This window comes from Oncorhynchus kisutch, linkage group LG1, assembly GCF_002021735.2.
Source record: "Oncorhynchus kisutch isolate 150728-3 linkage group LG1, Okis_V2, whole genome shotgun sequence".
Classification (NCBI taxonomy): domain Eukaryota; kingdom Metazoa; phylum Chordata; class Actinopteri; order Salmoniformes; family Salmonidae; genus Oncorhynchus; species Oncorhynchus kisutch.
Genome location: NC_034174.2, coordinates 65,963,927 through 66,029,417, shown reverse-complemented (window position 1 = coordinate 66,029,417; position 65,491 = coordinate 65,963,927). Strand labels below are relative to the sequence as shown.

Here is a 65,491-nt window from a genome sequence, read left to right as displayed (position 1 = left end):
GGGAAAAAACATTAAGATCCACAACATTTATTCCATGGGACAAAACTAGGTCCAGAGTATGACTGTGACAGTGAGGAGTAGGTCCAGAGACATGTTGGACAAAACCGACTGAGTCGATGATGGCTCCGAAAGCCTTTTGGAGTGGGTCTGTGGACTTTTCCATGTGAATATTAAAGTCACCAAAGATTAGAATATTATCTGCTATGACTACAAGGTCCGATAGGAATTCAGGGAACTCAATGAGGAACGCTGTATATGGCCCAGGAGGCCTGTAAACAGTAGCTATAAAAAGTGATTGAGTAGGCTGCATAGATTTCATGACTAGAAGCTCAAAATACTTTTTTTTTTTTTTTGTAAATTGAAATTTGCTATCGTAAATGTTAGCAACACCTCCGCCTTTGCGGGATGCACGGGGGATATGGTCACTAGTGTAGCCAGGAGGTGGGGCCTCATTTAACACAGTAAATTCATCAGGCTTAAGCCATGTTTCAGTCAGGCCAATCACATCAAGATTATGATCAGTGATTAGTTCATTGACTATAATTGCCTTTGAAGTAAGGGATCTAACATTAAGTAGCCCTATTTTGAGATGTGATGTATCATGATCTCTTTCAATAATGACAGGAATGGAGGTGGTCTTATCCTAGTGAGATTGCTAAGGCGAACAACCGCCATGTTTAGTTTTGCCCAACCTAGGTCGAGGCACAGACAAGGTCTCAATGGTGATAGCTGAGCTGACTACACTGACTTTGCCTAGTGGCAGACTCCACTATGCTGGCAGGCTGGCTAACAGCCTGCTGCCTGGCCTGCACCCTATTTCATTGTAGAGCTAGAGGAGTTAGAGCCCTGTCTATGTTGGTAGATAAGATGAGAGCAACCCCTCCAGCTAGGATGGAGTCCGTCACTCCTCAGCAGGTCAGGCTTGGTCCGTTTGTGGGTGAGTCCCAGAAAGAGGGCCAATTATCTACAAATTCTATCTTTTGGGAGGGGCAGAAAACAGTTTTCAACCAGTGATTGAGTTGTGAGACTCTGCTGTAGAGCTCATCACTCCCCCTAACTGGGAGGGGGCCAGAGACAATTACTCGATGCCGACACATCTTTCTAGCTGATTTACACGCAGAAGCTATGTTGCGCTTGGTGATCTCTGACTGTTTTATCCTAACATCGTTGGTGCCGACGTGGGTAACAATATCTCTATACTCTCTACACTTGCCAGTTTTAGCTTTAGCCAGCACCATCTTCAGATTAGCCTTAACGTCGGTAGCCCTGCCCCCTGGTAAACAGTGTATGATCGCTGGATGATTCGTTTTAAGTCTAATACTGCGGGTAATGGAGTTGCCAATAACTAGAGTTTTCAATTTGTCAGAGCTAATGGTGGGAAGCTTCGGCGTCTCAGACCCCGTAACGGGAGGAGTAGAGACCAGAGAAGACTCGGCCTCTGACTCCGACTCGCTGCTTAATGGGGAAAACCGGTTGAAAGTTTCTGTCGGCTGAATGAGCGACACCGGTTGAGCATTCCTACAGCATTTCCTTCCAGAAACCGTGAGAAAGTTGTCCGGCTGCGGGGACTGTGCCAGGGGATTTATACTACTATCTGTACTTACTGGTGGCACAGACGCTGTTTCATCCTTTCCTACACTGAAATTACCCTTGCCTAACGATTGCGTCTGAAGCTGGGCTTGTAGCACAGCTATCCTCGCCGTAAGGCGATCGTTCTCCTGTATATTATGAGTACAGCGACTGCAATTAGAAGGCATCATGTTAATGTTACTACTTAGCTTCGGCTGTTGGAGGTCCCGACGAACCGTGTCCAGATAAAGCGTCCGGAGCGTAAAAGTTGAGGGAAAAAAATGAAAATATAAACAGTAATTAAAAAGTAAAAACCGTAAAGTTGTCAGGTAGCCAAATAGGTTGGCAACAAAACGCACAGCAACTCGTAAACAAGTCTGCAAGTTGTGACTGGAAATTCAGAGTGGGTAGGATATGTAGATCTCAGTCAAATTAAGTTCATCATGCAATCAGACATAAAGGAACCTCCTACATATAGAGGAGATGTTACAGACAAATGCTCCATTCATGAATGGGAGGAGTTGATGAGAATATACTTGAGGAGGAAGGGATGTCCGATTGGGGAACAATCAGATGAGATAATTAGTCGATTATCTGGCAAACCAAGAGACATGGTAAAGATACATTTACGCAATGAGACAACCGTTGATCCTACAAAGAAGCCAGAGATTGTATTGACATTCTGAAACAGAAATTCAGCGAATTGGCCTATTCATGCATGCCCTTGGCTGATTTTTACAATACTAAACCTGTACCCGGAGAGGCTGTTATGGAGTATTGGGTTCGATTGAACAAGGCCGTAGATGTCGCTGACGAGGGCCTTAAGAGACAAGGAAAGAAGATTGACTCCGATGTCGTTAGGATGTTTGTAACATACTGCCCTGACCCCAAACTGGCAGCAGTATTCCAATACAAGTCTGCTGAGAAATGGACTGCGAGTGAAGTACAGGAGAGAATCTATGAACATGAACGCCGCAGGAAAGCCACCATGTGTCAATCTACCTCTGTATCCTCAAAGCAAGTAACAGTACATCCCCAGATAACTCCATGTGAAGGCGGGGTCAACTGATAACTGATGTAATTTACTCATGTTACCTTATAACTCTTATATGGCTCTATCATGTGGACAATTGAATATTATTTCTGAGGTGTTTTTCCTGTGGTTCCATTTGTTGCCAACATTTGTTGCCACCAGGTGACATCTCTCATTTAAACATCTTTGGCCAGTGCATACGTGAAAATGATATCATTTGAATAAAGTGTAAACAGATTATTACAGTTACATAAGTGGCAACAGGGAAACTATGACAACATTGCCATTACTGTTGAAAGTTTCCTTTTTTCTCTCTATTTTTACCCCACATAGTTTTTTTTGCATCGATAACGACAAAAAGCAAAGTCTCAAATTTTAAGCAACATTTGGTAAAAAATTATTTATTCTCCCAGGGCCACAAGCCATGTATGTTCTCTGTACTCTACGACAGGTTTAAAGTTCATGTTCTGTAGACCTATGACACTGACGCTACATGATACATTTGGCTGTTATTAAAATATAAATCCCAATGCATTTCAGCACACTGATATCATAATTGAGGGTCTATTGCTGTCCTCTTAAAAGCTGGGAAAAAAACACCTTTGCAGAGTGGATGAAGCCAACACATACTGTACCCTACATTATATGAGCATAACACTCATAGGAGTTTCACCTACTCAATCGTTCTCAGAGCGGAAAGGATTATGATTGGTTGCATCAGGCAACCAATGAAAAAGAAGAGGCGGGAATACCAAACGGAGAGCAGGCAGGTAGACATGTCACTTGATAGGCAAAATAAACACGTTTGGGGAAAAAGGGAGGGAGGAATAGGAAGTACAAAATTCTGCAGGAGCGAGCAGCAAATAAGCAAAGTTGAATATAGTTCTTCATTTTGTGCATTAATGTCCTGTTTCCAGTTAGTCTAATTAACTGATTAAATACTAAATGTGATGCAAGCTAAAATTAGTTAGGTAAAATGTGTTTTCTACGTTAGCAAGCCAACAGTTTAGCCTTAGTTACCAAGCTGCTAGCTAGCTCAACAGTTTTAGTCTTACAGTGCCTTCAGAAAGTATTTGTACCTTTTGACTTATTCCACATTTTGTGTTACAGCCTCAATAAAATGTTTAAATATATATTTTTTAAATCACCCATCTACACATACCCCATAATGACAAAGTAAAAACATGTTTATAGAAATCTTTGCAAATTTATTGAAAATGAAATCTCAATTACATACCCTGAGTCAATACTTTGTACCAGTACCTTTGGCAGAGATTACAGCAGTGAGTCTTTCTGGGTAAGTCTCAGAGCTTTCCACACCTCGATTGTGCAATATTTGCCCATTATTCTCTACAGAATTCTTCAAGCTCTGTCAAATTGGTTATTGATCAACAGTAGTGTATATTTGGCCTTGTGTTTTAGGTTATTGTCCTGCTGAATGGTGAGTTTGTCTCCAAGTGTCTGTTGGACAGCAGACTGAACCAGGTTTTCCTTTAGGATTTTGCCTGTGCTTAGCTCTATTCCATTTATTTTGATCTTAAAATATTCAGTCCTTGCCGATGACACGCATACCCATAACATGATGCAGCCACCACCATGCTTGGAAAGTATGAAGAGTGGTACTCAGTCATGCGTTGTGTTTGATTTCCCTCAAACATACTGTAATGCTTTGTATTCAGGACAAAGTTACTTCTGACCTAATTTTGTGCAGTTTTACTTTAGTACCTTATTGCAAACAGGATGCATGTTTTGGAATATTATATTCTGTACAGATTTCCTTCTCTTCACTCTGTAATTTTGGTTAGTATTGTGGAGTAACTATGTACAATGCTGTTGATCCAGCCTCAGTTTCCTCCTATCACAGCCATTAAGCATGGCCATCAGCCACCTACAATCTCTAAACTTGGCTTGTCAATTTGATCTTGGGGTGGGCTACTGCTGAAAAGTATAGCCAACAATAACCAGGTTCACTTATGACAATCTTTCAAATAGCGTTACCATTGCTAATGATAGCCACAGCAGGTGTTCATGCAAACTAATTATGCCAAAATAAGAAAGTGTTACAGTTCAAGAGTAATCAGGACACTGGGAAGTCCAGAACACTGAGCACTCTCATTGAGATCATCTTCTTACAACCAGATGGTCACATCTTGGCTATTTTGTGTAGATACCGGCACCGCACTACTGGATTTAGGGTACATCTCATCAGGATCATAGCATTTTGACAACCATTAGAAACAAACACCATTGTAAAGTACTCATTTTATTGAAACATGCTCAAGTCAAAGGACTTCATATCCATACTGGGGATAGTGGAAAGTGATGCACCCTTCAGGCCACCTACAATTAGATGGCTGTAGAGACAGAAAAGACAGCCATCCCTGGAACAGGTTGAAGAAGTGTTAGTAACATGCATCTCATTGCCGTTGGGGGATGTTACAGTAAAATAACCAGCACACACACACACCTGACAAGCAAAGTGTTCCAGACCATTACACCAACCAGTCAACTGAATACAGAACACAATGACAGATGAGTAGGTTACAGGTTCAAGTTCATTTGGCATCAAAGCTGATACAATTAAAAGCCAAGTGTAAACTATAGTCTTCAATGCCAAAATCACCAACCTTGTTCTACAGTAGGATATTTTACAAATTCACTGGGGATCCGGGTTTCAGAGTTTTCCACTATTGTGAGCGGTCCAAGAACAGAGTTTTGAACCAGGCCCTGGGGTTCTGAGAAAAATATATATAAGTTACTTCAAGCTGCAGTCCCATCAGAACCCATCAGCTCAAATGAATATGGAACTACAGTTTAGTCAGGCTTGAAATGAAGTGCCTCAAAATACCTGAATCCACACCCCTCTTCAACCGAGGCTTGCAACTCGAGTCACAGCACTTGCAGAGGTCACTTTGAGACGGGTCGTCCAGCAGCTCCCATCTATGAATAAAAAAAGTTGCTGTTGCATTGGCACTAATGTCATTATGGTAGTTATGTGACCAATACTTACTCTCCAGTCTCTTTAATGTAGTGGCAGGCCTTCTTTTCTATATCAAAAACCTCAGGGTCCCATGCAACAAGCTTACAATGAATATACACCTGGGGTGAAATAAGAGAACAGTCAAGAGCTACAGTATGAAAACCAACCCAGTCATACCGAGAACTTGTGGTCCACTCACTTCCTCGCCTAAGGCAAACTTGAAGGACTGCAGGTAAAGCAGAATAGCAGACGGGTGGTACCTAGGCAGGAACCTGGAGTTCCCAGTCTTCCCATCTGCAAGGCAACTGAAAATGCATTGTGCAAATGAGCAGACAAACAGAACTTCCATCCAGCAAATAAGCTAACTTTAAAATGTATTCAATACTTTTCAACATTTGAGTAGGCCGTTTAGCGCTAGGCAGTCAAAAACCAAAACGTGCACCCTACATGGCCATAGCCAGGTCTGGTACAAACCCCTTGTTGGTGATGATGGGGTACACCAGGCTCGCAGACTGCAGTTCTGGTGTTGTGGCCGCCACACACTCCTCCAAGAGCAGCAGCAAGGGCTGATGGTCCTTCTGATCCACTGCTGCCCAGATGGGGATGAAAGAGCCCAGGGGAAACAGGCTGCTCTTAGCCAGACCAGTAAGGTCTTCTACATGCAACAGAGGGGAAGGGGCGCAATGCTCATACGTACTGTACAGCCACAGGTTTCAACTAGCGTCGGGCAGTGTCCTCTGCTAGGAATTTCTTTACCAGGTAAGTAGCCTGAACATATTCTTACAATAATTGATGTTGTATGAGTCACTCACCATTGAGGAGTGCCATGTGGAAAACCAATCCTCCATGACCCTCAGCACTACCATAGGCAGGGATAAGGAATGGGGGAATCCATCCCTCAGGTCTACATACAAGGGGGAATGTTTAGTTTAATAATGAAGGTGGCAAAGGCTTAGGAAGATTTGATTCCAACACCATAGCTAGAGTACACTACACCCAATAGAGCCCTAAAACTAAACTCAGTTCCACTGCATTTAAAAAATAATAATCATTCCCCTCTAATTAGGGACTGATTTAGACCTGGGACACCAGGTGTGTGCAATTAATGATAAAGTAGAACCGAAAGACAGCAGGCGCCAGACCTCTTAGGGTAAGAGTTGAGTACCCCTGGCATAGATGGTTACCTTATGTAAACACACTTAATATGGTGACTAATAGCAGCAGGTTTGGGCTTTCGGTTAGGTCTGTAAGTCAGGCTGGTTGAATAGATGTGTTTTTTGCCAGTCACCTGGGGAATAGAAGGAGAAGCATTAGTCGTCGCAGGATCCAAAATGGCATACATTGGGTCAAGAGTTAGACATTACCCGTTTCTTGATGGCACAGCCATTGAGGTTGTAGTGGAATGTCGCCATCCCTTCTCCCGTGGGAAGAACAGAAAATGTGGACGGAACACAGTGTCCAAGGAAAAGACGGGCAGCATGTTCAACCAACTCTGGACTGACCTTCCATGTCACTTTAATGGAGTGTTTCTCACAATCCACATTAAAATCTAAAAATATAAATTTGATAATGTCATCATTCACATCTCAAGAGCCAACACCACAATTTGGCTAGTCTGTTAGGCGGTCAGCATGAGATAAGTAGCCTATTCAAGTTAACATGGTATCAGCGCTACAATAATCATATTATGCGTTCATTATTAGACGTACCTTCATTGGCAGCGCTTGTTGCTACGACAGCCAAAACAATTGCACATTGCCAAAGGAGTGACATGACTGAATGATCTAGAAGTGCCTACAAACTAGAAATATTTATGGACCAATTGATCCTAATCATCTTAATTCTGAACACCCGTGAGAGGTCAAGGAGCGATAATTATAGACCTAAAAACCTACCAACATCATCACTTTTGGTATTTCCTGGTCTGAAAACATCCTTGAATTTTTAGGGGTTTTAAAAGTAAAAATGGTAATAGTCACATCTTTTCCCCATAAAGTAGTCTGTAAAGCGTCTCACAAAACACGATGGACGGACAGAATAGTGACTTACACAGGAAATAAAGTTGAATCAAAAAGATTGAACAATCTGGTTTGCTCAATTTCACAGTACCACACTAAGTGTGGATTAGGTCTTTTTTTTACATCGATTTAAAGCGTATTTTATGCGACAGTCAAAATGCTGATCAAGGATAAGGTAAGACCAGCCATTTAATTGGTGGCCAAGCCCGCTAGTTTACATACTGAATGGTCATCTCATCACCGATCTAGCTATCTGCCGTAGCTAAATATATGAATAGATCTGAAAAGCTCTATATAGTGGGCATCGCAGCAGGCCATTGGCATACCCGTATAGAATGCAGAGTTCGCTAACGTTAACTATACTGAACCAAAATGTTAACGCCGCAAGCAACAATGAAAGATTTTTCTGAGTTACATTTCATATAAGGAAGTCAAGCCAATCAAAATGAGTTCTTCCCCACAAAAGGGCTTTATTACAGACAGAAATACTCCTCAGTTTCATCAGCTGTCAGGGTTGCTGGTTTCAGAGGATCCCTCAGGTGAAGAAGCCAGATGTGGATGTCCTGGGCTGGAGTGGTTACACGTGGTCTTAACAGTCAATTCTCTGGCAAAAACTTTGGTGGACTTTCCTACAGTCAGCATGGCAATTGCATTTTGTATGCTATTGTATGTGTGAACGATGGCTAGCTCCTCGGATAATCCCAGTCCCTCCTATTGTGCATCTGTTGTAGAAAGAGGCGACGAATCTCAGAACATATGTTCTCTACAAATGTTTTATTTCCTTTTGGATGCAGGTATGTGGTTTTATCTATGTAAAATATGTTATGTATAATAAGGAGAGACTGTATTAATTTTTGTATTCAAAAATCATTTTGATGCACTGAGAGAAAGAGGCGACGATTCTCAGAACATATGTGCTCTACAAATGTTTTATTTCCTTTTGGATGCAGATGCAAGATGCAGAGAGTGAGTTCTGCTTAATTAAAACTACCTGATCTCCAAAGTCCACGTCTATAGTCTCAATCAACCACACACAACGCGGAGTTACAGCGGTGCAATATAGCACCGGTTACATTGGTGCCTTCTAGACCCGGATTCATCGTTGAACGACGTCAGCTCAATCACCGCGGCGCTGCTGTTCTAGAGACTAATTATATCATTGAGGTACTCTTGCCGCCTTGTGGCAAAAATCGGAACTACAGTCTTTTTTCCTGTTTATTTTTTTTCTTACAACGATGTATTGAGAGCGCTGTTTATAGTTAACCAACATAGAAGTGTGTTCACCAACAGACATTTTAACGTAACATTAGTGGTTTAGTGGCATGGCATCTTATAATGGTGATGAACCCAAATTCACTGCTGGGAGGGGGAGGTTTTTCTCATACTCTGATCAAACCCCTGTAAAGTGTGTAGGTGCAGGAGGTTCCCCCATGCTTTGCTCCACAAAAAAATTGGATGAAAGTCCTTAATTTGGTGTTAATCCAAATGCCCTTGTAGATGGTCTAGCTGGTCACTCAGCTAGCCCAGGAAATAGGGAGCTTCATTAGGGAAGAACTACAGAGTGGCAGGTCCAGTACTTGAGCCACCAGTAAGTACAGAAAAGATAAGTGATCATCATTCAAATAAAATCAAATGTATTTATATCGCCCTCCGTACATCAGCTGATATCTCAAAGTGCTGTACAGAAACCCAGCCTAAAACCCCAAACAGCAAGCAATGCAGGTGTAGAAGCACGGTGGCTAGGAAAAACTCCCTAGAAAGGCCAAAACCTAGAGAGGAACCAGGCTGTGTGGGGTGGCCAGTCCTCTTCTGGCTGTGCCGGGTGGAGATTATAACAGAACATGGCCAAGATGTTAAAATGTTCATAAATGACCAGCATGGTCGAATAATAATAAGGCAGAACAGTTGAAACTGGAGCAGCAGCACGGCCAGGTGGACTGGGGACAGCAAGGAGTCATCATGTCAGGTACAGTGCCTTGCGAATGTATTCGGCCCCCTTGAACTTTGCGACCTTTTGCCACATTTCAGGCTTCAAACATAAAGATATAAAACTGTATTTTTTTTGTGAAGAATCAACAACAAGTGGGACACAATCATGAAGTGGAACGACATTTTTGGGATATTTCAAACTTTTTTAACAAATCAAAAACTGAAAAATTGGGCGTGCAAAATTATTCAGCCCCCTTAAGTTAATACTTTGTAGCGCCACCTTTTGCTGCGATTACAGCTGTAAGTTGCTTGGGGTATGTCTCTATCAGTTTTGCACATCGAGAGACTGACATTTTTTCCCATTCCTCCTTTCAAAACAGCTCGAGCTCAGTGAGGTTGGATGGAGAGCATTTGTGAACAGCAGTTTTCAGTTCTTTCCACAGATTCTCGATTGGATTCAGGTCTGGACTTTGACTTATCCATTCGAACACCTGGATATGTTTATTTTTGAACCATTCCATTGTAGATTTTGCTTTATGTTTTGGATCATTGTCTTGTTGGAAGACTTATCTCCGTCCCAGTATCAGGTCTTTTGCAGACTCCATAAGGGTTTCTTCCAGAATGGTCCTGTATTTGGCTCCATCCATCTTCCCATCAATTTTAACCATCTTCCCTGTCCCTGCTGAAGAAAAGCAGGCCCAAACCATGATGCTGCCACCACCATGTTTGACAGTGGGGATGGTGTGTTCAGGGTGATGAGCTGTGTTGCTTTTACGCCAAACATAACGTTTTGCATTGTTGCCAAAAAGTTAAATTTTGGTTTCATCTGACCAGAGCACCTTCTTCCACATGTTTGGTGTGTCTCCCAGGATGGCTTGTGGCAAAATTTAAACAACACTTTTTATGGATATCTTTAAGAAATGGCTTTCTTCTTGCCACTCTTACATAAAGGCCAGATTTGTGCAATATACGACTGATTGTTGTCCTATGGACAGAGTCTCCCACCTCAGCTGTAGATCTCTGCAGTTCATCCAGAGTGATCATGGGCCTCTTGGCTGCATCTCTGATCAGTCTTCTCCTTGTATGAGCTGAAAGTTTAGAGGGACGGCCAGGTCTTGGTAGATTTGCAGTGGTCTGATACTCCTTCCATTTCAATATTATGGCTTGCACAGTGCTCCTTGGGATGTTTAAAGCTTGGGAAATCTTTTTGTATCCAAATCCGGCTTTAAACTTCTTCACAACAGTATCTCGGACCTGCCTGGTTTATTCCTTGTTCTTCATGATGCTCTCTGCGCTTTTAACGGACCTCTAAGACTATCACAGTGCAGGTGCATTTATACGGAGACTTGATTACACACAGGTGGATTGTATTTATCATCATTAGTCATTTAGGTCAACATTGGATCATTCAGAGATCCTCACTGAACTTCTGGAGAGAGTTTGCTGCACTGAAAGTAAAGGGGCTGAATAATTTTGCACGCCCAATTTTTCAGTTTTTGATTTGTTAAAAAAGTTTGAAATATCCAATAAATGTTGTTCCACTTCATGATTGTGTCCCACTTGTTGTTGATTCTTCACAAAAAAATACAGTTTTATATCTTTATGTTTGAAGCCTTAAATGTGGCAAAAGGTCGCAAAGTTCAAGGGGGCCGAAAACTTTCGCAAGGCACTGTAGTCCTGGGGCATGGTCCTAGGGCTCAGGTCCTCCGAGAGAGTGAAAGAAAGAGAGAATTAGAGAAAGCACACTTAAATTCACACAGGACACCGAATAGGACAGGATAAGTACTCCAGATATATCCATCTGACCCTAGCCCCCCGACACATAAACTACTGCAGCATAAATACTGGAGGCTGAGACAGGAGGGGTCAGGAAACACTGTGGCCCCATCCGAGGACACCCTCGGACAGGGCCAAACAGGAAGGATATAACCCCACCCACTTTGCCAAAGCACAGCCCCCACACCACTAGAGGGATATCTTCAACCACCAACCTACCATCCTGAGAGACAAGGCTGAGTATAGCCCACAAAGATCTCCGCCATGACACAACCCAAGGGGGGGGCGCCAACCCAGACAGGATGACCACATCAGTGAATCAACCCACTCAGGTGACGCACCCCTTCCAGGGACGGCATGAGAGAGCCCCAGTAAGCCAGTGACTCAGCCCCTGTAATAGGGTTAGAGGCAGAGAATCCCAGTGGAAAGAGGGGAACCGGCCAGGCAGAGACAGCAAGGGCGGTTCGTTGCTCCAGAGCCTTTCCGTTCACCTTCCCACTCCTGGGCCAGACTACACTCAATCATATGACCCACTGAAGAGATGAGTCTTCAGTAAAGACTTAAAGGTTGAGACCGAGTCTACGTCTCTCACATGGGTAGGCAGACCGTTCCATAAAAATAGAGCTCTATAGGAGAAAGCCCTGCCTCCAGCTGTTTGCTTAGAAATTCTAGGGACAATTAGGAGGCCTGCGTCTTGTGACCGTAGCGTACGTGTAGGTATGTACGACAGGACCAAATCAGAGAGATAGGTAGGATCAAGCCCATGTAATGCTTTGTAGGTTAGCAGTAAAACCTTGAAATCAGCCCTTGCTTTGACAGGAAGCCAGTGTAGGGAGGCTAGCACTGGAGTAATATGATCAAATTTTTGGGTTCTAGTCAGGATTCTAGCAGCCGTATTTAGCACTAACTGAAGTTTATGTAGTGCTTTATCCGGGTAGCCGGAAAGTAGAGCATTTCAGTAGTCTAACCCAGAAGTGACAAAAGCATGGATTAACTTTTCTGCATCATTTTTGGACAGAAAGTTTCTGATTTTTGCAATGTTACGTAGATGGAAAAAAGCTGTCCTTGAAATGGTCTTGATATGTTCTTCAAAAGAGAAACGGAACCTTGAGGAACACCGAAATTTACAGTTGATTTGTCAGAGGACAAACCATTCACAGAGACAAACTGATATCTTTCCGACAGATAAGATCTAAACCAGGCCAGAACTGGTCAGTGTAGACCAATCTCTCCAAAAGAATGTGGTGATCGATGGTATCAAAAGCAGCACTAAGGTCTAGGAGCAGGAGGACTGATGCAGAGCCTCGGTCCGATGCCATTAAAATGTCATTTACCACCTTCACAAGTGCAGTCTCAGTGCTATGATGGGGTCTAAAACCAGACTGAAGAATTTCGTATACATTGTTTGTCTTCAGGAAGGCAGTGAGTTGCTGTGCAACAGCCTTTTCAATTTTTTTTTTGAGGAATGGAAGATTCGATATAGGCCGATAGTTTTTTATATTTTCTGGGTCAAGGTTTGGCTTTTTCAAGAGAGGCTTTATTACTGCCACTTTTAGTGAGTTTGGTACACATCCGGTGGATAGAGAGCCGTTTATTATGTTCAACATAGGAGGGCCAAGCACAGGAAGCAGCTCTTTCAGTAGTTTAGTTGGAATAGGGTCCAGTATGCAGCTTGAAGGTTTAGAGGCCATGATTATTTTCATCATTGTGTCAAGAGGTATAGTACTAAAACACTTGAGCGTCTCTCTTGATCCTAAGTCCTGGCAGAGTTGCGCAGACTCAGGACAACTGAGCTTTGAAGGAATACGCAGATTTAAAGAGGAGTCCGTCATTTGCTTTCTAATAATCTTAATCTTTTCCTCAAAGAAGTTCATGAATTTATCACTGCTAAAGTGAAAGCCATCCTCTCTTGGGGAATGCTGCTTTTTAGTTAGCTTTGCGACAGTATCAAAAAGGAATTTCGGATTGTTCTTATTTTCCTCAATTAAGTTAGAAAAATAGGATGATCGAGCAGCAGTAAGGGCTCTTCGGTACTGCACGGTACTGTCTTTCCAAGCTAGTCGGAAGACTTCCAGTTTGGTGTGGCGCCATTTCCGTTCCAATTTTCTGGAAGCTTGCTTCAGAGCTCTGGTATTTTCTGTGTACCAGGGAGCTAGTTTCTAATGAGAAATGTTTTTAGTTTTTAGGGGTGCAACTGCATCTAGGGTATTGCATCTAAGGTTAAATTGAGTTCCTCAGTTAGGTGGTTAACTGATTTTTGTCCTCTGGCATCCTTGGGTAGACAGAGGGAATCTGGAATGACATCAAGGAATCTTTGTGTTGTCTGTGAATTTATAGCACGACTTTGGATGTTCCTTGGTTGGGGTCTGAGCAGATTATTTGCTGCAATTGCAAACGTAATAAAATGGTGGTCCGATAGTCCAGGATTATGAGGAAAAACATTAAGATCCACAACATTTATTCCATGGGACAAAACTAGGTCCAGAGTATGACTGTGACAGTGAGTAGGTCCAGAGACATGTTGGACAAAACCGACTGAGTCGATGATGGCTCCGAAAGCCTTTTGGAGTGGGTCTGTGGACTTTTCCATGTGAATATTAAAGTCACCAAAGATTAGAATATTATCTGCTATGACTACAAGGTCCGATAGGAATTCAGGGAACTCAATGAGGAACGCTGTATATGGCCCAGGAGGCCTGTAAACAGTAGCTATAAAAAGTGATTGAGTAGGCTGCATAGATTTCATGACTAGAAGCTCAAAATATATTTTATTTTTTTTGTAAATTGAAATTTGCTATCGTAAATGTTAGCAACACCTCCGCCTTTGCGGGATGCACGGGGGATATGGTCACTAGTGTAGCCAGGAGGTGGGGCCTCATTTAACACAGTAAATTCATCAGGCTTAAGCCATGTTTCAGTCAGGCCAATCACATCAAGATTATGATCAGTGATTAGTTCATTGACTATAATTGCCATTGAAGTAAGGGATCTAACATTAAGTAGCCCTATTTTGAGATGTGATGTATCATGATCTCTTTCAATAATGACAGGAATGGAGGTGGTCTTTATCCTAGTGAGATTGCTAAGGCGAACACCGCCATGTTTAGTTTTGCTGGCTAACAGCCTGCTGCCTGGCCTGCACCCTATTTCATTGTAGAGCTAGAGGAGTTAGAGCCCTGTCTATGTTGGTAGATAAGATGAGAGCACCCCTCCAGCTAGGATGGAGTCCGTCACTCCTCAGCAGGTCAGGCTTGGTCCTGTTTGTGGGTGAGTCTGGCAAACCAAGAGACAAGGTAAAGATACATTTACGCAATGAGACAACCGTTGATCCTACAAAGAAGCCAGAGATTGTATTTGACATTCTGAAACAGAAATTCTGCGAATTGGCCTATTCATGCATGCCCTTGGCTGATTTTTACAATACTAAACCTGTACCCGGAGAGGCTGTTATGGAGTATTGGGTTCGATTGAACAAGGCCGTAGATGTCGCTGACGAGGGCCTTAAGAGACAAGGAAAGAAGATTGACTCCGATGTCGTTAGGATGTTTGTAACATACTGCCCTGACCCCAAACTGGCAGCAGTATTCCAATACAAGTCTGCTGAGAAATGGACTGCGAGTGAAGTACAGGAGAGAATCTATGAACATGAACGCCGCAGGATAGCCACCATGTGTCAATCTACCTCTGTATCCTCAAAGCAAGTAACAGTACATCCCCAGATAACTCCATGTGAAGGCGGGGTCAACTGATAACTGATGTAATTTACTCATGTTACCTTATAACTCTTATATGGCTCTATCATGTGGACAATTGAATATTATTTCTGAGGTGTTTTTCCTGTGGTTCCATTTGTTGCCAACATTTGTTGCCACCAGGTGACATCTCTCATTTAAACATCTTTGGCCAGTGCATACGTGAAAATGATATCATTTGAATAAAGTGTAAACAGATTATTACAGTTACATAAGTGGCAACAGGGAAACTATGACAACATTGCCATTACTGTTGAAAGTTTCCTTTTTTCTCTCAATTTTTACCCCACATAGTTTTTTTTGCATCGATAACGACAAAAAGCAAAGTCTCAAATTTTAAGCAACATTTGGTAAAAAATCATTTATTCTCCCAGGGCCACAAGCCATGTATGTTCTCTGTACTCTACGACAGGTTTAAAGTTCATGTTCTGTAGACCTATGACACTGACGCTACATGATACATTTGGCTGTTATTAAAATATAAATCCCAATGCATTTCAGCACACTGATATCATAATTGAGGGTCTATTGCTGTCCTCTTAAAAGCTGGGAAAAAAACACCTTTGCAGAGTGGATGAAGCCAACACATACTGTACCCTACATTATATGAGCATAACACTCATAGGAGTTTCACCTACTCAATCGTTCTCAGAGCGGAAAGGATTATGATTGGTTGCATCAGGCAACCAATGAAAAAGAAGAGGCGGGAATACCAAACGGAGAGCAGGCAGGTAGACATGTCACTTGATAGGCAAAATAAACACGTTTGGGGAAAAAGTGAGGGAGGAATAGGAAGTACAAAATTCTGCAGGAGCGAGCAGCAAATAAGCAAAGTTGAATATAGTTCTTCATTTTGTGCATTAATGTCCTGTTTCCAGTTAGTCTAATTAACTGATTAAATACTAAATGTGATGCAAGCTAAAATTAGTTAGGTAAAATGTGTTTTCTACGTTAGCAAGCCAACAGTTTAGCCTTAGTTACCAAGCTGCTAGCTAGCTCAACAGTTTTAGTCTTACAGTGCCTTCAGAAAGTATTTGTACCTTTTGACTTATTCCACATTTTGTGTTACAGCCTCAATAAAATGTTTAAATATATATTTTTTAAATCACCCATCTACACATACCCCATAATGACAAAGTAAAAACATGTTTATAGAAATCTTTGCAAATTTATTGAAAATGAAATCTCAATTACATACCCTGAGTCAATACTTTGTACCAGTACCTTTGGCAGAGATTACAGCAGTGAGTCTTTCTGGGTAAGTCTCAGAGCTTTCCACACCTCGATTGTGCAATATTTGCCCATTATTCTCTACAGAATTCTTCAAGCTCTGTCAAATTGGTTATTGATCAACAGTAGTGTATATTTGGCCTTGTGTTTTAGGTTATTGTCCTGCTGAATGGTGAGTTTGTCTCCAAGTGTCTGTTGGACAGCAGACTGAACCAGGTTTTCCTTTAGGATTTTGCCTGTGCTTAGCTCTATTCCATTTATTTTGATCTTAAAATATTCAGTCCTTGCCGATGACACGCATACCCATAACATGATGCAGCCACCACCATGCTTGGAAAGTATGAAGAGTGGTACTCAGTCATGCGTTGTGTTTGATTTCCCTCAAACATACTGTAATGCTTTGTATTCAGGACAAAGTTACTTCTGACCTAATTTTGTGCAGTTTTACGTTAGTACCTTATTGCAAACAGGATGCATGTTTTGGAATATTATATTCTGTACAGATTTCCTTCTCTTCACTCTGTAATTTTGGTTAGTATTGTGGAGTAACTATGTACAATGCTGTTGATCCAGCCTCAGTTTCCTCCTATCACAGCCATTAAGCATGGCCATCAGCCACCTACAATCTCTAAACTTGGCTTGTCAATTTGATCTTGGGGTGGGCTACTGCTGAAAAGTATAGCCAACAATAACCAGGTTCACTTATGACAATCTTTCAAATAGCGTTACCATTGCTAATGATAGCCACAGCAGGTGTTCATGCAAACTAATTATGCCAAAATAAGAAAGTGTTACAGTTCAAGAGTAATCAGGACACTGGGAAGTCCAGAACACTGAGCACTCTCATTGAGATCATCTTCTTACAACCAGATGGTCACATCTTGGCTATTTTGTGTAGATACCGGCACCGCACTACTGGATTTAGGGTACATCTCATCAGGATCATAGCATTTTGACAACCATTAGAAACAAACACCATTGTAAAGTACTCATTTTATTGAAACATGCTCAAGTCAAAGGACTTCATATCCATACTGGGGATAGTGGAAAGTGATGCACCCTTCAGGCCACCTACAATTAGATGGCTGTAGAGACAGAAAAGACAGCCATCCCTGGAACAGGTTGAAGAAGTGTTAGTAACATGCATCTCATTGCCGTTGGGGGATGTTACAGTAAAATAACCAGCACACACACACACCTGACAAGCAAAGTGTTCCAGACCATTACACCAACCAGTCAACTGAATACAGAACACAATGACAGATGAGTAGGTTACAGGTTCAAGTTCATTTGGCATCAAAGCTGATACAATTAAAAGCCAAGTGTAAACTATAGTCTTCAATGCCAAAATCACCAACCTTGTTCTACAGTAGGATATTTTACAAATTCACTGGGGATCCGGGTTTCAGAGTTTTCCACTATTGTGAGCGGTCCAAGAACAGAGTTTTGAACCAGGCCCTGGGGTTCTGAGAAAAATATATATAAGTTACTTCAAGCTGCAGTCCCATCAGAACCCATCAGCTCAAATGAATATGGAACTACAGTTTAGTCAGGCTTGAAATGAAGTGCCTCAAAATACCTGAATCCACACCCCTCTTCAACCGAGGCTTGCAACTCGAGTCACAGCACTTGCAGAGGTCACTTTGAGACGGGTCATCCAGCAGCTCCCATCTATGAATAAAAAAAGTTGCTGTTGCATTGGCACTAATGTCATTATGGTAGTTATGTGACCAATACTTACTCTCCAGTCTCTTTAATGTAGTGGCAGGCCTTCTTTTCTATATCAAAAACCTCAGGGTCCCATGCAACAAGCTTACAATGAATATACACCTGGGGTGAAATAAGAGAACAGTCAAGAGCTACAGTATGAAAACCAACCCAGTCATACCGAGAACTTGTGGTCCACTCACTTCCTCGCCTAAGGCAAACTTGAAGGACTGCAGGTAAAGCAGAATAGCAGACGGGTGGTACCTAGGCAGGAACCTGGAGTTCCCAGTCTTCCCATCTGCAAGGCAACTGAAAATGCATTGTGCAAATGAGCAGACAAACAGAACTTCCATCCAGCAAATAAGCTAACTTTAAAATGTATTCAATACTTTTCAACATTTGAGTAGGCCGTTTAGCGCTAGGCAGTCAAAAACCAAAACGTGCACCCTACATGGCCATAGCCAGGTCTGGTACAAACCCCTTGTTGGTGATGATGGGGTACACCAGGCTCGCAGACTGCAGTTCTGGTGTTGTGGCCGCCACACACTCCTCCAAGAGCAGCAGCAAGGGCTGATGGTCCTTCTGATCCACTGCTGCCCAGATGGGGATGAAAGAGCCCAGGGGAAACAGGCTGCTCTTAGCCAGACCAGTAAGGTCTTCTACATGCAACAGAGGGGAAGGGGCGCAATGCTCATACGTACTGTACAGCCACAGGTTTCAACTAGCGTCGGGCAGTGTCCTCTGCTAGGAATTTCTTTACCAGGTAAGTAGCCTGAACATATTCTTACAATAATTGATGTTGTATGAGTCACTCACCATTGAGGAGTGCCATGTGGAAAACCAATCCTCCATGACCCTCAGCACTACCATAGGCAGGGATAAGGAATGGGGGAATCCATCCCTCAGGTCTACATACAAGGGGGAATGTTTAGTTTAATAATGAAGGTGGCAAAGGCTTAGGAAGATTTGATTCCAACACCATAGCTAGAGTACACTACACCCAATAGAGCCCTAAAACTAAACTCAGTTCCACTGCATTTAAAAAATAATAATCATTCCCCTCTAATTAGGGACTGATTTAGACCTGGGACACCAGGTGTGTGCAATTAATGATAAAGTAGAACCGAAAGACAGCAGGCGCCAGACCTCTTAGGGTAAGAGTTGAGTACCCCTGGCATAGATGGTTACCTTATGTAAACACACTTAATATGGTGACTAATAGCAGCAGGTTTGGGCTTTCGGTTAGGTCTGTAAGTCAGGCTGGTTGAATAGATGTGTTTTTTGCCAGTCACCTGGGGAATAGAAGGAGAAGCATTAGTCGTCGCAGGATCCAAAATGGCATACATTGGGTCAAGAGTTAGACATTACCCGTTTCTTGATGGCACAGCCATTGAGGTTGTAGTGGAATGTCGCCATCCCTTCTCCCGTGGGAAGAACAGAAAATGTGGACGGAACACAGTGTCCAAGGAAAAGACGGGCAGCATGTTCAACCAACTCTGGACTGACCTTCCATGTCACTTTAATGGAGTGTTTCTCACAATCCACATTAAAATCTAAAAATATAAATTTGATAATGTCATCATTCACATCTCAAGAGCCAACACCACAATTTGGCTAGTCTGTTAGGCGGTCAGCATGAGATAAGTAGCCTATTCAAGTTAACATGGTATCAGCGCTACAATAATCATATTATGCGTTCATTATTAGACGTACCTTCATTGGCAGCGCTTGCTGCTACGACAGCCAAAACAATTGCACATTGCCAAAGGAGTGACATGACTGAATGATCTAGAAGTGCCTACAAACTAGAAATATTTATGGACCAATTGATCCTAATCATCTTAATTCTGAACACCCGTGAGAGGTCAAGGAGCGATAATTATAGACCTAAAAACCTACCAACATCATCACTTTTGGTATTTCCTGGTCTGAAAACATCCTTGAATTTTTAGGGGTTTTAAAAGTAAAAATGGTAATAGTCACATCTTTTCCCCATAAAGTAGTCTGTAAAGCGTCTCACAAAACACGATGGGCGGACAGAATAGTGACTTACACAGGAAATAAAGTTGAATCAAAAAGATTGAACAATCTGGTTTGCTCAATTTGACAGGATTAGGTCTTTTTTACATCGATTTAAAGCGTATTTTATGCGACAGTCAAAATGCTGATCAAGGATAAGGTAAGACCAGCCATTTAATTGGTGGCCAAGCCCGCTAGTTTACATACTGAATGGTCATCTCATCACCGATCTAGCTATCTGCCGTAGCTAAATATATGAATAGATCTGAAAAGCGCTATATAGTGGGCATCGCAGCAGGCCATTGGCATACCCGTATAGAATGCAGAGTTCGTTAACTATACTGAACCAAAATGTAAACGCCGCAAGCAACAATGAAAGATTTTTCAGAGTTACATTTCATATAAGGAAATCAGTCAATTGAATTAAATTCATTAGGCACCAATCTATGGATTTCACAGGACTGGGCAGGGGCGCAGCCATGGGTGGGGACTGGGAGAGCAGGGGTGCAGCAATGGATGGGACTGGGAGGGCAAGTGCGCAGCCACTGGGGAGCCAGGCCAAGCCAATCAGAATGAGTTCTTCCCCACAAAAGGGCTTTATTACAGACAGAAATACTCCTCAGTTTCATCAGCTGTCAGGGTTGCTGGTTTCAGAGGATCCCTCAGGTGAAGAAGCCAGATGTGGACGTCCTGGGCTGGAGTGGTTACACGTGGTCTGCGGTTGTGAGGCCGGTTGGACGTACTGCCAAATTCTCTAAAATGACATTGGAGGCGGCTTGTGTAGAGAAATTAACAGTCAATTCTCTGGCAAAAGCTTTGGTGGACTTTCCTACAGTCAGTATGGCAATTGCATTTTGTATGCTATTTTGTATGCTATTGTATGTGTGAACGATGGCTAGCTCCTCGGATAATCCCAGTCCCTCCTATTGTGCATCTGTTGTAGAAAGAGGCGACGAATCTCAGAACATATGTTCTCTACAAATGTTTTATTTCCTTTTGGATGCAGGTATGTGGTTTTATCTATGTAAAATATGTTATGTATAATAAGGAGAGACTGTATTAATTTTTGTATTCAAAAATAATGTTGATGCACTGAGAGAAAGAGGCGACGATTCTCAGAACATATGTGCTCTACAAATGTTTTATTTCCTTTTGGATGCAGATGCAAGATGCAGAGAGTGAGTTCTGCTTAATTAAAACTACCTGATCTCCAAAGTCCACGTCTATAGTCTCAATCAACCACACACAACGCAGAGTTACAGCGGTGCAGTATAGCACCGGTTACATTGGTGCCTTCTAGACCCGGATTCATCGTTGATCGACGTCAGCTCAATCACGGCGCCGCTGTTCTAGAGACTAATTATATCATTGAGGTACTCTTGCCGCCTTGTGGCAAAAATCGGAACTACAGTCTTTTTTCCTGTTTATTTTTTTTCTTACAACGATGTATTGAGAGCGCTGTTTATAGTTAACCAACATAGAAGTGTGTTCACCAACAGACATTTTAACGTAACATTAGTGGTTTAGTGGCATGGCATCTTATAATGGTGATGAACCCAAATTCACTGCTGGGAGGGGGAGGTTTTTCTCATACTCTGATTAAACCCCTGTAAAGTGTGTAGGTGCAGGAGGTTCCCCCATGCTTTGCTCCACAAAAAAATTAGATGAAAGTCCTTCATTTGGTGTTAATCCAAATGCCCTTGTAGATGGTCTAGCTGGTCACTCAGCTAGCCCAGGAAATAGGGAGCTCCATTAGGGAAGAACTACAGAGTGGCAGGTCCAGTACTTATGAGCCACCAGTAAGTACAGAAAAGATAAGTGATCATCATTCAGAGTCGGTAGGATATGTAGATCTCAGTAAAATTAAGTTCATCATGCAATCAGACATAAAGGAACCTCCTACATATAGAGGAGATGTTACAGACAAATGCTCCATTCATGAATGGGAGGAGTTGATGAGAATATACTTGAGGAGGAAGGGATGTCCGGTTGGGGAACAATCAGATGAGATAATTAGTCGATTATCTGGCAAAGCAAGAGACATGGTAAAGATACATTTACGCAATGAGACAACAGTTGATCCTACAGAGAAGCCAGAGATTGTATTTGACATTCTGAAACAGAAATTCAGCGAATTGGCCTATTCATGCATGCCCTTGGCTGATTTTTACAATACTAAACCTGTACCCGGAGAGGCTGTTATGGAGTATTGGGTTCGATTGAACAAGGCCGTAGATGTCGCTGACGAGGGCCTTAAGAGACAAGGTAAGAAGATTGACTCCGATGTCGTTAGGATGTTTGTAACATACTGCCCTGACCCCAAACTGGCAGCAGTATTCCAATACAAGTCTGCTGAGAAATGGACTGCGAGTGAAGTACAGGAGAGAATCTATGAACATGAACGCCGCAGGAAAGCCACCATGTGTCAATCTACCGCTGTATCCTCAAAGCAAATAACAGTACATCCCCAGATAACTCCATGTGAAGGCGGGGTCAATGCTGGTGCGTGCAGTGACACTTCTTTCACATCAAGCGCCAAACAAGATGGGCAGAGTGCAAGTATCGAGAGACACATTCACCTGCTTGAACGTACCTTAGAGAAGAGCATACCACCCGTTATGGTTTCACAGACACAGGCCAAGGCACCATCTTTCCACACTCAGCCCTCCAGGCGTAGGGAATGCAGGGTTTGTGGCTCAACAGATCACTCCACTGTGATGCACTGTAGACATGAGAACCTGTGCCTCCGGTGCTTTTCCCCAGATCATTGGAAGTCAAATTGTCCAAAACCGGGGGAACGCTATGCCAATCCCGGTGGTGAGAGACGCCCACCACAACAGCAGAGAAACTCACCACCACAGCAGCAACCATTAAACTGACACGCCCACAGGTGAAGGGGGGAAATGTGGGTGTTCAACTGTCTACCCCCAAGAAAGAATTTGATGATCTCGAGAAAACGTATGAGATTTTGTGCTCTGATGCGAAAGAAGGAGGGAAAATTGTTATGTTAGGTTCACAAGAGGTTGAGGCTTTTTCAGATTTGTTTTACACCTCTGTGTCTGTACATGGGAAAGTGCAGCTTAAGGGCATGCTTGACACTGGGTCTATGGCCTGTACATTGAGTGAACATGCGGAGCAGAGACTTTTGGAAGCAGTTGCCCTTCCTCAGCATTATCAGCCTCCCACAGAATTAGTATTAGTGGGGTGTGGGGGTAAGAAGACCTCAACAAAGTGTTTCTATGATTTGGAGATGCAAATCTATGGGATTGATGTTAAAGTGCCCACTCTAGTTGTTCCTGGACAGCGTGATGATCTCATCCTGGGATCGAATGTCATTAAGCATCTATTGCATGAGATGAAAAGCACTGATGAATACTGGAAGCTCGTCAACAACATGGATGGCCAGACCCACTCACCAGAGGGTAAGCAGATTCTGCAGATGATGACAAGTGTCACAAGATGGAAGGGACAGCAAGTCGATGGCAAGGTTGGGACAGTGAAGCTCACTCAAGCTGAGACTCTTTCGCCCAAGACTGAACACTTAGTTTGGGGTAAACTTCCTAAAAATGTGGCATTGTCTCCAGGCAGCACTGTAATAGTCGAACCTACCAGGTCAAAGGTCATGCCCAGAAACATACTCGTGGGTAGAGTTATTACACCTATGTGGGGAGATGGCTGGGTCCCTTTAAAGGTAGTAAACTGTTCTGACAAACATCTCACCCTAAGACGTAACATGAAGTTGGCCGATGTGTCTACATGCTTGGCTGTTGAGGATGCAACAATCTTTCAGGGCCTTCATGAAGTGAGGAAAACCCCAATGGAACAGAAGCAGGATGACAATGGTTGCCACAATCTGAAACAAAGACTGTCTGATCTAGGATTAGTAGACATTGACATTGATGGATGCCAGGTAACTGACCAGTGGAAGGAAAAGCTTGTGAATACCATCACAAAATATGAAGAGATCTTCTCAAGACATAATCTGGACTGCGGAGAAGCCAGGGGTTATGTTCACCGTATCCACCTGGTTGATGACAGACCCTTCCGGCTACCATACAGAAGAGTTCCGCCTGCTCATTACCTGAAGCTGAGGAAGGTATTGACAGATATGGAAGAAGTAGGTCTTATACGCAAGTCAGTTAGTGACTATGCCCCCCCTTTAGTCATGGTATGGTAAACATGGACGGTGTGGTCAAAAGACTGTGTGCTGCCATTCCAGTCACTCCCAGTAGGCCTGGGAGCATGTATGCCTTTTTAACTGTATTCTCCATTGGCCTGTAGAGGGGGAACACACCTGACAGGGGATTAATGGCAAACACACATTCAACAGAAATGTTTCATGAATTGGAAACAATTCCTACAATAAGTATTCAGACACGTTACAAGCTTGGCACACCTGTATTTGAGGAGTTTCTCACATTCTTCTCTGCAGATCCTCTCAAGCTCTGTCAGGTTGGATGGGGAGTGTCGATGCACAGCTATTTTCATGTCTCTCCAGAGATGTTCGATCGGGTTCAAATCCAGGCTCTGGCTGGGCCACTCAAGGACATTCAGAGATTTGTCCCGAATCCACTCCTGTGTTCTCTTGGCCATGTGCTTAGGGTCTTTGTCCTGTTGGAAGGTGAACCTTTGCCCCCAGTTTGAGGTCCTGAGTGCTCTGAAGCAGGTTTTCATCAAGAATCTCTCTGTACTTAGCGCTGTTTATCTTTCCCTCGATTCTGACTATTCTCCCAGTCCCTGTTGCTGAATAACACCACCATGCTGCCACCACCATGCTTCACCGCAGGGATGGTATTGGCCAGTTGATGAGCGGTGCCTGGTTTCCTCTAGACATGCCTCTTGGCATTCAGGCCAAAGAGTTCAATCTTGGTTTCATCAGACCAGATAATCTTGTTTCTGTAAAAGAGAGGTGATCGTACGTAACAGTCTGTACAAAATTAAATCAGCAATTGTGAATGATATTGCCAGTTCTCTATGTCAGGTATTTTATACACAAAGGCCTATGTAACTAATATTGTCAAAGAGCAATATTTGTTTTTGTCCAAGATAGATCTCTTGATTGTTTGAAAAAGACAATGGAAACACCATGCGTAATGGATACTTGGTGCCAGAATGGGGCACATCAATATTATAATCGTTCACCTGGAAATGTGAAACAATAAAGTAAAACTCAGTTAGACATTCAATAGTGATTGTTTTTACAAGAGTCTACAACCCTGTCATAACAACTGTATCCAAGGCCAACTCTAACTTCCACTTGCATTGACATGAAAGGAAAACCATGGATCGATCATAAAAAATGCAATGGAATAAGTGGCAAGTTGTCCATCACTTAGAAACACATTTGAAACACAAAGGCACCATATCATTACTGTTGTTCTTAATATAGACCTACACTAAAAATGAGGGGTTTTTATACAAAGTTTCTTCTAAGATCCTCAAAGTTATTTGAAGAACCTTAGGATTCTTAACACTGAAAATTGCTCCACCAACCTCCTTAGTTGGTGCAGGTTCTTGGAAGATCCTAACTGCCCAACTGAAACATTTGGAAGGACGGCAGGAGCAGGCATTTAGCTGAAACAAGTATAGATTTCCTTAATTTAAGGTAAGGTCTGTCCCTTGTATGATCTAAATTGATATTGTTTGATGATAGCATCAATCTTTTCATTTTTGTGCAAATCTTTCTAAAAGAGAAAATTGACAATTTAATGGCTATCAAATCAACAAAGAGGTAAGAATATGTAGGCTATAAGAAAATGTTGAAGGCTAGGTGTATTGGGTGCAGGTGACTGAACTGCTCACTTATGCTCTGTCTGCAGATATACAGAGGAGGCATACAAAGGTGTCACATCTGCTCCTGCTACGCCCCCTCAACAGCTCATCCTGTGTCTCCTAGACCTGCCACCACTCCCCCAGTACTCTCCCCCTCTCTCTCTCTCCTTCTCTGTGTGTTGTGACGGCCCTGAATTTTTCTGAACCGTCTCAGTGCAGCTCCTTCCAATAGGGCGCATTCCCTTTAATTTCCAATTAAATAGCCAGCATCAGCTGTGCAAAAGTGGGGTTGTGATGGAGACGTGAATGAGGATGTGTTCAACCCTCAGTTCCGAAGCTTCTCTATTCCGTTTGTTTTGTTGCTGTTAAACGTGTGTTTTGTAGCCTAATAGAGTTTACCCAGGATCGGATCCACTCTTTGCGTCCGTGGACTACACCTCTCCGTTCTTCGTGGCCTTTCTCCGCTGGAGAACTGTTGGCGGATTGGATTGTCTGACTGACCGACTGACTACAACCTTTTTGTATACGGTATTTCATTTGTTTTGATGTGAGGTATACTGTGATGATTTATGTAGTTGTAGTTGAGGACTTAGTAAGAGTTGATACGCTTTAAAGTTCTGTGGTAAAATAATTGTTATATTGATTGTATGATTAATACTGGGTTTACGCTACACTTGAATGAACGGACACACATTGCGTGACTAAGGTCACGGGAGTTCCCTGAACTCCTTTACCGGACTGGACTCTTTTTAGGCCCGAGGTACAGGACATTTCTAGAAGAACCAGAATTCATTGTGATATTATTATATGTGTGTGTGTAATCATTGGTGTTGCTAATACAACCCACGCAAAAAGAATATAGTTGTTTTTGAAGTTCTTTCCAATGTTTTAAGGGTTTATGAAAAGTTTATTTCCAGTCCTTTGTATTGGTGTAGACTTGATGGACCAGATGGGACTCATTCCCTCCCAAACCAAAAGGAGAAACCAATGTTTTCTCTGGTAGGCACAACCTACCTGGCACCCCGATAAATAATAACCTCAAGTCAAAACCGTTACAGTGTGTGTGATTGTGTGGGGGCGGAGACAGGTGTGCGGGAGTCAGAGCAGATCCCCACCAACTGCAACCTGTTCCAAAATCAAGAACTCTACAAATACTCAGCCCTGCCACTTCCATGATGCCAGATCGTAATCTCTGCTGTCAGTCTACGCTTCTAGCTAGTTGTTACTATTCAGATCCTGTTACCCTGCTGTGCATGTTTCCCTGCCTGACGCTGTTTTCCTCTCTGCTACAGTTCTGCCCGCTCTGACTCTGGTCCCTGTCTCCTGTCCTACATCTCGTCATCCTGCTACTCTGTCCTGGATTATCATAGGTACACTTCAACTGTGAGAGACGGAATCTAAAACAAAAATCCAGAAAATCACATTGTATGATTTTTAAGTAATTCATTTGCATTTTATTGCATGACATAAGTATTTGATCACCTACCAACCAGTAAGAATTCCGGCTCTCACAGACCTGTTAGTTTTTCTTTAAGGAGCCCTTTAAAGATGAGTACAACCCCAAGAACACCATCCCAACTGTGAAGCATGGAGGTGGAAACATCATTTTTTGGGGGATGCTTTTCTGCAAAGGGGACAGGACGACTGCACCGTATTGAAGGGAGGATGGATGGGGCCATGTATCGTGAGATCAACAACCTCCTTCCCTCAGTAAGAACATTGAAGATGGGTCGTGGCTGGGTCTTCCAGCATGACAACGACCCGAAACACACAGCCAGGGCAACTAAGGAGTGGCTCCGTAAGAAGCATCTCAAGGTCCTGGAGTGGCCCAGCCAGTCTCCAGACCTGAACCCAATAGAACATCTTTGGAGGGAGCTGAAAGTCCGTATTGCCCAGCGACAGCCCCGAAACCTGAAGGATCTGGAGAAGGTCTGTATGGAGGAGTGCGCCAAAATCCCTGCTGCAGTGTGTGCAAACCTGGTCAAGAACACCAGGAAACGTATGATCTCTGTAATTGCAAACAAAGGTTTCTGTACCAAATATTAAGTTCTGCTTTTCTGATGTATCAAATACTAATGTCATGCAATAAAATGCAAATTAATTCCTTAAATCATACAATAAAATGCAAATTAATTACTTAAATCATACAATGTGATTTTCTGGATTTTTTTAGATTCCGTCTCTCACAGTTGAAGTGTACCTATGATAAAAATTACAGACCTCTACGTGCTTTGTAAGTAGAAAAACCTGAAAAATCGGCAGTGTATCAAATACTTGTTCTCCCCACTGTATGTGTTTGAAAAACTATATCCAAACAGCTTTTTCATTCACATTTACCACAAAAACCAAGGTATGAATACTGTCGTGCAAGTTTTGTTAAAAAAAATTGGATTCAGACTTCACCCTCCCTACACCTCTGAATATAATAGGATACCTGTTCAATCACCATGCACTGCAAAATCCTTCTGGCTGTGGATACGGAGAACGTCAACATGCCAGAGAATATACCCACTGGACTTGAGGCTCTGCTGGGAGATTACCTGATATTTTGATTTGTTTATTTTACTTTGCCACTAAAACCAACCTTTTTAAAGGGTTATAGGGGTTCCCCCACAGTTTCAATTTAAAGAACCCCTAAAGGATACTCCAGGAACCTTTTCTTTTTAGAGTGTAGTTGTAAAATGATTATAACAGTGATATCGTTAAGGCGAAACCTAAACAACCGATGAGAAAAGGTTAAGAGGACAGTGTGTGACGACGTACATCCTCCACTCTTATCTGGACTAAAGAGCGAATCATTGACAGTGACCAACATTTGTCACGCCCTGGTCGAAGTATTTTGTGTTTATCTTTATTTATTTGGTCAGGCCAGGGTGTGGCATGGGTTTTTGTATGTGGTGTGTTGGGATTGGGATTGTAGCTTTAGTGGGGTGTTCTAGTTAAGTCTATGGCTGTCTGGAGTGGTTCTCAATCAGAGGCAGGTTTTTATCGTTGTCTCTGATTGGGAACCATATTTAGGCAGCCATATTCTTTGAGTGTTTCGTGGGTGAGTGTCCTGATGTTCTGTGTTTATTGGCACCAGTATTAGGCTGTTTCGGTTTTCGTTACGTTTATTGTTTTGTAGTGTTTGTATTTCGATTCGGTTTGCTTCAGTTTAATAAACGTGGATCGCAATCTACACGCCGCATTTTGGTCCGACTCTCCTTCACACCTAGAAAACCGTTACAACATTAGAGATGTTTACTTACAGATTTTCTAAAAAGTCAAGGAACTATCTTCTGTATTTTATATTCTTTAATAGCTAAAAAAAAATGTAATTCAAGTCATACAGATATGATATTGGTTTAGAATGTTGTCAATGAAGCTTGTCAATATTATAAAAACATTTAACACTGGAATTGTTGTCAGGATACCACAGCCAAAGTGATATGCTGTTATGGAAATAGGAAACAAGTGATAATGGTTTAACATGGACCTGATGTCTCTTTACATTGTGCACTTCACAAGATGTAAAGTATCAACTAATGTATATAGAAAAACTGGAAGCCAGTCTGTCAGTTTCTGGCACTCCAAGGATGATGAGAATAGATAGGGGGGCTCTTTCCTAGGAAGACGAGGGGTGTGTGTGTGGTAATTGGGGTGTGTGGAAGAGGGTGTATAGTAGAAACTAATCTTTTAAGGGAAATAAAAGGATAATTAAAGCAAAAAAAGCATGTAATATTGATGTCCTGGATTAGAAATACAACCATTTTGTTAGGGTCCTTCCACCTCCAGCCCTCTAAATTGTGCTGGCCCAGTCTGTGCTGTGTCCCTCTCTTGTATATTTAGAACAACATACTTTTAGACTTTTATGCAAGTAGTATTTTACTGTTTTATCAGTTTACTTTCACTTTTACTTGAGTAACTTTCTATTAAGGTATCTTTACTTTTGCTCAAGTATGACATTTGGGTACTTTTTCCACCACTGATCATTCCACCTGACATTTGGAAGGAATTGCATGTTATTGTCTTTTGCATGTAGGCCAAAGACAGACTCACTCTTTCGTTTTTGTTGCCGTCTTTTGCTAAACGAGGCAGAACATCTCTACCTGTGGTAATAGAACCAAAGGGAGACAACAACATTGCAAGGCAGCAAAACATGACAACACAGCATGGTAGCAACACAACATACATAGTGAGGACAATGACATTGCAGGATTTGATCATTTATTTTAAATTCCATTATGTTGGGGATTATCTAATGGGAGAGTGCTGATTCTCATAACGTGATGTGTTATGCTCCAAATGGCACCCTATTCCCTATGTAGTGCACAACAGGGCCCACAGGGTCAAATGTAGTGCTCTATATAGGGAATAGGGTGCCATTTCAGATAGACCCATGAACTGAACTTTTTCTTTTGATTTATTTCACCAAGCAAGTCAGTTAAAAACCAATTCTTATTTACAATGACGACCTATCCCGGCCAAACTCTCCCTTAACACAGATGATGCTGGGCCAATTGTGCAGCGCCCTATGGTACTCCAAATCACGACCGGTTGTGATACAACCTGGGATCAAAACAGGTTCTGTAGTGATGACCCTAGCCCCACTGCAATGCAGTGCCTTAGACCACTGTGCCACTCGGGAGCCCAAATGATTCCCTCCACTCCCTGTGTACACAGGTACGCTCTCTAGAGGCAGCTAATAGTAAGTTGGAGCTGCAGATCAAGGAGTTCTACGAGATGAGATCACCGACTCACAAGAAGGACCTCAGTGGGTTCCATACCACCATCTCAGACAACCTCAACCAGGTACTTCTGGGTAATGTAGTCTTAATGTAGCGACCCACTGGGCACACACTGGTTGAATCAACATTGTTTCCATGTAATTGCAATGTAATTATGTTGAAACAATGTGGAATAGACGTTGAATTGATGTCTGTCACAGTGGGAAGGGTGGTGAGGATAGGATTGAGAAGATGCCAACAGCTTTGTGAATGAAGCGTCACTAGAATGAATTAGATAAGTGATAGATTTGAGGTATAATTCCTATTGTCTCTCAGTATTTATCTTGTTGATTGTTGAAAAACATGTTCTGTTGTAAATGAATGAACAGTAGACATGAACCAGATCTGTTGATCTAAACACATGATATCCTATACATAGTTGACTCTGTAATTACATCCCATTGACTGTGGCTGTCCTCCTGTTCCTAGATCCAAGCCAGGTCTGTGGAGAACTCTCAGATGATCCTGCAGGTGGATAATGCCAGACATGCAGCTGATGTCTTCAAGATGAAGTAGGTGCACTTCCTGTTTGTACTGTACACAGCCTCTGTGAGTGTACTGATTCTGTTTGTAACTCTTGGCCTATAGGTTTGATATTGAGTAGATCCAATCCTCCCAGATCTACAGAAATGCTTATGGGGGTAGGCAGGGCTATGGATCAGTTTATGGTTGGGCAAGTTGTATCTTGGTTTGTTGTGAGAAGGAACTAATCAATCCCTCTTCTTTCTTCAACCCCTGTAGGTTAGAGATTGAGGGTAACATGCGTATGAAGATAGAAGGGGATGTGGCTCGTCTGAGAGGAGTCCTGTACAGCTTTACACTCACCAGAGCAGAACTGGAGATACAGATTGAGGGGCTGAAGGAGGAGCTGATCTACCTCAGGAAGAACCACGAGGAGGTCATTTCTCCTCACACACTCAAGTCGTAACACTTGTGCTGTTGGCTGAAGTCTGAATGCTGCAGGCAGCCACATGTGGTTTTTCATTAGGACACAATGGCTTCGCCTGTAGTTTTTGCAAAGTTTTCGCATTGAATGTATTTATCAATTCTCAGTGGGTTTGAGATCTTTCCATGTTTGGCCACAAGGGGGCAAAACTCACCCACAACAAATCTAGGGCAACTTCACTGTTATTAGTACTCAAATATATAGTAACTCATTGCTTTCAGGTGCTTTTGCCCTTCACTGTGTATACGTAAACTACAAATCCCAGGTATTATAGAACAATTTGTCCCCCTTTTCATGTTGTTAGGAGATGCAGTTGATGCGGACGCTGCATTGTGGTGCTGTGAATGTGGAGATGGACTGTGCTTCCTCAGTGGACATGAGCAAGGTGCTGGAGGAGATGAGGACCCAGTATGAGGGCATGATAACGAAGAACCAGAGAGATGCTGCCAAGCGGCTTGAGAGCAAGGTGAGACAACCTCTGAAAATAGGACAGGGGGACTCGAAAGATGTGGGCATGGGTCCCTGAATGTGTTTTGTGAGAGGCACAATTGACATGTATTTTGTGAAGTGGTACTACACTTTTGACTAATATGGTGTGTGTGTCAGGTGGAGGTGCTTCAGAACCAGATCACCACCAGCACCACAGAGGTGAAGACCTCTCAGTCTCAGGTGACTGACCTGAAGAGGACCTTCCAGAGCCTGGAGATTGAACTGCATGGCCTGCTTACTCAGGTATGATGTCAAACCATCTTAGTGAATCAGCATCCCTAAACATATAGCATTTCTCTTTACCCTACCTCTGTTCCTAAAATATGGAATTCCTTTAGGTCTTAAAAGAACAGTACACTCCAAAATCAAAGTTTGTTAGATGTTTTCAGACCTCCACAGTGGTCTAATGTCAAGGTGTTCTAACACCTTTATGCACACCAATCTAACTATCTCTACCATTCTTCATCTCCCTCTTTATACATTTCTACTACCCTCTCCTTCTTTCCTTCATCTTCATCCCTTACAAACATAAACACATTCCTAGAAGGGGTACCTGGAGCAGAGCGTCGTTGATATAAACGGCCGCCACGGCTCCCAGCTGAGCCAGCTGCAGGTTTTTATCAACAGCATGGAGGAGGAGCTGCAGCAGCTCAACGTCAGCATCCAGCAGCAGGCCTCTGAGTACCAGATCCTCCTGGACATCAAGATGAGGCTGGAGATGGAGATCGCTGAGTACAGGAGGCTGCTGGATGGAGAGGGACTCAGGTGAGAGGGGATAATGGAGGGGCAGGAAAATAGGAGGGAGAAGGGATGGGGGGATGACAGCTGTTTATTGGCACCTCATTGCAAACAGAGGTGGAAAACGTACTCAACTGTCACACTTGATAAAAAGTAAAGATACCTTAATAGAAAATTACTCAAATAAAAGAGTCATCCAGTAAAATTCTAATTGAGTAAAAGTCTAAAAGTATTTGGTTTAAAATATACTTAAGTATCAATGGTAAAAATGTAAATATTTTCAAATTCCTTGTATTAACCAGATGGCACCATTTTCTTGTTTTTTTCACATTCCCAGTGGGTCAGAAATGTACATGCACTCAATTAGTATTTGGTAGCATTGCCGTTAAATTGTTTAACTTGGGTCAAATATTTCGGGTAGCCTACCACAAGCTTCCCACAATAAGTTGGGTGAATTTTGGCCCATTCCTCCTGACAGAGCTGGTGTAACTGAGTCATGTTTGTAGGCCTCCTTGCTCGCACATGCTTTTTCGGTTCTGCCCACAAATTTTCTATGGGATTGAGGTCAGGGCTTTGTGATGGCTACTCCAATACCTTGACTTTGTTGTCCTTGCCACAACTTTGGAGTATGCTTGGGGTCATTGGGGCGGCAGGGTACCCTAGTGGTTAGAGCGTTGGACTAGTTACCGGAAGGTTGCAAGTTCAAATCCCCTAGCTGACAAGGTACAAATCTGTCGTTCTGCCCCTGAACAGGCAGTTAACCCACTGTTCCTAGGCCGTCATTAAAAATAAGAATTTGTTCTTAACTAACTTGCCTAGTTAAAAAAATAAAAATAAAATTGTCTATTTGGAAGACCCATTTGCGACCAAGCTTTAACTTCCTGACTGTAGTCTTGAGATGTTGCTTCAATACATCCACATAATTTTCCTCCCTCATGATGCCATCTATTTTGTGAAGTGCACCAGTCCCTCCTGCAGCAAAACACCCCCACAACATGATGCTGCCACCCCCGTGCTTCACGGTTGGGATGGTGTTCTTTGGCTGACAAGCCTCCCCCTTTTCCTCCAAACATACAGAGATGGTTGTTATGGCCAAACAGCTCTATTTTTGTTTTATCAGACCAGAGGACATTTCTCCAAAAAATACAATCTTTGTCCACATGTGCAGTTGCAAACCATAGTTTGGCTTTTTTTATGGTGGTTTTGGAGCAGTGGCTTCTTCCTTGCTGAGAGGCCTTTCAGTTTATGTCGATATAGGACTCGTTAACTGTGGATATAGATACTTTTGTACCTGTTTCCTCCAGAATCTCCACAAGGTCCTGTGCTGTTCTGGGATTGATTTGCACTTTTTCCACCAAAGTATGTTAATCTCTAGGAGACAGAACGCTTCTCCTTCCGTGAACGGTGTGGCGGTTCTGTGGTCCCATGGTGTTTATACTTGCGTACTACTGTTTGTACAGATGAACGTGGTACCTTCAGGCGTTTGGAGATTGTTCCCAAGGATGAACCAGACTTCTGGAGGTCAACCATTTTCGAGGTCTTGGCTGATTTATTTAGATTTTCCCATGATGTCAAGCAAAGAGGCACTGAGTTTGAAGGTAGGCCTTAAAATACATCTACAGGTACACCTCCAATTGACTCAAATGATGTCAATTAGCCTATCAGAAGCTTCTAAAACCATGACATGCATCTTTGGAACTTTCCAGGCTGTTTAAAGGCACAGTCAACTTAGTGTATGTAAACTTCTGACCCACTGGAATTGTGATACAGTTAAATAATGTATCTTTAAACAATTGTTGGAAAAATTAGAAAGTAGATGTCTTAACCGACTTGCCAAAACTATAGTTTGTTAACAAGAAATGTGTGGAGTGGTTGAAAAACGAGTTTTAATAACTCCAACCTAAGTGTATGCAAATTTCTGACTTCAACTGTAAATGTATGCAAATATATTTCATGGTCGCATACTGTAATATGTCCCTTTTGACAGGATTGCATCAGCTGAATGATAACTGATGTAATTTACTCATGTTACCAAATAACTCTTATATGACTCTATCATATGGCCAATTGAATATTATTTCTAGAATGTGTTTTCCCATTGTTCCATTCATTGCCACCAGGTGGCATTATCTCATTTAAATATCTTTGTGTAACCCCATTAAAAGTGAAAATGATCTCATTTGAGTAAATTGAAAACAGATTGGTACAGTTACATAAGTGACATTAGGGAAAATAAGATTTGCTTCATCAGCTATTATAAAGGTATTTTAGCTCCATTGTATACTACCAGGACCACAAGCCATGTATGTTCTCTGTACTCTACGACAGGTTTAAAGTTCATGTTCTGTAGGCCTATGACACTGACGCTACATGATACATTTGGCTGTGGATTAAATCTAGATGTCAATGCATTTCAGGACACTATCATAATTTAGGGTCCATTGCTGTCCTCTAAAAAGTTTAAAAGAAACACCTTTGCAGATCGTATGAGGCCAACACACATACTGTACCATACATTATATGAGCTTAACACTCACGGGAGTTTCACTTACTCAAACATGTTCTCAGAGCAGAACGGATTATGATTGGTCGCATCAGGCACCCAATGAAAATGGAGAGGAGGTGGGAGGAGGCACAGTGGCGACTCGCCATTCACGGTAGGTCGGGCAGAGCAAGAAGAAAATTAGCCTTTTTTTGCATGTTATTTTGGCATAAATATGTGTCACATATCAGTTTGCGAACAATGTAAAAAAAAAATATAATTTAATTAATCAAGCCGCATACAAACATGGTCTCTTTTTTATTTTCTTGAGTAAGGCAGCTCCAAAATGCAGGTGTTCCAGGCCTAGGTCAGTGCTTTCTGTGGTGGTGGGGCATGCTAAGCAGACAATAGGAGCATTGCGCCGTGATTGGCTCAGTGTTCTGTCACTCTTCAAATCAAATCAAATTTATTTATATAGCCCTTCGTACATCAGCTGATATCTCAAAGTGCTGTACAGAAACCCAGCCTAAAACCCCAAACAGCAAGCAATGCAGGTGTAGAAGCACGGTGGCTAGGAAAAACACCCTAGAAAGGCCAAAACCTAGGAAGAAACCTAGAGAGGAACCAGGCTATGTGGGGTGGCCTGTCCTCTTCTGGCTGTGCCGGGTGGAGATTATAACAGAACATGGCCAAGATGTTCAAATGTTCATAAATGACCAGCATGGTTGTATAATAATAAGGCAGAACAGTTGAAACTGGAGCAGCAGCACGGTCAGGTGGACTAGGGACAGCAAGGAGTCATCATGTCAGGTAGTCCTGGGGCATGGTCCTAGGGCTCAGGTCCTCCGAGAGAGAGAAAGAAAGAGAGAATTAGAGAGAATTAGAGAACGCACACTTAGATTCACACAGAACACCGAATAGGACAGGAGAAGTACTCCAGATATAACAAACTGACCATAGCCCCCCGACACATAAACTACTGCAGCATAAATACTGGAGGCTGAGACAGGAGGGGTCAGGAGACACTGTGGCCCCATCCGAGGACACCCCCGAACAGGGCCAAACAGGAAGGATATAACCCCACCCACTTTGCCAAAGCACAGCCCCCACACCACTAGAGGGATATCTTCAACCACCAACTTACCATCCTGAGACAAGGCTGAGTATAGCCCACAAAGATCTCTGCCATGGCACAACCCAAGGGGGGGGCGCCAACCCAGACAGGATGACCACATCAGTGAATCAACCCACTCAGGTGACGCACCCCTTCCAGGGACGGCATGAGAGAGCCCCAGTAAGCCAGTGATTCAGCCCCTGTAATAGGGTTAGAGGCAGAGAATCCCAGTGGAAAGAGGGGAACCGGCCAGGCAGAGACAGCAAGGGCGGTTCGTTGCTCCAGAGCCTTTCCGTTCACCTTCCCACTCCTGGGCCAGACTACACTCAATCATATGACCCACTGAAGAGATGAGTCTTCAGTAAAGACTTAAAGGTTGAGACCGAGTTTGCCTCTCTGACATGGGTAGGCAGACCGTTCCATAAAAATGGAGCTCTATAGGAGAAAGCCCTGCCTCCAGCTGTTTGCTTAGAAATTCTAGTGACAATTAGGAGGCCTGCGTCTTGTGACCGTAGCGTACGTGTAGGTATGTACGGCAGGACCAAATCAGAGAGATAGGTAGGAGCAAGCCCATGTAATGCTTTGTAGGTTAGCAGTAAAACCTTGAAATCAGCCCTTGCTTTGACAGGAAGCCAGTGTAGAGAGGCTAGCACTAGAGTAATATGATCAAATTTTTGGGTTCCAGTCAGGATTCTAGCAGCCGTATTTAGCACCAACTGAAGTTTACTTAGTGCTTTATCCGGGTAGCCGGAAAGTAGAGCATTGCAGTAGTCTAACCTAGAAGTGACAAAAGCATGGATTAATTTTTCTGCATCATTTTTGGACAGAAAGTTTCAGATTTTTGCAATGTTACGTAGATGGAAAAAAGCTGTCCTTGAAATGGTCTTGATATGTTCTTCAAAAGAGAGATCAGGGTCCAGAGTAACGCCGAGGTCCTTTACAGTTTTATTTGAGACGACTGTACAACCATTAAGATTAATTGTCAGATTCAACAGAAGATCTCTTTGTTACTTGGGACCTAGAACAAGCATCTCTGTTTTGTCTGAGTTTAAAAGTAGAAAGTTTGCAGCCATCCACTTCCTTATGTCTGAAACACATGCTTCTAGCAAGGGCAATTTTGGGGCTTCACCATGTTTCATTGAAATGTACAGCTGTGTGTCATCCGCATAGCAGTGAAAGTTAACATTATGTTTTCGAATAACATCCCCAAGAGGTAAAATATATAGTGAAAACAATAGTGGTCCTAAAACGGAACCTTGAGGAACACCGAAATTTACAGTTGATTTGTCAGAGGACAAACCATTCACAGAGACAAACTGATATCTTTCCGACAGATCTAAACCAGGCCAGAACTTGTCCGTGTAGACCAATTTGGGATTCCAATCTCTCCAAAAGAATGTGGTGATCGATGGTATTAAAAGCAGCACTAAGGTCTAGGAGCACGAGGACAGATGCAGAGCCTCGGTCCGATGCCATTAAAATGTCATTTACCACCTTCACAAGTGCCGTCTCAGTGCTATGATGGGGTCTAAAACCAGACTGAAGCATTTCGTATACATTGGGGACCTTACGTAATCGCCAAGCTTAAGTCCTTAGAAAGGCTAGATAGCCCTTTGGGTTCTGCCATAGAGTTATATTAGAAGTGCCCTTCCAAGAAGGCTCAAGGTCATTGGCCACAGAAATTACATCAAATCACGTTATATGTACAGTAGCTTTGATTGGACTCATCATGTCAACATCTTACTTTCACAATCTTAGCTAGCAGTCATCATCATGAATCAAGTCTACTGGCAAATCCTTTTCATTCCTTGTCGTATGAAGAGAAATAATGAAGAGAAAATATAGATAAAACGTATTGGTGCTCATTGGCCACTGGACGTAAACATTACACAACAATTTCGGTAGATCGCAAATTCAACAATGAGTGTTTTGTAAGTAATCGGTGACAGTGGCTAACTGCAAGTATTGCAACTGGGAAGTTGGGAATAAACAGCCCAAACTAGGAAAATACGTTTTGAACGGTCATACAACTCAGAATTGTAAATCCGGCATCTTTCTCTTTGATGACAAAATTTGCCCACTAAGGACCGCCGCGCCACTTTCCTGTTCAAGCACATCACAACAACGTGAGCCCAAAAATTTCTTATGCTGCTTCATAAATTACGTAGGATGCCAGAGAGATATGTATCCCGTAGCTAAGAAGGTAATACCAGGTGTATGTGTAGTAAGCTAATATTAACTAGAAAAACTCATTTTAGAACTCATTTTTTACATGTAGTATTTAATCAATACTTTCGACTAACTGGAAACAGGACATTAATGCACAAAATTAAGAACTTGCTATATTCAAAGGAATTTGCTGATCGCTCCTGCAAAATTGCGTGTCTTTGTGAGACGGCAGAGTAGGTGAACGGATGATATCCACATGTGTGGTTCCCACCATGAAGCATGGAGGAGGAGGTGTGATGGTGTGGGGGTTCTTTGCTGGTGACACTGTCAGTGATTTATTTAGAAGTCAAGTCACACTTAACCAGCATGGCTACCACAGTATTCTGCGGCGATACGCCATCCCATCTGGTTTGTGCTTAGTGGGACTATTGTTTGTTTTTTAACAGCACAATCACCCAACACACCTCCAGGCTCTATAAGGGCTATTTGACCAAGAAGGAGAGGGATGGAGTGCTGTATCAGATGACCTGGCCTCCACAATGACCTTATCTCAACCCAATTGAGATGGTTTGGGATGAGTTGGACTGCAGAGTGAAGGAAAAGCAGCCAACAAGTGCTCAGCATATATGGGTACTCCTTCAAGCATTTTGGAAAAACATCCCAGGTGAAGCTGGTTCAGAGAATGCCAAGATTGTGCAAAGCTGTCAAGGCAAAGGGTGGCTACTTTTAAGAATCTAAAATATATTTAATTTGTTTAACAATTGTTTGTATACTATAGTACATGATTCCATATGTGTTATTTCATAGTCTTGATGTCTTCACTATTATTCTACAATGTAGAAAATAGTCAAATTAAAGAAAAACCCCTGAATGAGTTGGTGTCCAAACTTTTGACAGGTACTGTAAGTATTCACACCCCTGAGTCTGTCACGACTTCCGCCGAAGTTGGTGCCTCTCCTTGTTTAGGTGGCGTTCGGCGGTTGTCGTCACTGGCTTTCTAGCTGCCACGATCTACGTTTCTTTTTCCATTTGTTTTGTCTTGATTGTACACACCTGGTTCCCATTACATTATAATTATTTCCCTATTTAACCCTCTGGTTCCCATGATGTTTTGTGCGTGATTGTTCCTTGTCTAATGTTTTCAGTCTTCTGTGTTATGGTGTGTTTTCCCTGCGTGGAATTTATGGTTGATTACTTTCAGAGTAAAGTACGTTATTTTACTCAGTTCTGTGTCCTGCGCCTGACTCTGTACTCACCTCTGCATACTGATACATGACAGAGTCAATAGTTTGTAGAAGCACCTTTGGCAGTGATTACAGCTGTGAGTCTCTAAGTTCTTTCTACTCCTCGATTGTGCAATATTTGTCCATTATTCTTTTCAGAATTCTTCAAGCTCTGTCAAATTGGTTATTGATCAACTCCAGTGTATATTCGGCCTTGTGTTTTAGGTTATTTTCCTGCTGAAAGGTGAATTTGTCTCCCAGTGTCTGTTGAAAAACAGATTTAGCCAAGTTTTCCTTTAGGATTTTGCCCGTGCTTAGCTCGTTTCCAAACTTCTACAGATGCACAATCGAGAGCATCCTGGCGGGCTGTATCACCGCCTGGTATGGCAACTGCACCGCCCTCAACCGTAAGGCTTTCCAGAGGGTAGTGAGGTCTGCACAACGCATCACCGGGGGCAAACTACCTGTCCTCCAGGACACCTACACCACCCGATGCTACAGGAAGGCCATAAAGATCATCAAGGACATCAACCACCCAAGCCACTGCCTGTTCACCCCGCTGTCATCCAGAAGGTGAGGTCAGTACAGGTGCATCAAAGCTGGGACCGAGAGACTGAAAAACATCTTCTATCTCAAGGCCATCAGACTGTTAAACAGCCACCACTAACATTGAGTGGCTGCTGCCAACACACTGTCAATGACACTGACTCAACTCCAGCCACTTTAATAATGGGAATTGATGGGAAATGATGTAAATATATCACTAGCCACTTTAAACAATGCTACCTTATATAATGTTACTTACCCTACATTATTCATCTCATATGCATACGTATATACTGTACTCTATATCATCGACTGCATCCTTATGTAATACATGTATCACTAGCCACTTTAACTATGCCACTTTGTTTACATACTCATCTCATATGTTATACTGTACTTGATATCATCTACTGTATCTTGCCTATGCTGCTCTGTACCATCACTCATTCATATATCCTTATGTACATATTCTTTATCCCCTTACACTGTGTATAAGACAGTAGTTTTTTGGAATTGTTAGTTAGATTACTTGTTCGTTATTACTGCATTGTCGGAACTAGAAGCGCAAGCATTTCGCTACACTCGCATTAACATCTGCTAACCATGTGTATGTGACAAATAAAATTGGATTTGATTCATTTTGATCACACAAAACTCCCAGTCCTTGTCGATGACAAGCATAGCCATAAAGTTTATGCAGCCACCACAATGCTTGAAAATATGAAGAGTGGTACTCAGTGATGTGTTGTGTTTGCTTTGCCTCAATCATAATACTTTCTATTAAGGACATAAGGTTCATTGTAGGTTAACAAGCTAGCTTGCTAGTAAATACTTTTGCTGCTCTAAGTGAAGTTTGAGTCAACTGGGTCTCTAAGAGCAGAACTGTCAGTACTAGCCATCAACACAGTCAGTTCCACATTCCTCTTTCCACATTTTCCTACATGATTTTATTCCCTATTAATGATGTTGTGTACTTGTGACCCATGTGAAATGCACTTAAAATAAAACTTGAGTTACTAACATGTCATTATATCCTGACTGTAAAACATTCATTATTGAGTTGGTGAGGATCAGATGATATATGTTGGGTCGTCTTTTTTTCTCCTAGGCATGTAACGAGCTGGGTCAGATCTGGATGTAGTCAGGTGTGAGTGAGCACGCCATGTTTGAACACGTCCGGCTCATCATAGAGAGGTTTTGTGCAGATCTTGTGTAGTAGTAATTCAGCAGTACTTTTTCATGAGGGAGACCGCCTGCTTCGACTGTATGTTACAACACACACTAACTCTATAAGTAATTGTTTTCTAAATCTGACAAAGCCTGAGAGGATCTGCAGAGAACAATGGGAGTAGGATTCAATCTTAATCCTGTGTTGATGCTTTGCCTTTTTGATGGTCCGTCTGCGGGCGTAGCGCGATTTCTTATAAGCTTCCCAGATTAGTGTCCCGCTCATTGAAAGTGGCAGTTCTAGCCTTTAGCTCGATGTGGATGCTGCCTGTAATCCATGGCTTCTGGTTAGGATATGTACGTGCGGTCACTGTGGGGATGACGTCGTCAATGCACTTATTGATGAAGCCGACGACTGAGGTGGTATTTGGATGAATCCCGGGAACATATTCCAGTCTGTGCTAGCAATGCAGTTTTGCAGCGTAGCATCAGCGTCATCTGACCACTTTGGTATTGAGCTAGTCACTGATACTTCATGCTTTAGTTTTTGCTTGTAAGCAGGAATCAGGGGGATAGAATTATGGGCCAAAGAAGGGCAAGAAGTATACAGAATGAGAATCACCAGCAGCAAGAGCGACATCATTGATATATATACAGAGAAAAGAGTCGGCCCGAGAGTTGAACCCTGTGGCACCCCCATAGAGACTGCCAGAGGTCCGGACAACAGGCCCTCTGACTTGACACACCGAACTCTATCTGAGAGGGAGTTGGTGAACCAGGCGAGGCAGTCATTTGAGAAACCAAGGCTATTGAGTCTGCCGATAAGAATGCAATGATTGAGTCGAAAGCCTTGGCCAGGTCAATGAAGACGGCTGCACAGTACTGTCTTTTATCATTTGTGGTTATGATACCTCAGGCGAGACTTCTTTAATATTAGACATTGCGCAGAAGCTGTTATTGACAAATAGACACACTTCTCCGCCACTCGTCTTACCAGACATAGCTTCATTGTCTTGCCGATGCATGGAATATCCCGCCAGCTCTTTTCTATCATGTTGTCGTTCAGCCACGACTCTGTGAAACATTTTTTATGTCCCGTTGGTAGGATAATCGTGCACGTTGGCCAATAGATGGTAGCAGAGGTTTACTCACTCGCCTATGAATTTTCTGAAGGCAGCCCGACCTCCACCCCCTTTTTCTCTGTCTTTTCTTCACGCAAATGACAGAGATTTGGGCTCATTTCCGAGAAAGCAGCATATCCTTTGCGTCGGAATCGTTAAAGAAAAAACCTTTGCCCAGTTCGAGGTGTGTAATCGCTGTTCTGATGTTCCAGAAGTCATTTTTGGTCATAAGAGACGGTAGCAGCAACATTATGTACAAAATAAGTAAAACAATAAGTTACAAACAATGCGAAAAACTAACAAAATAGCACAGTTGGTTAGGAGCCCGTAAAACTGCAGCCATCCCCTTCGGAGCCTTACTCGCTACATCCAATGATTTTGATCATGTTGTTATGTTAAACTGTCTCTCCCTACTGTGTTTTTCAGGGCAGCCAAAGTGTTCCCGACTGTGCCCCTCAAAAACCTAGCTGCCATTCACATGTAGAGGAGGGAGTACGAGACTGCAGAGTAGGAGATAGCCCTGCACATCAGGATGAGAGCCTAGATCCCCCTCCCTGGCCTACAGTACACCCTCAAACACCTGGGCCTGCTCTAAAAATGCAGGGAAGGTTGAGAAGATGGTATGGTTTCAACTCAAGATGACATGGTGCTGTTGCATATAATCCAATTAAGCCAAGTCCTAGACACATTTTATTTTTACATTTTAAAGGAGAAGTTAACTTTTTTACAACCAAATCTGTATTTTGGATGCAAATGGCATGCTTATAGAAGTGAAGAATAGAAATAGAAGTGTACAGACCGTTATAGAGGTGTACAGACCGCACTTGTTTTTGAGAAACTTAACAACCAGCGATACATTTCCTCATCCTTGTTGTGTGTATGGGGGAGCCAAAAAAGCATGAACAATGGCTCTACATCTGCATTGCTTACTGTTTGGGGTTTTAGGCTGGGTTTCTGTATAGCACTTTGTGACATCGGCTGATGTAAAAAGGGCTTTATAAATACATTTGATTGATTGATTAATAACACCCAAATATGTCCTCTTAAAAACAGAAACACTCTCAGTATATTGATGCGTGTCTTTAGATGTTGTACACATGAAATTGTGCCATTCCGAACTTTATCCGCAACGTTACACCATTTTGTGTGCCAGCTGTTCCATTCTCCGTGTAGCCTACTGTTTGAATGGATGGAGAGGTATCGCTCTAGTCACAACATAATGTTACGAAAAAAGTTCTGAATGACACAATTTCATGTGTACAACATCTAAAGACCGGCGTCAAAATACTGAGAGCTGCGTCTCCTGTGTGGTGCAGTGGTCTAAGGCACTGCTTTGCAGTGCTAGCTGTGCCACTAGAGATTCTGGGTTCGAGTCCAAGCTCTGTCACAGCCGGCCGTGACCAGGAGCCCCATGGGTTGGCGTACAATTGGCCCAGCGTTGTAAGGGGAGGGTTTTGCTGGCAGGGATATCCTTGTCACATCTCGCACTAGTAACTCCTGTGGCAGGCCGGGCGCAGTGCACGCTGAAACAGTCGCTAGCTGTACGGTGTTTCCTCCAACGCTGGTTAAGTGGGCATTGTGTCAAGATGCACGGCTCTCGACCTTTGCCTCTCCCGAGTCCGTAAGGGAGTTACAGCGATGAGACAAGACTGTAACTACCAATTCGATACCATGAAATTGGCGAGAAAAAGTGGTAAAAAAAACAGCAATTACTTTGCTGTTTCTAAAAGGAATTTTGGGGGATTTTGGAGCTTTGTTCATGTTTATACACAGCTCCCATACTGCAGAACAAGCAATGAGGAAGTTTCTCAAAACCAAGTGAAATCACTAAAACAGTGTCTGGACCCTTCTATAACATGCCATTTACATCAAAAATAGAGATTTGGTTCAGAATATGTGAACCACTCCTTTTAACATTGTTATTGATTTTACAGACCCAATAAACAAAGGGAACACCACAATGCTCCATGCCACAATCAAATAAACACAAAAAATATAAAGACAATGGAATAAGTACTTTGGTCAAGTCCTCGTCTAAAGAGAGTATACGTTAAAATTGCATTTAGTCCACTCCAGATGTAGGCTTGATCTGAGTCTGTGCAACCGTCCCATGTCTGGTAGTGTTATGTGCATTACTGTTTGGTAGTTAGCCTAGAGACCTTGAATTCTATTAGCTTGTAGCTTGTGTGCAATCCTGATCTGTGAAGCTGACAGAGAAGATGTGTGTGTTGTCCAGGGAAAGCTGAAGAAGTGTATTCCTATGCATAGAGCTGGCTCTGGGCATCAGGGAGAAGAAGAGTTTTGGACCCAAACACCCCAGTATGGCCACAGCATTGTTCCACCTGGCTATACTCTGCTGCAAAGTGCTGAGAGGACCAACAGTGCTAACAGTTCACTGCATACCAGACACAGGTTCAAATGAGTTTTCCAGGAGTGCCAGATGTACGGGGTTTGCAGTTTTGGGTCTTGTTTTGGTTAATTAAGCCAGGCAAGCTCAAACAGGCACAGATAAAGTGTTTGAAATGATTTTTCACGTTAAACCCAGGTCTGCTGCATGCATATTAGGGAAAGATGGGTACTGCTGGAAAGCATACAGCATGTGTATGGTTTGATTTGATTTCCAAGCTTAATTGGACTTCAAATCAGACTGTTTCTCCTGGATTCTATCTGGACATGGGTCTGACTGTGTGTTACTGTGTGTCTGACAGAAAAAGCACAGTGAGGCGCTGCCCCTGTATAAACAGGCTATGAGAGTGTATGAGGACAGTCTGGGATGCTCACACCCACAGGTCGGAGAGACACTAAAGAACCTAGCTGTACTCAGGTGAGTACACACACCATCTTAGTGTTAATATACATACAGTACTATAAGCTGAATGACTAGTTTTATCATCATTGTCATCAACCCCATATCTCTTTCTGAGCCTTATTTTCTCTCATCTTCCTCTCCTCCCTCCCTCCTCCCTCTCTTTCCCCCAGCTATGTGGAGGAAAGCAGCAGAGCTCAACAATCCATGGAGATCAAATAGGCGGAGCAGTCTCTGGTTTGTGGAAGGCCCATGTCGACACTCGTCCAGTGGGGACGAGTGTCGACATGGGCTTTTAGCCTGCGAGGGCCCACACCTCTCCCACATGCCCCCAGGTGACCCCTCTCTATTCCGCCCCTTCCAAGAACACAGGTGGTGGATCTCATTTTGCCTTTCATTGATCCTGTGTGTCCATTTCCTCGTCTCCTTCTAGAAATGCATTGGTGGAGAAGGTCAGAGGGAGGGACCTTGCATCTTCTCCTCAAATGCATTTTCAGGAGGTGGAAAGGATAGAGGACATGAAGAATCAAGGAAGTACAATTGAAGGTCATCCATGGTTCGCAATCTGCTTTCCTGAGAAGAACAACGTCCATCACACTGAATAGTTTGTTATGCTGCTTTGAGATGGAACAGTGTAGTGGTGTCGCCTGTCAAGAGTACTGTAGCCAACATATAAAATAAATTATGTTTTAATGTGTGTTCAATGGCTATATTGTTAAGTGTTCAAAAAATAAATATATATTATAAATGTAATCATGATGTAACGTCTGCTTCCAGCTCACACTCTCAAACACATAGATACCCTGAATGCAGCTCACTCTCCAGATCTCAATCACCGGAATTCGGATCACCTGTTCACACACCTGTATGTCATTATCACACACTATTTAGTTCAGTTCTTTGCACCCAATCATTGTAGGTATTGTTTGTTTTGTGACACACTTCTAGCCGGAGCGCTGGTTTTCCTGTAATATACGCCTCCCCTGTACTTTCCTGTTATCAACCTATTGCCTGATCTTCTGGATGATGTTAATAGCTTTTTCCCTGCCTGTACTGTTGCCTTTTTGGACCCCCTGTGTTTGACCTGCCTGACCCTGAACTCAGCTACCTGCCTCCTGTGGTCCTTTACAATAAATACCTGCTGCGCCCTGTGCTTGAAACCAGCTCTCTCTCTCCCATCGTGTTTATTACACATTAAATTACGTCAACACCAGGTTATGAAGGTTTTTTATTGCATATTCAAACGTTTCCAAATTACCACTGCTCTGTCGTCTGTCAAAATTTTATTTCAATTGTATAATGATAAATCAATATCACCATCGACTGCAAGTCCTCAGGCTGAGTGTCTGCTAAATTACCAAAATGTCAATGTAATTTGCTTTTCAAATAGATTTGACACCTAGTATTGGGACAGTGACACATTTTGTTGTTGTTTTGGCTCTGTACCCCAGCAATTGGGACAAATTCAATTATATGTTTATTAAAGTAGTCAAGTTTAGTATTTGGTTACCATGATTACGAATAATCCTGAATAAAATTGTGAATCATGATGAGTGAGAAAGTTAGATGCACAAATATATACTATCCGTAATCATGGTAGCATCCACATTAATGTAGAAGTGTTTAGAATCATATTCTATTCTTATCCAAAATGACACAATACATTATTTACCATGAATTTCTATTGGGCACAAAATAATCTGAAACACAACCAAGCAACATCGGGTACTAGGAATATGGGACCAAATACTAAATGTTTGACTTCCTTAATACACAAGTGGGAATTTGTCCCAATACTTTTGGTCCCCTAAAATGGGGGGGGGGACTATGTACAAAAAGTGTTCTAATTTCTAAAATGGTTCACCTGATACGAATGAAAATACCCTCAAATTAAAGCTGCCAATCAGCACTTTAACTTTAACCTCATAGTCATTAGTGCTGGAGTACAGAGCCAAAACAAAAATATGTGTCACTGTCCCAATACTTTGTCACTGTATATGCTTCCATAATTATTTGGTGATCAATTAATCTTGGGCTCCAAAGTGGCGCAGTGGTCTAAGCCACTGCATCTCAGTGCTTGAGGTGTTACTACAGACACCCTGATTTGAATCCAGGCTGTAGCACAACCAGCCGTGATTGGTAGTACCACAGGGCGGTGCACAATTGGCCCAGCGTTGCCTGGGTTTGGCCGGTGTAGGCTGTCATTGTAAATTAGAATTTGTTCTTAATTAACTGACTTGCCTCGTAAAATAAAGAAGATAAATACAACTACTGGATGCATGCTGACTTAATACAATGACTCAGAGCTGTATTGATAGAGAATACTGAGCTCAGGTACTGTTGCTGTGTCAATTATATAATCAGTGCCAAGTCTCCATCCATGCAGTACAGGAATAGATATAAATGCATATTGTATTTCAGTCATGTAAACTATGACATAAAATGCATATTGTCTAGTACTGACTGTGTTGATGGCCACAACTGACAGGTAAACTACAACTGGTAGTTTACCTGAGCTGCTCCTAGAGCAACAACATAAGATAACGCAGTACAGAGGTTCTACAAGCAGCAGTGCTCCCAGTAGAACAGCAACATAAATGACAGTACAGTTCTGCTTTTAGAACAGCAGACAACCCAGTTGACTCAAACTGGTCTTAGAACAGCAAAATCTAGGCCTAGTTGAGTAGCACCGCTGATAGTTTACCTGAGCTGCTCCTAGAGCAGCAACATCAAGATAACACAGTAGAGTTATACTCTTGGAGCAGCATAAGTCCCAGTTGCAGCGCTCCCTATTCATTTATGCTGCTACTAGAACAGCAACATACAGTGCAATTGGAAAGTATTCAGACCCCTTGACTTTTTCCACATTTTGTTATGTTACAGCCTTATTCTAAAATTGTTGAAGCGAAAACAGTTGTGAGTTTTTGTGTGCAAATGTATTCAAAATAAAAAAAACATACCTATTTAAATAAGTATACAGACCCTTTGCTATGAGACATTGAGCTCAGTTGCATCCTGTTTCCCTTGATTATCCTTGAGATGTTCGTACAACTTTATTGGAGTCCACCTGTGGTAAATTCAACTGATTAGACATGATTTACAAAGACACACACCTGTCTATTTAAGGTGACCGTACATGTCAGAGCAAAAATCAAGCCATGAGGTCGAAGCAATTGTCCGTAGATCTCCAAGACAGGATTGTGTCGAGGCAAGAATCTGGGGAAGAGTACTAAAACATGTCTGCAGCATTGAAGGTCCCCAAGAACACCTCCATTATTCTTAAATGGAAGAGGTTTGGAACCACCAAGACCTTTCCTAGAGCTGACCGGCCAGCCAAACTGAGCAAATCGGGGGAGAAGGGCCTTGGTCAGGGTGGTGACAGAGCTTCAGAGTTCATCTGTGGAGATGGGAGAAGCTACTGTACAAGAAGGACAGCCATCTATGCAGCACTCCACCAATCAGGCCTTTATGGTAGAGTGGCCAGACAGAAGCCACTCCTCAGTAAAAGGCACATGACACCCCACTTGGAGTTTGCCAAAAGGCACCTAAAGGACTCAGACCATGAGAAACAACATTCTCTGGTCTGATAAAACCAAGATTGAACTGTTTGGCCTGAATGCCAAGCGTCACATCTGGAGGAATCCTGGCACCATCCTTACGGTGAAGGAGGGATGTTTTTCAGTGACAGAGGCTGGGAGACTTGTCAGCTTCGAGGGAGAGATCATTGATGAAAACCTGCTCCAGAGCGTTCAGGACCTGACTGGGGCGAAGGTTCACCTTCCAACAGGACAACGACCCTAAGCACACAGCCAAGACAACGCAGAAGTGCCTTTGGGACAAGTCTCTGAATGTCCTTGAGTGGCCTAGCAAGAGCCCAGACTTGAACCCCAATCGAACATCTCTGGAGAGACCTGAAAATAGCTGTGCAGCAACGCTCCTCATCCAACCTGACAGAGTTTGAGAGGATCTGCAGAGAAGAATGGGAGAAACCCCCCAAATACAGGATTGCCAAGCTTGTAGCATCATACCCAAGAAGACTCGAGGCTGTAATTGCTGCCAAAGCTGCTTCAACAATGTACTGAGAAAAGGGTATGAATACTTATGTAAATGTGATATTTCATTGTTTTATTTTTAATACATTTCCAAAAATGTCTAAAAACCTATTTTTGCTTTGTCGTTATGGTATATTGTGTGTAGATTGATGAGAGAAAAAACAACAATTTAATTAATTTTAGAATAAGGCTTAAATGTAACAAAATGTGGACAAATTCAAGGGGTCTGAATACTTTCAGAATGCACTGTATTTCGCTGGATAGTTAGCTGGTTGTAGGCTTAAATTGTTTACTAGCAAGCTAGTTTGGTAACCTGAGGCTAAAACTGTTGAGCTAGCTAACATTACTTAGAAAATACAATTTTAGCTAACTAACTTTAGCTTGCATCACATTTAGTATTTCATTAATTATTTAGACTAGCTGGATACAGGACATTAATGTGCAAAATGAATAATTTGCTAGCTATATTCAACTTAACTTGTTTTGCTTTCTTGCTGCTCGCTCCTGCAGAATTTTGTTCTTCCTCTTCTTCCCTCCCCTTTTCCCACAAATGTTTTTGAATCCCGCCATGTGACATGTCTATTTCCCAGCCTGCACTCAGTTTGGTATTCCCGCCTCCTCTCCATTTTCAATGTTTGCCTGCTCTGAGAACATGTTTGAATAAGTAACATAACAAGTTAGGTCTATTTGTATCAGCCAATGTGAGTGAAATTCTTTGTGTTAAGAATTCACTGAGGAATTAGATGTACTTTGCTGTGCAAAGAGTTGCCTCTGTTGATTCTAGAGTTCATGGGTGAGTCATCATTATACTGGTAAGCAGCTCCAAAAGTGTTGGGCTATATCAAGTAGAGACGTGAGGCTCCTTTTATACAAACAATATGTAGGATAGTCAAATAGACCTGCCAAAAGGAGATGCATCGCCTCGTCAAATTTGAACAGGTTGCTTTGACCAGAACAAAAACAGACCTTTACATAATTGTTCCAGTGACAGTCATTGTCGTTTGGGAAGGCCGTTTATTTTTTTATTTTTTTATGAGCATGGCCTTTTTCTATTACAGCTTATTGGATGACTGTCATTCATCACCCAGCTCAATGTACATCCGTAGGTTTAGGCTACTACTTGATTCAAACATTTTCCCTAGCTGATCTAGGGTGTAATAATTACTCCAAACAGTTGCAAATGAGAGTTTCTATTGGACAAATTCTGGTAGGTTTATCCCCGTTTCGTTCCGTTTGCTTCTGTTTAAGAAACGTTTTCTACAGAATCGGCGGAATGAATATAACCCTGATCACCCGCACACACAGTTTTCTGTGTAGCCACCACATACAAACAACATTATCACTTTGCTTGTTGTATTATTTCTTCTCGCACCTACGTGCTCTCCTCCTCTCACCTTTTCTCTTCAATGTTGGACTTCAGTGCTTGTGACCAAGCCAATCCTACCATAGCCACTAACCATGGCGTGGAAAAATGTTTTGGGGTGGGGGTGCTGAAATTCTTCTACTGACTAGTATTTTGCTCTGCTCCACTCATACAGGAGTAATAAAGGCCTAGTGCATTTATATATATATATATATTCTTTTTTTTAAATTGTGATTTATCAGGGGATGCTTCAGCACCCCCCCTTCCCTCTACAGACGTTGTCAATCACAGGATGCTGCTGAGGGGAGAACAGCTCATAATAATTGCCGGAACAGAGCAAAATGAAATGGCATCAAACACATGGAAACCAGCCATTACCTCAAGCCCGTTCTCCCCAATTAAGGTGCAACCAACCTCCTGTGATGTCAGTGTCACCATATTAGCTAACGTCATAGCTAACATAGTTATTAGAACTAACACGGTAGTTAATCCACTACAATCACACAGTACAGTGCATATCAAGCAGTTTACCAGTTACACTGGTGGGCACCAGTGGCAATAAATAATAAAACTGAAAGCTTATCTTGACTTGGAAGAGTTCCAGTGTTGGATAGCCTTAGCCAGCTAACTATCATGAATTGCATTTCTCTCTGTTTGAGCGGGGTGTTTGAGTAGGCTAAATTAGCTAGCTGCATTAAGTAGCTAAGTAAGTTAAAAAATACAACTAAGTATATCTCTCTCTCTCCTGCTGCTACCCCTTAATTTTTGAAGAAATTACTTTGTTCAAAATGGTGAAACTATTGTCTTCTTTTGAGTCAACTACTCACCACATTTTATGCACTGCAGTGCTAGCTATCTGTAGCTTATGCTTTCAGTACTAGATTCATTCTCTGATCCTTTGATTGGGTGGACAACATGTCAGTTCATGCAACAAGTGCTCTGGTAGATTGGAGGACATCCTCCAGAATTAGTCATAATTACTGTGTAAATCTATGGAAGGTGGTGAGAACCATGAGCCTCCTAGGTTCTGTACTGAAGTCAATGTACCCAGAGGAGGGTGGAAAAATCTGTCCACCATAGTGCTACCCCAGAGAGTGTTGTTGAGGCTACTGCAGACCTTCATTGCAAAACATGGTCTTTTAATCAGTTATTTGGTGATGTGAATATATTTAGTATAGTTTTTCAAAACTTTTTAAAATGTTTCAGTATTTTTATTTTTATGAAATTCGCTGAGTAGGATGGTCCTTCCCTTCCTCCTCTGATGAGTCTCCACTGGTGTGTTCTCGTTGTATTTCTAGGGTGATGGCGACTTTGGCTCAATACTAGTTTGAGTTATAGGAGAATATTAAACATGCCCAGTTGAAAACCAAAATACAGTATAATCAGATCCTCATCTTCAGCTTTTAAGTGAACATTTGTATCTTTATACAGACTTGATTTAATTAATTCACGGTACAAACCCTCCCCACTTCACTTTCTATCGTATCTCTGCAAGTAAAAACAACAGTAGATCTGGGTGTGGCTTTGCTGTTCACGTGTTCAACATCATGTGGGCGCACTGAAGAGCAGGGTGTGTCCAGTGACTGACGGACTGACTGATGATCGGTACACAAGTAAGGTGATAACTTGCATAAAAATTGCTTTTTTATGTGACATGCATACACCTAGGGCTGTATTAGCTCGTGAGTCATGACCGCAGTAAAAAGATATGTGCTTGCTGAGTCACAGTTAACTCCTCTGCACTCTGGACATGCATTAGTAGTACCCAACTTGCTAATGATCATCAGGTCACTATTGGCCTGGTACTCAGAGATCTATTGTCCCTCCACCAGGTCCTAATGGCCTGGTACTCAGAGCTCAATTGTCCCTCCATCAGGTTCTAATGGCCTGGCACTCAAAGCTCCATTGTCCCTCTAACCACTCTGACATCAATGCAAATGCAATCGAAAATCACATCAAACACTTATAATCAAAACAGTATGGACTTTGATGGATCAATATGAAGAAAGAAGTTCAACAACAGGTTGAAACTGGAAAACATGGTCGTTGTGGATGTTGTTTCAAAGCTTAACACAACGAAATGGATAATGATTTCTAAGGTGATGATTAATACAAAATCCCTTATGCATATTAGAGTTTATGCATAGGCCTATATTGGAGCCCAAGCCTGAAGAAATACCTGAATTAAAATAATGATTGTGCCATTATTCAATACATAGCCTACCACATATTACACGAGGCAGAAAAACACCGAAAATACTAATTTAATATATCTTTGGTACATAATTGGTCTTGCCTAAATTAAACCGATTCAGAGTTAGCCTACAATTATAGTGCATTTGTATTTGATTTTGAGTAGCCTAGTAATAGGGCATGTTTTTATATTTTCATAATTAATAGGCTGACATTACTTTTATCTATCTCACCACTGTGCATTTCCATCCCCTCTCTGCTCTTCTTCATTCCTTTCTCCATCGCCCAGGGAGAAGGGCTCTCAACAGTTGAATTAAATATGTTTCGCTGTGAAAACATGTTACTATCGATGTTCCCAAACAGATTTCACTTGGTTTCCCAAATTAAGCAACAGGGTAGGAGAGCCTATGGCATACAGAGTTTGGGCAGAATATCACCTGTTGCATGGCAACAAAAACTGGAGTAGCCTACTCAAAATGAGTGAAAGGAACTTGTGGGAAAGTTGCCTCCATTCTCTATTTGATTGTATACGGATTACATGTCTTTTTTGTATTGCACCGGTTCCTGCCCATTTGATAATAGGCCGTTCTAAATCAAAACAAATTGTAAATATTAGGAAAGGCAACAGTCTGATGGGTGAAAATATGATCACTTGATGAGAGAACAGCGTGTGCAGCCTGAGGCAAGGAACAGAGCCTAGCCCACATCTTTTGATTTCTAAGGCGTTCTATGGTTTGTATCATTCACAATTGAAGTTGCCAAATAACTCTAAATCTACCATATAAGACCTGTTTCAAATGATCACTCATCAAGCTCAACTTAGCCACTTCATATGTGCACTCTGACTCCGTAATGGGAAACATATCCTTTCTATTTTATTAAACTAAGTTAAATTATATTCTTCTTACTCAAATCATATAATATAAAATAATTGCATGGGACTTATAAGGATATCTTGTCTACTAAATGAACAAGCCTAGAGCCTAGGCCAAGGCGCATAGCCAGATAACATACAGTAGGCCAACTCATATTCTGTTCTTCTGAAAAAAAGATTCTTCATATCATAATGTTTCTTTGGATCTGCCTAAAATAAATAATGGATTTATTGTGTGGTGTATATTCAATTGATTTACGTATATATATGTTGAAATGTAGATGTTCAACAGCTTGTATCTATGGAGGCCTGGAGATGCTATATGTGTTTATGTTAATGAATGGTCAATTACCTTGAGACTGGCAGTCTTTTGACCGACATTAACCGACTGACAAAATGTCAGGACCGCCACATCCCTACATACAACTACAGTATGTCCATAACCTGATAAACTATACCAATGTTAATTAATAACTTGCATTCACTTTCTCCCCTGGCTTATAGCAGTTCAAGCATGACTGTCTTTATCATGACTATCATTATCATGACTGTCTTTATCTTCACTGTGTTTATCATGACAGTCTTTATCATGGCTGTCTTTATCATGGCTGTCTTTATCATGGCTGTCTTTGTCACGGCTGTCTTTATCACGGCTGTCTTTATCACGACTGTCTTTATCATGGCTGTCTTTGTCATGGCTGTCTTTGTCACGGCTGTCTTTGTCATGGCTGTCTTTGTCACGGCTGTCTTTGTCACGGCTGTCTTTATCACGACTGTCTTTATCATGGCTGTCTTTGTCACGGCTGTCTTTATCACGACTGTCTATCATGACTGTCTCTGTCATGACTGTCTTTATTTTTACTGTCTTTATCTTTACTGTCTCTGTCATGACTGTCTTTATCATGAATGTCTTTATCATAAACGACATCCCATCTCAAGTGTCATCATACAAACAGAAAGACAAATGGAAGTCAATGTTCAACCATATAAAAACTCCTGTCGGTGTTCCAACAGTGGTACATTCTAATAAAGGATAGTGTGTATTACCTAATGTGGCACCAAAGCAAACAATGCTTGTGGGAAGATCTGTGTGTTCCATATTTGTTTGAGTCAATATTTTGTACTCTGTAGCAAGTTTATCTGAAACCCTTATGCTAAGCTTTATTGTATGTTTAACTGAAAGGGTTCTATTCAATCTGTATTGCTGAAGCGTTACAGAAATGAAAAGGTAATTTCCGATTGAGCTGACATATGCAGCGTTTACCATGAGTGCAGTCTCTGCTAACGCCAGAACATTGCCATTCAATTTCAATCACGCTGTAACACTGAACTCCGCAATACAGATTGAATAGAGCTCGAACTCGCTTATTGTTGATTTTAATTTAGATTTGTATTCGCATTCACAGTGCTATCTATTTCTGTTTGCACACAACATCATTCCATTGCATCCAGATTTATCCAAGATGGCGTAGCAGTCAGACGTCTTTTGTCCTCGTCTTGTCGTGTCCTGTGTATAAATCGTGTATATATCTTTTTATATATTTTTTCTTCGCATATATTTTTTATATTTTTCTTAACCTCAACTTTAACATACTCTCCAGCAATCCGCCTCACCCAATGTGGTATGGATCTGCTATTTTCTTTACTTCGAACCGGAACCCCCAACAGAAGCTAGCCAGCTAACTAGCCACTAGCTAGTAGTCAGCTAGCTACTGCTAGCGGTCATCAGCTACCTTTAGCCCGGCCAACTCTCACCAGTTTGCATAGCGCGACTCAAACCAGAGCAAATCAGACTTATTTTTCTCCATATTTTCACCTGGATCATCACAGCTAGCTAGCTGCTATTTGAGTGGCCACTCCTGGCTAACGCCTCTGTCCAGAAGCAAGAACCAAACAGCCTGGAGCTAGCCTTTGCTAAGCCCATCTCCCGGCTAGCCGAAGAGGTCGATCAGCCACTCCTTGGGCTACAATACCCATTTTGCCAATTGGCCTGGACCCCTGGCCGACCCATCACGACTGGACTACCGACGTAATTCGACGGAGGTTTTTTTTCAACTGGCTCCTCCGTCTCGACGTCCCCTGAATGCACATCTGCTAGCCTACTAGCCGCGGCCCACTAGCTGTCTGGAGCTTAGCTTAAGTGGCCCATCGGACAAATTCTTTGGCCACTATACCTATTTTGACAATTGGCCTGGACCCTTTCACCACATGGAGCCCGGCTGATCCACGACAACTGGTCTGCCGACGTTACAGCAATAGGGGGCTACAACTGACTTCTTCCATCACGACGTCCCTCTAAGGCCCTTCTGCTAGCTTGCTAGCCCCGGCCCGCTAGCTGCCAGAATCGCCGTGTCTCCGGCCCGCATGAGCCACTCACTGGACCCCTATGACCAACACATGCCTCTCCCTACTGTCAATTTGCCTTGTCCATTGCTGTTTTGGTTAGTAATTATTGCCTTATTTCACTGTAGAGCCTCTAGCACTGCTCAATACGCCTTAATTAACCCTTTAGTTCCACCTCTCACACATGTGGTGACATCACTTTGTTTAAATGATGTTTCGAGAGACAATATCTCTCTCATCGTCACTCAATGCATAGGTTTACCTCAACTGTATTCACATCCTACCATACCTCTGTCTGTACATTATGCCTTGAATCTATTCTACCGTGGCCAGAAACCTGCTCCATTTACTCTCTGTTATAGCCTTTAGCCATACACTTATCCTACTCCTCCTCTGTTCCTCTGGTAATGGGGAGGTTAATCCAGGCCCTGCAGTGCCTAGCTCTACTCCCACTCCCCTGGCACTCTCATTTGTTGACTTCTGTAACTGCAACAGCCTTGGTTTCATGCATGTTAACATTAGAAGCCTCCTCCCTAAAATTGTTTTATTCACTGCCTTAGCACACTCTGCCAACCCGGATGTCCTAGCCGTGTCTGAATCCTGGCTTAGGAAGACTACCAAAACCCCTGAAATTTCCATCCCTAACTATAACATTTTCCAACAAGATAGAACTGCCAAAGGGGGCGGTGTTGCAATCTACTGCAGAGATAGCCTGCAGAGTTCTGTCTTATTATCCAGGTCTGTGCCCAAACAATTTGAGCTTCTACTTGTAAAAATCCACCTATCCAGAAACAAGTCTCTCACCGTTGCCGCTTGCTACAGACCACCTTCTGCCCCCAGCTGTGCCCTGGACACCATATGTGAATTGATTCCCCCCATCTATCTTCAGAGCTTGTGCTGTTAGGCGACCTAAACTGGGACATGCTTAACACCCCGGCCATCCTACAATCTAAGCTTGATGCCCTCAATCTCACACAAATTGCCTCAATGAACCTACCAGGTACAACCCCAAATCCGTAAACACGGGCACCCTCATAGATATCATCCTAACCAACATGCCCTCCAAATACACCTCTGCTGTCTTCAACCAGGATCTCGGCGATCACTGCCTCATTCCCTGCGTCCGTAATGGGTCTGCGGTCAAACGACCACCCCTCATCACTGTCAAACGCTCCCTAAAACACTTCAGCAAGCATGCCTTTCTAATCCACCTGGCCCGGGTATCCTGGAAGGACATTGACCTCATTCCATCAATAGAGGATGCCTGGTTATTCTTTAAAAGACCCATTCAAAAAATGTAGAAACAGGAATAGATATAGCCCATGGTTCACTCCAGACCTGACTGCCCTTGACCAGCACAAAAACATCCTGTGGTGTACTGCATTAGCATCGAACAGCCCCTGCGATATGCAACTTTTCAGGGAATTTAGGAACCAATATACACAGGCAGTTGGGGAAGCAAAGGCATCCTGTAACACAAACTCTAAAAAGTTCTGGGACACTGTAAAGTTCATGGAGAATAAGAGCACCTCCTCCCAGCTGCCCACTGCACTGAGGCTAGGAACCACCAAAAATCTGTGATAATTGAGAATTTCAATAAGCATTTTTCTACGGCTGGCCATGCTTACCACCGGGCTACCCCTACCCCAGTCAACAGCCCTGCACTCCCCACAGCAACTTGCCCAAGCCTCCCCCATTTTCCTTTCACCCAAATCCAGATAGCTGATGTTCTGAAAGAACTGCAAAATCTGGACCCCTGCCAATTAGCCGGGCTAGACAATCTGGACCATCTCTTTCTAAAATGATCTGCCACAATTGTTGCAACGCCTATTACTAGCCTGTTCAACCTCTCTTTTTCCGATCGTCTGAGATTCCCAAAGATTGGAAAGCTGCAGCGGTCATCTCCCTCTTCAAAGGTGGAGACACACTAGACCCAAACTGCTACAGACCTATATCTGTCCTATCCTATATCTATCCTTTCTAAGGTCTTCGAAAGCCAAGTTAACAAACAGATCACCGACCATTTTGAATCCCACCATACTTTCTCCGCTATGCAATCCAGTTTCCGAGCTGGTCATGGGTGCACCTCAGCCACGCTCAAGGTCCTAAACGATATCATAACCGCCATCGATAAGAGACAATACTGTGCAGCTGTATTCATCGACCTGGCCAAGGCTTTCGACTCTGTCAATCACCACATTCTTATCGGCAGACTCAACAGCCTTGGTTTCTCAAATGACTGCCTCGCCTGGTTCACCAACAACCGATCGCTGCCCACACCTGCCCGCCCGTCCAGCATCACTACTCTGGACGGTTCTAATTTAGAATGTGTGGACAACTATAAATGCTTAGGTGTCTGGTTAGACTGTAAACTCTCCTTCCAGACTCACATTAAGCATCTCCAATCCAAAATTAAATCTAGAATCGGCTTCCTATTTCGCAACAAAGCATCCTTCACTCATGCTGCCAAACATACCCTCGTAAAACTGACTATCCAACCGATCCTTGACTTCAGCGATGTCATTTACAACATAGCTTCCAACACTCAGCTAATTGGATGCAGTCTATCACAGTGCAATCTATTTGTCGCCAAAGCCCCATATACTACCCACCGCTGCGACAAATATGCTGTCTTTGACAGCCCTCGCTTCATACTCGTCGCCAAAACCACTGGCTCCAGGTCATCTATACGTCTTTGCTAGGTAAAGCCCCACCTTATCTCAGCTCACTGGTCACCATAGCAGCACCCAGCCGTAGCACACGCTCCAGCAGGTATATTTCACTGGGCATCCCCAAAGCCAATTCCTCCTTTGGCCGCCTTTCCTTCCAGTTCTCTGCTGCCAATGACTGGAACGAACTGCAAAAAGCACTGAAGCTGGAGACTCATATCTCCCTCACTAGCTTTAAGCACGAGCTGTCAGAGCAGCTTACAGATCACTGCACCTGTACATAGCTCATCTGTAAATAGCCCATCCAACTACCTCATCCCTGTATTGTTATTTATTTTCTTTATTTTCCTCCTTTGCACCCCAGTATCTCTACTTGCACACTCATCTTCTGCACATCTATCACTCCAGTGTTTAATTGCTATATTGTAATTATTTTGCCACAATGGCCTATTTATTGCCTTTTCCTCCTTTGTCATTCCTCATTTGCACACATTGTATATACACTTTTTTCTATTGTATTATTAACTGTATGTTTGCTTATTCCATGTGTAACTCTGTGTTGTTGTTTGTGTCGCACTGCTTTGCTTTATCTTGGCCAGGTCGCAGTTCTCAACTAGCTTACCTGGTTAAATAAAAGTGAAATATATATATTTTTTAAATGTAGCTTTCATCAATTGCATGTGTGTGATACCACGTATAAAATGAGGAAGCACTGTAAGCAACACCATAATTAAAATGATTGAAATACTAATAACTGTCAATAGTACCATTGTGTGTAATCAGCTGCCCATCTATTACTTCAGAATGTGAATCATTGAATGAATGTGACTCGTCGCTATAAAAGCTATAACATAACCCTGAATACATTAATTAGTAATAATCCCTTTGACAGTATTTGAATGAATTGAAATAAAGCCTAAAAACAGAACCTAGATTGAGAACTATTACAGCTGAACTATAACTTAGACTCAGAGCAAACATTGTTACTCTTTAAAATCATGTATTCTATTTTACCTACATACAGTTGCAGAACAAAGGTGCCTCTTTAGGCTTATAGTCGGGTCCTTTGTGGGTCAGGTAGGGTGTGGCCAGGCAAGCCAATAGCTGTGGGGCATAAACAGAAACCGCAGAAACCAGTCCTGACCATGTACACATAGTACAATGGAACAGAGCCATGGCTGTGGAATCGATGCTGGCAGTGAGTCATGGGATCTTTAAACTCTATAGTGCCAGAGGGGTTAGAGTGTGAGAGTTACAGAATGTGGGAGAGAAACAGGGTTTAACTATACAATACAACCCTGATGTCCCTCTGACAGACTGAATAAAAGGTGTGGTCCTACCAGGGCTATTCAACAGGTAGGACCAGGGTAGTTTAGTTTAGTTAGACAATACACATCATCAGTAGGCATTGTAGATAGAGGGTGTTACAGTTAGTTTTGCCAGATATGACTGTGGGAGAATTGATAAACTCATACAAGATTTGAAAAGTAGAGTGCTCTACTCACGGTGGTGCACAACCATAAATCAAGACACAGACCACATAGGGTGTCCTCCATAATTATTGGGACAGTGAAGCATTTTTAACTTCTTTTGGCTATATACTCCAAAAGTTTGGATTTGAAATCAAACAATGACTATGAAGTTAAAGTACAGACTGTCAGCTTTAATTTCTTGGTATTTTCATCGCTATGAACCATTTAGAGCTTGTGACGTTTTGTTTTATGTTTCAGATTATTTTGTGTCCAATAGAAATGAATGGTGAATAATGTATTGTGTCATTTTGGAGTCACTTTTATTGTAAATAAGAGTATAATATGTTTCTACATTCATGTGGATGCTACCATGATTATGGATGTAAATGAATCGTATAATGATGAGTGAGAAAGTTAGACACACAAATATCATATCCCCCCCACCAAAAAGAAATGCTAATCTTTCCTGTTTTGTAATGGTGAGAGGTTAGCATGTCTTGGGGATATGATATTTGTTTGTCTGCAACTCTCTCACTCATCAATCAAGCAAGCAAATGTATTCATATAGCCCTTTTAACATCAGCAGAAGTGCTTACACAGACACCCAGCCCAGTCACGGACCAGGATGTCTTGCTCCCAGGCAGACTAAATAACTTTTTTGCCCGCTTTGAGGACAATACAGTGCCACTGACACGGCCTGCAACGAAAACATGCGGACTCTCCTTCACTGCAGCCGAGGTGAGTAAAACATTTAAACGTGTTAACCCTCGCAAGGCTGCAGGCCCAGACGGCATCCCCAGCCGCACCCTCAGAGCATGCGCAGACCAGCTGGCCGGTGTGTTTACGGACATATTCAATCAATCCCTATACCAGTCTGCTGTTCCCACATGCTTCAAGAGGGCCACCATTGTTCCTGTTCCCAAGAAAGCTAAAGTAACTGAGCTAAACGACTACCGCCCGTAGCACTCACTTCTGTCATCATGAAGTGCTTTGAGAGACTAGTCAAGGACCATATCACCTCCACCCTACCTGACACCCTAGACCCACTCCAATTTGCTTACCGCCCAAATAGGTCCACAGACGATGCAATCTCAACCACACTGCACACTGCCCTTACCCATCTGGACAAGAGGAATACCTATGTGAGAATGCTGTTCATCGACTACAGCTCGGCATTCAACACCATAGTACCCTCCAAGCTCGTCATCAAGCTCGAGACCCTGGGTCTCGACCCCGCCCTGTGCAACTGGGTACTGGACTTCCTGATGGGCCGCCCCCAGGTGGTGAGGGTAGGCAACAACATCTCCACCCCGCTGATCCTCAACACTGGGGCCCCACAAGGGTGCGTTCTGAGCCCTCTCCTGTACTCCCCGTTCACCCACGACTGCGTGGCCACGCACGCCTCCAACTCAATCATCAAGTTTGCGGACGACATAACAGTGGTAGGCTTGATTACCAACAACGACAAGACGGCCTACAGGGAGGAGGTGAGGGCCCTCGGAGTGTGGTGTCAGGAAAATAACCTCACACTCAACGTCAACAAAACTAAGGAGATGATTGTGGACTTCAGGAAACAGCAGAGGGAACTCCCCCCATCCACATCGATGGAACAGTAGTGGAGAGGGTAGTAAGTTTTAAGTTCCTCGGCATACACATCACAGACAAACTGAATTGGTCCACTCACACAGACAGCATCGTGAAGAAGGCGCAGCAGCACCTCTTCAACCTCAGGAGGCTGAAGAAATTTGGCTTGTCACCAAAAGCACTCACAAACTTCTACAGATGCACAATCGAGAGCATCCTGGCGGGCTGTATCACCGCCTGGTACGGCAACTGCTCCCCCCACAACCGTAAGGCTCTCCAGAGGGTAGTGAGGTCTGCACAACGCATCACTGGGGGCAAACTACCTGCCTTCCAGGACACCTACACCACCCGATGTTACAGGAAGGCCATAAAGATCATCAAGGACAACAACTACCCGAGCCACTGCCTGTTCACCCCGCTATCATCCAGAAGGCGAGGTCAGTACAGGTGCATCAAAGCTGGGACCGAGAGACTGAAAAACAGCTTCTATCTCAAGGCCATCAGACTGTTAAACAGCCACCACTAACATTGAGTGGCTGCTGCCAACACACTGACTCAACTCCAGCCACTTTAATAATGGGAATTGATGGGAAATGATGTAAAATATATCACTAGCCACTTTAAACAATGCTACCTAATATAATGTTTACATACCCTACATTATTCATCTCATATGTATACGTATATACTGTACTCTATATCATCTACTGCATCCTTATGTAATACATGTATCACTAGCCACTTTAACTATGCCACTTTGTTTACATACTCATCTCATATGTATATACTGCACTCAATACCATCTACTGTATCTTGCCTATGCTGCTCTGTACCATCACTCATTCATATATCTTTATGTACATATTCTTTATCCCCTTACACTGTGTATAAGACAGTAGTTTTGGAATTGTTAGTTAGATTACTTGTTGGTTATTACTGCATTGTCGGAACTAGAAGCACAAGCATTTCGCTACACTCGCATTAACATCTGCTAACCATGTGTATGTGACAAATAAAATTGGATTTGATTTGATTTGATTTAAAACCCTAAACAGCAAGCAATGGAGATGTAGAGGCAAGGTGGCTAGGAAATTTGTAGGCCGTCATAGTAAATAAAAATGTGTTCTTAATTGACTTGCCTAGTTAAATAAAGGTTAAATAAAATAAAAAAGGAAAACTCGCTAGAAAGGCTGGAACCTAGGAAGAAACCTAGAGAGGAGCCAGGCTCTGAGGGTCCTCGTCTGGCTGTGCCGGGTGCAGATTATAAAGAGTACATGGCCATTAAGGCCAGATCGTTCTTAAAGATGTTCAAATGTTCATAGATGACGTTCATGGGGTCAAATAACAATTACAGGGGTTGTAGAGGGTTCGACAGGTCAGCACCTCAGGAGTAAATGTCAGTTGGCTTTTCATAACCAGGAGGGAGGGAGAGAGCAAGGGAGGGAGACTCGAAGGCAGCAGGTCCGGGACAAGTTAGGACATCCGGTGAACAGGTCAGGGTTCCAACTGTTCTGCCACAGGTAGAAGCAGCAGCACGACCAGCTGGACTGGGGACAGCCAAGAGTCATCAGGACAGGTAGTCCTGAGGCATGGTCCTAGCGCTCAGGTCCTCCAGGAGGGGAGGGAGAGAGGGAGAGAGAGAATTAGAGGGAACATATTTAAGTTCACAAAGGACACCAGATAAGACAGGAGAATTTCACCAGATAGGACAGACTGACCGTAGCCCCCCCCCCCCCCCCCCCCCAGGTACTTAGACTATTGCAGCATAGATTCTGGAGGCTGAGAAGGGGGGGTCAGAGGACACTGTGGCCCCATCCGACGATACCCCCGGATAGGGCCAACCAAGCAAGATATAACCCCAGCCACTTTGCAGCACAGCCCCAACACCACTAAAGGGATATCAACAGACCACCAACTTACCAGCCTGAGACAAGTCTGAGTATATCCCTCGAAGAGCTCCAACACCGCACATGCCCGAGGGAGCGCAAGACTGGGCAGGAAGATCAAGTCAGTGACTCAACCGATTCAAGTCGAATATACTGTAGCGCAAAGAAGCCTGTCACGACGTGACGCACCCGTCCTAGCGACGGCACGGAAGAGCACTTGTAAGCCAGTGACTCAGCCCCTGTAATAGGGTCAGAGGCAGAGAATCCGAGTGGAGACAGGGGAGCCGGCCAGGCAGAAACAGCAAGGGTGGTTTGTCATTCCAGTGCCTTGCCGTTCACCTTCGCACCCTTGGGCCAAACTACACTCAATCATATGACCTACTGAAGAGATGAGTCTTCAGTAAAGACTTAAATGTCAAGACATGGTCTGCATCTCTCACATGGATAGGCAGACCATTCCATCAAAATTGAGCTCTATTGAAGAATCCCCTGCCTCCAGCTGTTTGGTTAGAAATTCTAGAGACAATAAGGAGGCCTGCGTATTGTGACAATATGGTACGTGTAGGTATGTACGGCAGGACCAAATTGGAGAGATAGGTAGGCGCAAGTCCATGCAATGCTTTGTAGGTTAGCAGTAAAACCTTGAAATCAGCCCTAGCTTTAAAAGGAAGACAGCTTAAAGACGCTAATATTGGAATAATATGATGAAGTTCTGGCCTGGTTTAGATCTTATCTGTCGGAAAGATATCAGTTTGTCTCTGTGAATGGTTTGTCCTCTGACAAATCAACTGTAAATGTTGGTGTTCCTCAAGGTTCCGTTTTAGGACCACTATTGTTTTCACTATATATTTTACCTCTTGGGGATGTTATTCGAAAACATAATGTTAACTTTCACTGCTATGCGGATGACACACAGCTGTACATTACAATGAAACATGGTGAAGCCCCAAAATTGCCCTTGCTAGAAGCATGTGTTTCAGACATAAGGAAGTGGATGGCTGCAAACTTTCTACTTTTAAACTCGGACAAAACAGAGATGCTTGTTCTAGGTCCCAAGAAACAAAGAGATCTTCTGTTGAATCTGACAATTAATCTTAATGGTTGTACAGTCGTCTCAAATAAAACTGTGAAGGACCTCGGCGTTACTCTGGACCCTGATCTCTCTTTTGACGAACATATCAAGACCATTTCAAGGACAGCTTTTTTCCATCTACGTAACATTGCAAAAATCTGAAACTTTCTGTCCAAAAATGATGCAGAAAAATGTATCCATGCTTTTGTCACTTCTAGGTTAGACTACTGCAATGCTCTACTTTCCGGCTACCCGGATAAAGCACTAAATAAACTTCAGTTGGTGCTAAATACGGCTGCTAGAATCCTGACTAGAACCCCCAAAAATTATCATATTACTCCAGTGCTAGCCTCTCTACACTGGCTTCCTGTCAAAGCAAGGGCTGATTTCAAGGTTTTACTGCTAACCTACAAAGCATTACATGGGCTTGCTCCTACCTATCTTTCTGATATGGTCCTGCCGTACATACCTACACGTACGCTACGGTCACAAGACGCAGGCCTCCTAATTGTCCCTAGAATTTCTAGGCAAACAGCTGGAGGCAGGGCTTTCTCCTATAGAGCTCCATTTTTATGGGACGGTCTGCCTACCCATGTCAGAGACGCAAACTCGGTCTTAACCTTTAAGTCTT

At 42.7% G+C, this 65,491-nt stretch overlaps 3 protein-coding genes across 3 annotated transcripts; 1 reads left to right on the top strand and 2 right to left on the bottom strand.

Moving 5' to 3' along the window:
• Nucleotides 1-4,849: 4,849 nt before the first annotated feature.
• LOC116374846 (uncharacterized) lies at nucleotides 4,850-7,430 on the bottom strand. The gene is made up of 11 exons (XM_031830297.1): nucleotides 7,292-7,430; nucleotides 6,947-7,131; nucleotides 6,767-6,870; nucleotides 6,395-6,486; nucleotides 6,057-6,237; nucleotides 5,782-5,887; nucleotides 5,613-5,701; nucleotides 5,451-5,542; nucleotides 5,230-5,337; nucleotides 5,070-5,111; nucleotides 4,850-4,983 (listed from the first exon to the last, which is right to left on the bottom strand). Exons 1-10 carry the CDS (start codon nucleotides 7,353-7,355, stop codon nucleotides 5,095-5,097), a joined length of 1,038 nt encoding a protein of 345 aa, XP_031686157.1. The 5' UTR covers nucleotides 7,356-7,430; the 3' UTR covers nucleotides 4,850-4,983; nucleotides 5,070-5,094.
• A 9,835-nt stretch (nucleotides 7,431-17,265) lies between these two features.
• On the bottom strand, nucleotides 17,266-19,841 carry LOC116374844 (uncharacterized). The gene is made up of 11 exons (XM_031830292.1): nucleotides 19,708-19,841; nucleotides 19,363-19,547; nucleotides 19,183-19,286; nucleotides 18,811-18,902; nucleotides 18,473-18,653; nucleotides 18,198-18,303; nucleotides 18,029-18,117; nucleotides 17,867-17,958; nucleotides 17,646-17,753; nucleotides 17,486-17,527; nucleotides 17,266-17,399 (listed from the first exon to the last, which is right to left on the bottom strand). Exons 1-10 carry the CDS (start codon nucleotides 19,769-19,771, stop codon nucleotides 17,511-17,513), a joined length of 1,038 nt encoding a protein of 345 aa, XP_031686152.1. The 5' UTR covers nucleotides 19,772-19,841; the 3' UTR covers nucleotides 17,266-17,399; nucleotides 17,486-17,510.
• A 2,407-nt stretch (nucleotides 19,842-22,248) lies between these two features.
• On the top strand, nucleotides 22,249-43,030 carry LOC109878178 (keratin, type I cytoskeletal 16-like). The gene is made up of 8 exons (XM_020470695.2): nucleotides 22,249-22,278; nucleotides 30,448-30,576; nucleotides 30,981-31,063; nucleotides 31,293-31,449; nucleotides 31,802-31,963; nucleotides 32,104-32,229; nucleotides 32,531-32,751; nucleotides 42,973-43,030. The coding sequence occupies exons 1-8, from the start codon at nucleotides 22,249-22,251 to the stop codon at nucleotides 43,028-43,030; spliced, it is 966 nt and encodes a 321-aa protein (XP_020326284.2).
• Nucleotides 43,031-65,491: the final 22,461 nt, after the last annotated feature.

Coding starts and splice junctions, on each gene's coding strand:
- LOC116374844 (XM_031830292.1), bottom strand. CDS start 19,771: ATGTCACTCCTTTGGCAATGTGCAATTGTTTTGGCTGTCGTAGCAGCA. Junction 19,287..19,362: donor GCTGTGCCATCAAGAAACGG/GTAATGTCTAAC, acceptor TCTATTCCCCAG/GTGACTGGCAAAAAACACAT. Junction 18,118..18,197: donor AGTTTGCCTTAGGCGAGGAA/GTGAGTGGACCA, acceptor ATTTCACCCCAG/GTGTATATTCATTGTAAGCT.
- LOC109878178 (XM_020470695.2), top strand. CDS start 22,249: ATGTCGCTGACGAGGGCCTTAAGAGACAAG. Junction 31,064..31,292: donor GCTGATGTCTTCAAGATGAA/GTAGGTGCACTT, acceptor CAACCCCTGTAG/GTTAGAGATTGAGGGTAACA. Junction 32,752..42,972: donor CTGGATGGAGAGGGACTCAG/GTGAGAGGGGAT, acceptor TGTGTTTTTCAG/GGCAGCCAAAGTGTTCCCGA.
- LOC116374846 (XM_031830297.1), bottom strand. CDS start 7,355: ATGTCACTCCTTTGGCAATGTGCAATTGTTTTGGCTGTCGTAGCAACA. Junction 6,871..6,946: donor GCTGTGCCATCAAGAAACGG/GTAATGTCTAAC, acceptor TCTATTCCCCAG/GTGACTGGCAAAAAACACAT. Junction 5,702..5,781: donor AGTTTGCCTTAGGCGAGGAA/GTGAGTGGACCA, acceptor ATTTCACCCCAG/GTGTATATTCATTGTAAGCT.